The sequence below is a fragment of the Hyperoodon ampullatus genome, assembly GCF_949752795.1.
Source record: "Hyperoodon ampullatus genome assembly, chromosome: 10".
Lineage (NCBI taxonomy): Eukaryota > Metazoa > Chordata > Mammalia > Artiodactyla > Ziphiidae > Hyperoodon > Hyperoodon ampullatus.
In genome coordinates this window covers 102,799,713-102,871,801 of record NC_136923.1, presented here as the reverse complement: position 1 = coordinate 102,871,801, position 72,089 = coordinate 102,799,713, and positions in this window count along the sequence as shown.

Here is a 72,089-nt window from a genome sequence, read left to right as displayed (position 1 = left end):
CAATTCTGGTCTCGTCCACAGACATTTAGTTAAGGCTCCACATTCCAGAACTTCTGCTGAGTCACAGCTGGGAGCCCGCCACGTGGGTGTCTGTTCAGTTCTCTAAATCTGCTTCCCTGAGTTTGGCTTCCCCTGCGCTGGCCATCTGACCTTGACCTGACTGATCTCAGAGACGACGGTGGGAGCCCCGCAGGAGGCGAGGCTTCCAGGGAGGGCGGCGGCTGGGCTTCAGAAGAGCTGCTCGGCCTGCGGGGACAGGTTCCCCTGAATGCGAGTCTCTGTCCCTCCTGGCACCACCGTGGCGGCCCGGAGGGCGTGCCTGGCCCCAAGGCCCCGCACAGCGGGAGGCAGAACAGGCTGCCGTGAGCATCCTGGAAGCCAAGTGGCTGGCATGTGGCCCTGGTGCTCGGCTCCCAGCCCTGCCACTCTCTCACTGGGGACTCCCTTCTGGGTTTGGAGAGCTGTGAGCAAAATGAGAAAATGCATCATTCTGTTCTTCCATCCCTCTTCATGTAAGCATTCTTTTTCTTGGGTTCTTTTCTTGGGGGGCGGCAGGGAGCAAACCAAAGTTAAACGGAAAGAGAGCCCAGAGCAGCAACACCCAGGGCTGAATTGTAGGCCTGGAAAATACAAACAGTTAAAAGTATGTGCAGCCATCTCTGCGATGCTGTGTGATTTTGAGTAACTTATTCAACTTCTCTGGACCTAAGACTGCTCATAAGATCCAACAGTGCTGTCGTCAGGAATATCTCGTGTGTGTGTGTGTGTGTGTGTGCGTGTGTGCGTATGTTCCTTGATTTATATGGTTTTCTGAGCCCACTTACACTAACCATGTGAAGAGCCCTCAAGGCACTAAGTGATGCTGTTATACGTGCTGCGGGCAGTACTGTGGTATTGCACTCAGGGAGCAAAGGTTGCTATTATTTTCTGTTTTCCCAGAAAGCTAAGGGGAAACACAGAGTTCTATTGTTGGGGGAACCTCCTCCTTTTCCGCGGGGCAAATTCTCCGGGCACACACGCAGACGAATGGCAACAAGTCCCTGGCTTTGCCTGTTGAGATACCAGCACCCTTTGGAAAAACTCCCAGAGTTGTTTTTCTCACTCCGCTCTCCTGCATGAGGGGAGAAAAGGTGGCTGGATTTCGTTACTCAACAATCAACAGAGATGAGGCAAACAGGAGAGCAAAAAAAGAATACTCCTGGGCTTCCCTGGTGGCACAGTGGTTGAGAGCCCACCTGCCGATGTAGGGGACACGGGTTCGTGCCCCGGTCCGGGAAGATCCCACATGCCGTGGAGCGGCTGGGCCCGTGAGCCATGGCTGCTGAGCCTGCGTGTCCAGAGCCTGTGCTCCGCAACAGGAGAGGCCACAGCAGTGAGAGGCCCACGTCCCGCCAAAAAAAAAAAAAAAAAAAAAGAATACTCCTGCTTTCCAGGGAGAAACATTATTTGGGACATCACACGGCATTCGCCATTTGACTATCTACTTTCCATTTTAATTCACGTCTCACAGGTGGGAAGGAGCCCAGGCAGGTGTAAAGCTGGAGGAGGAAGCTGAAAGGTTAGAATGCAGATCACAGATCCGACACCGAGTAGCGCTACTACCAAGCGCCAGCAGGCAGGGCGGCGACATGGTGAACACACGCCTTGCCGAGAAGCGCCATGTGCGGTGCGGTGATTATCTTGTTCTTGTCTGGCCGGCATGTTTTCAGCTGAGGAGGCGGGTGAGGAGGGAGCACGGGACAGACCCCGGGAATTTCTCAAGACCTCACACAGCTGTCACTCTCCTCTCTCCCCTTTCACAGAGATTCCCATGCCCTCCTGTCTGAGAAGAGTTGTGCTTTTTGAGGATATTCTCCCAAAGACAGCTCAGGGCACGTTCATGCTATTAATGGATCAGAGATAGAAAATGAAATTCTGCTGTCTCCCGCCAATCAAGTTCTTCCCCGGGCCAGAACCCCAGCCCAGGTGATGCAATCTTAGCACCCATTCACAAGGCTCACCAGTCTTCATGATTTTTTACATTTAATGAAAAGATATCCTTTAAGCTGACAGGCAACGTTAAGTCACTGGTAGTCAGCGGATGCCGTAGGTCACGGATAATTGATATCCAGCGATAATCCCCCAACCTCATTTGCATCAGTAATTCCAAAGCCCCCCCTGCTCTTACTGGAGCTGCTAATCACGCAGCCCCCTTGCCTGGTTTGCGCCCCCCTGATCCTGCGTCAGCCCACCTCCCAGCGGAAGCGCTAAGTACTGAACAGGCCCACTGGCAGACCGCCAGCCACGGGAGGAGCTGCTATTTCCCACAGCAGAAAATAACTGAGCCGCTACATGCACGTGCCCCATTTCACATACAGCTAACACCCCAAAATCCAAGCCTTAAAACCTACAAATCAGTGCATGAGGAGTACTACAAACAGAGGTGTGTTACAGTTTTTTGCTTCATAAACAGACTCACTATGAGATTCTTTAGGCCAATGGGTATTAATTTCTACAGGTTCTCAGACTCTTTCGAGAAATGGAAGAACACTATGGATCCTTTCCCCCCAAAATTGTATTCACACATATACACATAAAATTTCACTTGCAATATTGTGGGTTTCACAGAACTGAGCAGCTTGTAAATACAACACACTACGGTAGGGCTAATGTGAGGAATAAATAGATGTGTGGAAGCAACCTAAGTGTCCATCGACGGATGTATAAAGAAGAGGTGGGACATATACACAATGGAATATTACTCAGCCAAAAAAAGCCAATGAAATAATGCCATTTGCCGCAACATGGATGGACTTGGAGGGCATTATGCTCAGTGAAATAAGTCAGAGAAAGACAAATACTGTGTGATCTCATATATAAGTGGAATCTAAAAAATACAACAAACTAGTGAATATAACAAAAAAGAAGCAGACCCACAGATATAGAGAACAAACTGGTGGTCACCTGTGGGGAGGGGGGAAGGAGCAATATAGGGGTGGGTGTTTAAGAGGTACAAACTATTGGGTGTAAGACAGACTCAAGGAGGTATTGTACAACATGGGGAATAGAGCCAATATTTTGTAATAACTGCAAATGGAAAGTAAGATTTAAAAATTGTATTAAAAATTTAAAAAGAAGAGCAAATAGATGTGATCTTTTTCTTCTATTAGCTTACAGTCTATAAGAAAGAAGAAGGTACCATATAAGACTGGCTGTGTTAAGGGCTGTAATGAAAGTGCACCAATAAAACATATACACAATTTAATTACGTGTGTTTTATCAGGTAGAATGGACAGGTATTAGTCAAATCTGTTTGGGTTACTTTAAAGACTACACTCTGACATCCTTATAAAAATTACTGCAAAATAAATATCTATTGCTAATATCTGAAATCTATTGGGAGCCTCTGCATAGCTACACGAGAGAGCAGAGTACGGATCAATTATTTCTGACCAGAGCAGGGCTGTCAAGAATGACATCACAGAGAAGGCGACATTTCAACGGAGCCCTGAGTGTAATCTGAAAAGAACTTCAGTAGGTGAAAGGACATAACATTAACGTGTTAGGAATCGCGGCCAACGGAAGGTGAACCAGCAACAGATATTCTACCTCTCTGGAACTGAAAGTCATTGGCATTTAGCAAACTTTAGAAGCACATCAAATGCATAGGTGATAGGTCTATCTGAAAGCCATTTTCTCCTGCTTTTCCTCATATCCTTATAATTTCACTAAAGGAATGTGTTCCCTCCACAAAAAGAGTCCTCACAAACTCCATCTGAAATGTTTTGTTGGTGCTCCAGGCCTCGGGCACGGGTGGCCTCTCCCTATGGCAGGAAATTGAAATGGAGTGCCACGTCGACATAAATGCACAAGGGGAAATTGCCAGATGGGACCCCAGCCCAGGGAGAGAGGCTGTGGTGTACCGAAGGAAACTGCAGTCTTAGGGGTCGATGGTTCCTAGGTCAGGATGGCCGCAATGGAGAATTTCACTTTGCAAAAGCTGATACTAGGCAAATTCACCCTTTATAGTGCTTTGCACTGAATAGCCTTGCAAAAACAACCCCTTGAATAAATGAAAGCTACATCCGTAAGGAATCCCCCAAGTAAAACTCCTTACCTTCCCTTAACAAGGGAAACGAGTTAATTGGCCACCTGTCTCTTTTTAAATCAAATCTTACAAGCTTCCCTGGTGGCGCAGTGGTTGAGAGTCCACCTGCAGATGCAGGGGACGTGGGTTCATGCCCCGGTCTGGGAAGATCCCACATGCCGCGGAGCGGCTGGGCTCGTGAGCCATGGCCGCTGAGCCTGCGCGTCTGGAGCCTGTGCTCCGCAACGGGAGAGGCCACAACAGTGCGAGGCCTGCGTACCGCAAAAAAAAAAAAAAAAAAAGGAATCAAATTTTATTATGACTCTTTAGGCCAGGTGTTTTAAAAAGTTAGATCTGTTTTAAATCAGAACTGCTTTTGTTTCAAATAAAATCTAATAGAAGACTCCTGTAAAGTGGGGAGCGGCTCTGGTTAAAGCAGAGCTGGGGTGGGAAGAGGAAGCTTTCCTCCAACAAGTGGGCCATGGACCAGCAGCATCGGTGTCACCTGGGGTCTTGTGAGAATTGCAGCATCTCACACCCTGCCCCAGACCTGCTGCGCCAGAATCTGCATTTTGACAAGATCCCAGGTGATTCAAATGCACATGAACATTTGAAAAGCTCTGCTCTAAGGAATCTCCAGCCTTGTGCGATGTTTACCAATAGAAAAGAACTAGAAGTTGAGGTTTTTCTCATTTTGAGATGGAAATAAATTACAGGTGACATTATTTTCTCCGGCAGTTTATGAAGCAGGGAGAGACCCCGTGATTGATCATCGCTGCAGAAGATGCAGGCAGACCAAGTCACTGAACACCCCTGAAGCCCGGCTGAACTTTCCGGGAGTCCCAGCGTCTTGCCTCTGGCACTTCAGCTCTGCTGCTGGTCTCTGCCTTGGGGGTCCCATCCTCCCCACTGAAATCACTGAGCCCATTTCAGAAACAGCAATCTCCTCCTTACCCCCTCCCAGCCCAAAGTGGGCACACACTACAGTCCCTTTAGAGATGCTGGCATCCCAGCACCCGTGTATTTTTTTGAGTCGTCCTGGGGACATAGTTAGAAGGGGTGAGCAGGTTAGTACGTTTACTCCAATAGTCCCATCTCCCTGGGTTCGTATGCCTCTTTTAACCATATCTAAGAATTTCTGGCATCTTCACTTAATTTCATGCAAGCTACCTACATTTCAGTCAACCAAACAGGCAAACAGAATCATCCCCAACTACTCAAGAATAAAAAATCTCCAACAAATGTACCCATATTGATACATTTCATCCCAAAATCTTTGCAAAGGAACTGTGATCCTGAGGTCCCTAGAACTAAAATAGTTCTAGGCAACCTACCAAGATCCTACTTGATTCGTATAAAAGCAAAGAAACAAACAAGCCAACAGAACTTCTTAGCCTGGTGACTGGAGGCCATTAGACCGATCCTGAGGGCCCAGGTCACTGGCCCAGGCCACGGAGTCACAGCCACTCACCCGCCCCAGGGTCAGTTCAGAGACACATAATGAGGGGATGCGGCATCTTTGAAGCAAGATGCTGCAGGAACAGCACAAGCGCACAAGATTCATCTGCCCTCGGCCGTCATGAAGTTAACTGCCCTGTCCTTGGATCCTGGCTCTAAGATCACGTGAATGCCTGGGGCCTGGGAAAGCCTCTGAGGTTTACCAGGTAGAGGGGACCCTTATGAAGTTTACCTGATATAAAAGGTTTCAGATCAAACTGTCCCCTGTGAACTCAATGAGGAGTCACGTGTGGTTACTCTCCTAGTTCCCGAACTGCACATTCAGACTAGACATGCTTGGGAATCCCCGTGTTGTCTTCCTGACCTGCGGAGGGAGGGTTATTACAGGACGAAGTCCCGAGTGGAAACCTATGGAAATACCCCTCCCAACTAAATAATCAGTCAAGGGCAGTATGTCATCCAAGGGGAAATTTCAAAGATTACCAATTGAAATATGCAGGAGCAAGGTCCTATCACACCCTCTTCTGACTCACCCGTGGCCTGTGTAGAAGACGGGCGTATGGACCATTGTAAAATCAATTTAGTGGGGAAGCTAACTGCACACGCTCCTCCAGGTATAGACTACTGACTGGAGAACATCAGTTTAACTGCTAGAGGGGACTTCCCTGGCGGTCCAGTGGTTAAGACTCTGAGCTCCCAATGCAGGGGGCCCAGGTTCGATCCCTGGTCAGGAAACTAAGACCACACGGTGCAGCCAAAAAAAAATTATGTATACATATATATATATATATATATACATATATATATACACACACACACACACAGTCTGCTAGAATATGTGTTTGTATATATATATACATATATACATATATACACATATATTCTAGCAGACTATATGTGTATATATACATGTATATATATACACACATATATATACAAAAAATTGTGTGTGTATATATAATATATATGCTGGAACCTCATGCACAGCTATTGATCCAGAAAACACTCCTTCTTCTTCTCCTCCCATAAGCAGAGAACACCAAACACATTTTTATTTCACCTGACAAGGATGGCAGTACACTCCAATAGTCCCATTTCCCTGGGTTTGTATGTCTCTTTTAACCACATCTAAGAACTTCTGGCATCTTTAATTTCATGCATGCTACCTATATTTCAGTCAACCAAACAGGCAAACAGACTCATGCCCAGCTATTCAAGAATAAAAAAAATTCAATCAAGTGTACCCATATTGATAAATTTCACCCCAAAATCATTGCAGAGGATTGCCTTACTCAAGACGACATTGGTTCCAGGCCTCCATGTCATGTTTAGTCTGCAGAACATTTCACCCCTGATCCATTACACTGATGATATAATGCTGATAGGACAAGTGAGCAGGAAATAGCAGCTTTGTCACTTGGGACTTAGGACCTAGTACCTCACATGTCTGTGATAGAACACGGTGCTGGATGGAGCCTGTAGCAAGACCTGACAGAGGAAAGAAGCACAGGTCCCCAGGGTTTGGAATAAATCCATGTCTGTCTCTTTGAGGTACAGCTTTTGGCTTGCTACTACCTTTAATGTCTGAATGTACATGAAACTTCAGGTGCACAACACGAAGTTGATATTTTGATCTGCCAATCCACCAGTCACTCACGTCCAAAAGCACTCCATCATCAGTAGCAGTGAAATGTCCAAATTGACCTGAGCAAGTCCTGAAAGCATAAGTGATTTGCATTCACAAGTGGCTTCTACTTCCATGGCATCTGTTCCTGCAGCATCACCACCTCTTTTTCAAGCTACACCTGTGGCCTCGAGTGATGTTTCATAGGACCAGACGGATGGGGAAGAAAATAATTCTACCTTAGTCTGCAGATGGCTCTGCATGATATGTGGATTCTACTCAGAGGGGGACCACTACAGCATTTCATCCCCAGCTAGAAGTGGCCCTGGAGCACAGTAGGAAAAGAAGTTGTCTCGAGTGCAGAATTTCGGGGGGTACATCTGATCGTCCACTTAACCTGGAAGGAAAATTGGCTGCATGGATGGATATACACTGATGGACAAGCAGTGACTGAATGCTGAGCCAGATGGTCAAGGACGTGGACAGCTCAAAACAAGAGAATTACTGGCAAAGATGTTTGGGAAAAAATACTTGTGGACGAGTCTCAGAAGGGTCCAGAGCATGGAGATTTTGTGAGCCATGTGACAGTCACCAAAACGTAGATAGCGTGGCCTGGTCTGTGGACACCATTCAGTCTCATCCTCTAGTCACCCACTCTTGGGAGGAATAGCCAGTGACCTGGCGACAGGCTGGTAACATCGAACCCCTCTCATCATGGAAGAGGCAATGTTTCTTCCTCGTGAAGTAGATATGTTCAAGATCTGGATCTGCTTCTCCAGCCTTTCTCTACCTCTTCCAAAGACACCATCAGTGGGCTTATTGAATTGTTTCATCTGATATTTCACTCAACATTGCTTCTGACTGAGGAATTTCATTTCATACCAAAAGAAGGGTTGATGGCTTTGCCCACGGGGTCACTGGTCTTACTATGTTTCTTAACACTCAAGAAGCAGCCAGTCCCAAAGAATGTAGAACGGCCTGCGGAAGACTCACAGCGCCGGTGAGAGAGAGCACTTTGTGAGGCTGCACTGCCACCCCAAGGAAAGTAGGATGTGCCTTGAACCAGTGGCCAATGGAGCTAGAAAACAGGAAGTAGGACAGCAAATCTCACCATTACTCCTAAGGACCATTTACAGCCAGACCTCAGGCCACTCATGCATAAAGGTTTCCATCACCTCTACAGTAAAGCGCTGCAGACGGCTGAGGGTCTGATTGAAGGCCAAAGAAACACAACGGGAAGTAGAGGGAAGGAATTTATGCCTACCAACTATGGCCTTCTGGCCCACTATAAAGACGAATATTGTAATAACTACTCTGGCATTTTACCCATCTCTCTGTTAGGGATGTACTTATGCACACTAACCAACTTTCCTTTTCTCCCTCATTCTCTCCTCTGCTATTTTACATAGAGTACAGTCGCACCTCAGAGATACTGGGGGTTTGGTTCCAGACCATCGCAATAAAGAGAATATTCCAATAAAGTGAGTCAAAAATTTTTCGGTTTCCCAGTGCATATAAAAATTATGTTTACACTATAGTAAAGTAAGTGTACAGTAGCATTATGTCTAAAAAACCAATGTACATACCTTAATGTAAAAACACTTTATTGCTAAAAACCGCTAACCGTCTTCCGAGTCTTCAGTGAGTGGTGATCTTTGTGCAACAGTAACATCAAAGATCACCGATCACAGGTCACCATAGCAAATATAATAATAATCCAAAAGTTTGAAATATTTAGAGAATTACTAAAATGTGCCACAGACATGAAGTGAGTAAATGCTTTGGAAAAATGGCACCAATAGACTTGTTCTGTGTGGGGTAGCCACAAACCTCCAATTTGTAAAACACTCAGTATCTGTGAAGTGCAATAAAGCAAAGCACGATAAAACGAGGTCTGCCTGTAAATTGTTGGTTGTTAACTGTGTATTTTGATGTTGGGTTTCAGAAAATCAAAACAGGATTGGAACTGAACTGGAGGAGGAGAGAGCATCCCCAGGTGCGGAAGGCCCTCGGGAGGGGAGTCGGGGTCTCCTGTTTTGAGGAAAGGATGTGCCCGTTGGTACGTGAATAGTTGCATTATGTCAGGGAAGCGTGTTACTATTTTTGTTGCTGAGAAGCTCAACCACAGATGGGACGGTGCGTGTGGATGTTGAGTAGCTCGAGGGATGGACCACTGTAGGTGCCGCGGGCCGGCTCTCCCAGTATCGTTCTGCTCCCTGGTGGCCAGCCAACCAATCCTGCCAAGGTCAGAGAGGTAAAGCTGCATTTCCCAGATTGTCTCGCCATGAGGACCTGCCAACTGGGAGAAGTAGGAAGAGAGGCAGGTGTGAAGCATGCACTTGGGCCATGGATCCTAGCAGCGCCGGTACCCGCAGCCTGTCTGGGCAGCTCCCTTCTTGGCCGTGGGGTCAGCGTTCGGCTCCTGTGCCGTCTGCAGCCCCAGGGGCAAAGCGCCCGTCACAGCAGAAGCTGTAAGTACGAGGCTGGGGCTCCCTCAGAGAGAGCCCAGCAGCTGTGTGAACATCTAATACCTGGTACCAAACCCCTTTCTGTCCCGGCCAGCTAGAGAGGCCTCTGTCTTCCACCACGAGCCCTGGCTGACACTCCAGGAGGGGCCAGTGTTGACCGCAGACGCTCCAGAAACATAAAAACTGATGTCCATTCATTTGGGCACTATGGACTATTTATGGACACTTATAATGAGAAATAAAAAGAATATGCCAATTGTATAAGCCTATGATGTAAAGGGCCGTTTTCAGAAAGCTTCAGAAAGTACATTGGTCTAGTGAGTCATTATGACCCTTCGCCTCTGAAAGCAATTGTGTGTTCGGGTTCCTAGTGCACATTGTATTTGTATTTAACACTGTGCAATCGCTACAAAGACAAATGTGCCCTGGCGGCAGAGAGGCAGCCTGCCCAGGGCTTTGGGCGCTAGAGCAGGTGGCCTGGGTTCAAACAGTGGGTCGACCGCTTGCCAGCCATGAGCCATTAAGTGAGTTGCTTACCCTTCCTGGGCTTTATTTTCTCCTTCTGTAAATTGGGGATAATTATAGTCCCTGCATCACAGGGACGCTGTGAAGGTGCATTGAACTCATGCATGTAAAACACTTGGAACGGTGTCCGGGGCCTAGTAAACTGTGCACATCTTTGCTGTTATTATTATATTTTATGTTAACATGTTGGCTTCTGGACTTGCCGGTAAAAGGAAGATGCAAAAAATATGAGCACAGAAATAAAGGTCTACTACACTGTGTTGGACACAAGTAATATCTTTAGGTGTCAAATGTCCCCTAGACACATCTCCCTGTAGGAGCACCTGATGGCACGTCACCAGCCCCAAGGCCGGTGTGCAGGAGGAATCCCACTGCACGTCCAACAAGAGGCCACAGCAGCCGGGAAGCGCTCCGCCCAGGGATCGGAGAAGGCCGTGCCATTGCCACAGCAACCTACTCACTGTGAGTGGCAGCGCCCCGCCCGGGGCCGAGGATCTACCTCTACTGAGCAGCCCTATCAGCTGGAAACAGGAAGCCCTTCCCGACCACCCCGAGGGATGTGGCCAGGCTGGGTGCCATCACGGGTGTGAACATCGTCTGCCAGGCTTGAAAGGACACAGGAGGGTACGACAGCCCTGATGCCCACGGCCATCAGCACTGGCCCCCGTGTGCATGGCCCAGTGCAGTGGCCACCAGCTTCGTGTGGCTACTGAGCCCTTGCACTGCGGCCGTTGTGACCGAGGCACTGGTTTTTGCATTTTATTTCTTTTCAGTCGGTTTGGATTTAAAGAGCCACACGTGGCTCCAAAAAGTCTAGGGCTGTGGCTGTCTTGTTCCCCGCTGAGACCAGAGCTCAGCCACCTGGCCATCGCCCAGTAAATAATGCGGCCAGTAAATGAATGTCCAGGTGACACGTGTGGCTGCCGTCGTCCCACGTCCCTGAGGAGTGACGGTGGTGTTCTTAGTGCCGCCCCGAGCAGAGGAACTTCTCACCACAACGTGGCAAGGATGGGAGAGGGCAGCAGGGCAGGCGCTGGGTCGACACCGGCAGATCCCGTCTGCTCAGGCCCGCAGGTGAGAAACTGCAGGGGTCACTGCAAGGTCGCAGGTAGGACCTGGCCGGGTGTCAGTGCTCTGCCCGAGCCCACTGGATCCATCTGAAGCCAAAGGTAGCACCTGCAGCCAGCTCTTCTGGACAGACTGACCTCGGACTTCTCAGCTTCCCTGCCCTGCAGCAGGCAGACAGCTAGAAGGGCCTAAGAGGCCACAGGTGTCCCCAGCTGTGGAATGAAGGCTGCAGCTGAACGCAGGCCCAGCCCCCCTGCTGTGGGTTGGGCGACTCTGAGCTATAACCCAGGCTCCAGGGTCCCCTGCAGGGTCGGGCTGAAGCCGCCTGAGTGGACTTTGCCCACAGGCGCATCCTTCCTGTCTTCCTTCCCTTCCTGGTCCCTTACCGCGCTCCCAGGAGCACGTCCTTGGTCATCGCTGTACATAAACCCTCCTCCAGAGATCTGCTCCAGGGAACCTTCCCTAAAAGGACACCCTGCTAACCAAACTCAGAAGAGGCCGGAGAATTGGTGAGATCACCAGTTTGCTAACACTGTCTCCAAGCAGCCTCTGTCGGGGTGTAGCACTCGCCGCTGGGATGTGCTCTCAAGAGGAGCCAAGCTACAGTCCACGTGCCACCGGATGAACCGGAATCAGAGCAGAGAGTGGGAGGATTTTCAACGATGTTCCCGTCTCCTCTGGGGAGCCGGGCAGTCCACCAGTCATCCTGAGAGGAACACTGTCCTGGAGAGATGGTACTAGAACAGCCTCCTCTCCCTAGGCAGAGATGCAGGGACCCATTCTTTGGCTCCCTTCAGGGTGTGTACCCAGAAGACCCTCTCCCCCCACCACCCCGCTTTGATTTGGACAACACAGCAGCAGCTCAGGTGGTGACCACACACTTGGGCTGTAACATGGTCACTTATCTCTCAGTCTCAGCAGACCAGGCATGTTCTCTTGAGGCTACGCCCTGGCTGCTGTGTTAGTCAGGATTCCCCGGAGAAACCGGACCAATGGGGTGTGTAGACAGATAGACAGATTTATCTTAAGGAATTGGTTCATGCAGCTCTGGGGGCTGGCGAGTGTGAAATCTGCAGGGCAGGCAGCAGACTGGAGGCCCAGGGAAGGGTTGATGTGTAGCTTGAATCTGAAAGCCTCTGGAGACAATTTCCTCTTCTTTGAGGGACCTCAGTCTTCTTCTCTTAAGGCCTTCACCTGATTGGATGAGGCCCGCCCACATTAGGGAGGGTAATCTGCTTCACTCAGAGTCTACTGATGTAAATGTTAATCTCATCTGAAAAATGATAACTTCATGGCAACATCTAGACTGTTGTTTGACCCAAACCTAGGTGCCATGGCCTGGCCAAGCTGACACATAAAATTATCCATCACAACCACCTTGACTGAACTGTTTTCTGCACTTAAATTTAAGATGACCTCTGTCCTCTCTTATGGACTTGGGACAACTTGCTAGTGTTCCCAGCAACAAGCCACCACTCCATGTGGCTAATCCCATTCATCTTATGTTGGCTCTTGTTGACTTCAGCTTTCTGACTTGAATCCCAAGTTTTCCGGGCTGTGCCTTCTTTGGGACACGTGTCTACCACACGGACTACACTGAACAGGGGACAGAAGAGTGCAGAGGTTAAGAGACTGGATCTTGAGTCAGACATGTCTTTGAATCCCAGTTCTGCCCTTTACACACTGTGCGATTTGAAACAGGTCATTTAGCCTCTCTGAGCCTTTCCAAGCAGTAAAACAGAGCAAGTATAGCCTCTTAAGTATGTTATAACAAGTCAATGGAAGCCTCCATACTACAAATATTCATTGCCCGCCTACTACAAGCCAAGCACTGCGGCAGGCCCGGCCGTAGCAGTGGCAAATAAAGAACAGAGGTCTGAGTCAGGGGACCTTCAGTCAAGAGTGGAGCTTACATGTAAAACACCTGTCACAGTCCCAGACACATGGTCAAGAGTAGCTGTTATTGTTTACGGCTGAGAGCCATTGATTGCTAACAAAGGCCTCCTCTGAACAGGCAGAGAACCACTGTACATTTCCTGAAGAAAGCAAAGAATTGAAGGAGTGCTGTCAGAACACACAACCTGTAGTCACTCAGACACCACCGTGGCCCCTAGTGGCTCACGGCAAAATGAAGGGATGGTCCATATGGACAGGTAACTTTTAATCTGATGAAAAAGGGAGCACAGCAAGGCATTCGTCTCGGGAGGAACGTATAATTAGCATACATGGCTTTCCTTCTCTTCTGTAATTAGGATTTAGAGCATACAGACCAAGACACATGATCTGAGTGTATTTGAGGGAACAATGGGCAGGAGATATATGAAATTGGGATTGTTCCAGCCAACTCATGATTGGTAGCCACCGTGGAAGCAGGCTTCACCTCAAACTCATCTTAAGGAACTTGGTCTCCCAGATGCTTCTGTCGTCTCACTCTCCTAGCAGGAAGTTTCTACGTTTCATGTCTTGCCAGTGTTATTAAGACTCCTTATAATTAGATGTTTACTTGATTGAGCTCATGTGGGAACTTCAATCGCAAACATACAAGATCCCGGCCCTGCGGAGCCTTGTCAGTGGGGAGACAGATAGAAACAATCACACTGATTTCATTACAAATAACATGAAAGAAAAGTACAGGAAGTTATAAGCCTATCGCAGGGAACATAATGTGGATGAGAGTCATAGAAGGTGCATCAGTCAGGGCTCTTACTGGCATGTAACAGTGACTAATTCTGGCTGACTTAAGCAGGAAAAATACTGTGCTGAAAGGCCACTGGATACTTAATAGATTGCTGGACAGGCTGGAAACCTGGCTCAGAGCCTCCTCAGCCAGAATGGACGCCCACAGTCACACCACAAAATGCAGGGCAGCTGGGCTGCAGGCAGCTCCCACCCTCCTGACTCAGACACTTGACTCTCTTCATGGCCCCTGCTTCTTTGCATCATTAGCTTCTGATCTGATATCTGGGAGGAATCACTGGACTGGGAAAGCCTCAGTCACTTATCTGCCCCTTTCCTGCAAAGAGACTGAGAACACAAATGCTCTGTGTTCTTAACAGAAATACTTCCCTTTAAGCTGTAAAGTCCTTGGTGTTCTTAAACCTGGCAAGAGAAGTTGCTGCATCCGTTTACTTTGAAGAGAACTGAATTGAATAAAACAATTGCCACACAGAAAAACAGTTATCAATTATTTTTTGAAGTCAGAACAGCATAAAGATGTTACCATCAGACCCTTATTGGACAGTGTTTTGGGAGTCTCCAAGCTAATAAGACTGCACAGAAGGAAGAAGAAATAAGTGGTATAAAAATCAGAAAAAAGGAAGTAAATTATGTCCAGATTTATGATTTCATTTTAGAAAAAAAGTAAATAAGGAAACATTAGCAAAAGATATCAGTATGGTGGTCAGTTACTAATTTAAGAAGCAAAAGCACTAGTTTTCATGTACAAGTAACAACCAGTTAGAAAATATAATGGAAGAAAATATCCTATTTATAACTGCAACCAAAATAACACATACAGGAATCAACTTTTTTAAATGTACATGTTTCTACAGAACGAAAATAGTAAACCTTTACTATGGTACATAGAAAAATTAAATACTAATAGGAAAAACATACTGTGCTCTTAGACAGAGAGATCTGATATTGCAGAGACGTCAAATATTCTTAATTCATAAAATTAATATGAACCCTACGAAAATACCAACAGGACTCATTTTTAATAATCTAGGCCAGTAGTTCTCGACTATGGGTAGTTTTGCCCCCGAGAGGACCTTTGACAATCTCACGTTTGGCAGAGGGAAGTGCTATTGGCTTCTAGTGGGTGGAGCTAGGGATGCTGCTATTCACATCCTACAAGGCCAGGACAGTACCCACAGCAAAATGTTAATAACACTGAGGTTGAGAAACCCTGAGACTGAAGAACTGATCCTTAAGTCCCTGGTTGAGGGGTGGGGAGGAGGCAGGGGTCACGCAAGACCAGTCAGGAAAATTCCTGGGGGACAAGCATGGACAATGTTAAGGAACTAGTCTATTTACATATTCAAGAGCACTCTGTAGCATCTACAGAGGTTGAAACAGTAGAGTTCTCATCCTGGCACTACTGACATTTGGGGCCAGTAAGTCTTTGCTGTGGGGACCTGTCCCATGCTCTACAGGATACTGAGCAGTCCACGGCCAAAATTCCAGTTGCACGTCTCTCCCCTCAGCTGGGACCATCAAAAATGTTTCCAGGGCTTCCCTGGTGGCGCAGTGGTTGAGAGTCCGCCTGCCGGTGCAGGGGACACGGGTTCGTGCCCCAGTCCAGGAAGATCCCACATGCCGCGGAGCGGCTGGGCCCGTGAGCCATGGCCACTGAGCCTGCGCATCCGGAGCCTGTGCTCTGCAACAGGAGAGGCCACAACAGTGAGAGGCCCGCGTACCGCAAAAAAAAAAAAAAAAAAAAGTTTCCAGACTTTATTAAACATCCTCCGGGGGGCAAAACTGTCCCTGAGTAATAACCACTGAGGTAGACATATTAATGGAACTGAACAGAGGATCTAGAAATGGACCTAAATACATTTAGGAATTTGATGCAATAAAGTCAGTATTTCAAATCACTTGGGAAAGATTAGTCAACAAAAGCAAAAGCAACTCAGTGGACAAAGCGTAGCCTTTCGACACGCAATGCTGATCAACTGGACGTTGTAAGCCAAGAGATGAACACTCACCTGACCTCATGTCTTATACAAAAGTTAGCTAGACGTCTGGTTTCTGCTTCAACAAGTCAAAAGTTTGGCAGTCATCAGTCCCACCCTCACAATAAGAAAAAAGCAAAGCAAACTGTAAATCTATAACTCTTCTTAGATCCTTCAGAGATCTGAGGTCACAGGGCAGACTGCTGCCCCCAAACTGGAAAGACAGGTAAATATAGAAAATCACAGTTGAATACAGAGACTCACAGCTTACTGGAGACAGAAGCCACAGGGGCAAGTAACTAATGTACAGGAAAACTCGCATGGTAGTTGGCTAGCCCTTCGAGGCTGAGTGTGGGCTAGCTTGAGATCCAAAACCTCCTGGGGCCCAAGCTTGGTGGCAGGGGGTAGGGTGTCCTCACTTCCAGGAGTTTTCCTCCAGGAGGCCCCACCAGGCTCTCAGGGTGAATAGCAGAGGAAAAGCCCCTTCTGCTTGCAGCAGGGGACGGGGAGAAGTAACCATTTAACAATATGCCCAGAGAGATCTTTTCTGATTAGCACAGGGCTTCCCTCAAAGGAAACTTCTTTACCAGAGACTTAACCGATGGCGGGGGGGGACAGGAAGTACCCAAGTCCAACCCCCTCTAGCCTTCCTGTCTCACCTGCAGGGCAGGGGATGAAAAGCCAAGAAGCACACGTGAAAGTCACGGCCCAGCGGCCCCGCCTCAGCAAAGGACTGAGTCCTAATCACAAGACCCTCCACACCTGACCACCAAACCATCAGCTCCTGCCTACTAATGCACAGGGATTGCAGCTGAAAGAACTACAAGGCTGAGATTCTTTGGAAGAAGGGGTCTGTAGAGAAACCCCAAGACAACTGAAGACACAAAAACAAGGACACTGGAGGACTGAAGACTCTTCCAGCATTAAGCACAGAATAACTCCTGGCCAGATAAACGTAAAACCTCACACTAGGGGCCTTCTGCCTCAGTTTCTGTTGCCAATGAATCATATCTGGCTTTCAAAAGAAAATTATAAGGCATGTTAAAAAAATTTTTTTTAAGTCTAAGAGACAAAGCAAGCATCAAAACCAAACTCAGATATGACAGTTTGGAATTATTTTTGGAATTATCAGACCAGGAATTTAAAATAACTCTGATTAATATGTTAAAGGCTCAAATGGAAAAAGGTAGGCAACAGGCAAGAACAGATGGTTAATGTAAACAGAGAGAAATGAACTCTAGGAAAGAGTCAAAAGGAGACGCTAGAAACCAGAACCACTGAAACAGAAATGAAGAAAGCCTTTACTGGGCTCATTAGCAGACTGGACATGGCTAAGGAAAGAATCAGTGAGCTTTAAGCTGTGTCCACAGAAATTTCCCAAACTAAAATGCAAAGAGAAAAAGGAATAATTAAAAAGAAAAGAAACATAATATACAAGAGCTGTGGGACAATTACAGTTGTTAGGATACACATGAGAATACCAAAAGGAGAAGAAAAAGAGGAATGAACAGAAGAAATCCTTAAGTAAAAATGGCAGAGAATTTTCAAAAGTTAATGACAGAAACCAAACTATGGACCCCAAGGGCAGAGAACACAAATCAGGATAAATACTAAAAAATCTACACCTAGGCTTAGCATATTCAAAGTGCAGAAAACCAAAGACAAAGAGAAATTTTGAAAGAACCCAGAAGTGGGGGGAAACATCTTACCTATAGAGGAGCAAAGATAAGAACTACATCACACTTCTCTTCTGTCTTTATTTCAAGATGGCATGATTGACTATGTACAAGATCCAAAAGAATCTACCAAAAACCTCCTGAAGCTAATAATCAATTACAGCAAGGTTGCAGGATACAAGGTTAATTTATAGAAGTCAACTGCTTTCTTATATACCAACAGTGAACAAGTGGAATTTGAAATTTAAAACACAATACCATTTATATTAGCACCCCCAAAATGAAATACTTAGGTATAGATCTAACAAAATACATACAAGATCTATATGAGGGAAATGACAGAACTCTGATGAACAATTTTAAAGTAGAAATAAATAAATGGAGAGATATTCCATGTTTGCAGATAGAAAGACTCAATATTGTCAAGACACCAGTTCTTTCCAACTTAATCTATAGAGTCAGTGCAATCCCAATAAAAATCCAGCAAGTTATTTTGTGGACATTGACGAACTGATTCTAAAATTTATATGGAGAGTCAGAAGACCCAGAATAGCCAATACAACACAGAAGGAGAACAAAGTTGGTGGGGTGACACTATCTGAATTCAAGACTTATTATAAAGCTACAGTAAAAGATGGCATGGTATGGGTGAAAGAATAAACAAATAAAATAGATTGATGGAATGGAACAGAATAGAGAAACAGACCCAAATAAATACCGTCACCTGATCTTTGACAAAGGAGCAAAGGCAATATAATGGAGCAAAGATAGTATTTTCAACAAATGGTGCTGGAACAACTGGACATCCACAAGTGAAAAAATGAATCTAGACACAGACCTTACACCTTTCACAAAAATCAGCTCAAAATGGATCCCAGACTTAAATGTAAAATGCAGAACTATAAAACTCCTAGAAGATAACATAGGTGAAAACCTAGATGACCTTGGTTATGGCAATGACTTTTTAGATGCAACACCAAAGGTGGGATTCATGAAAGAAAGAGCTGATAAGCTAGACTTCATTAAAATTAAAAACGTCTGCTCTGCAGAAGACAATGTCAAGAGAACGAGAAGGCCAGCTACAGACTGGGAGAAAAGACTTGCAAAAGACACATCTGGTAGAGTACCATTATCCAAAATATACAAAGAACTCTTAAACCTCAACAGTAAGTAAACAAACAAAAATTACTTCAAAGATCTTAACAGATATATCTCATCAAAGAAAATATACAGATAGCAAATAAGCATATAAAAATATTCCTCACATCATATGTCATCAGGGAAACGCAAATTAAAACAGCCATGTGCTACCACCACACACCTACTAGAATGGCCAAAATCTGGAACACTGACAACACCAAATTCTGGTGAGTTTGTGGAGCCACAGGAATTCTGATTTATTGCTAGTGCAAATGCAAAATGGTACAGTCCCTTTGGAAGACGGTTTGGCAGTTTCTTACAAAACTGAACATAATGTTACCATATGATCTAGCAATTGCACTTTTTGATATTTACCAAAAGGAGTTGAAAACTTATGTCCACACAGAAACCTGCAGGAGGATGTTTATAGCAGCTTTATTCATAAACGCCAAAATGTAGAAGCAAACAAGATGTCCTTTAGTAGGTGAAAGGATAAATAAATTGTGGTACATCCAGGCAATGAAATATCATTCAGTGCTAATGATATTAGAAATGAACTGTACAACCATGAAGAGACAGGGAGGACCTTTAAATGGATATTATTCAGTGAAAGAAGCCAATCTGAAAAGGCTACATACCGTATGATTCCAACTCTATGACGTTCCAGAAAAGGCAAAACTCTGAAGACAGTGGAAAGACCAGTGGTTGCCAGGGGTTGGAGGGTGGTGGGGAGAAGGGATGAACAAGCGGAGCCCTGAGGATTTTTAGGGCAGTGAGGACACTCTGTGTGATGCCATGATGATGGGTCCACATCACATACACTTGTGCAAATCCACATGTCAACACCAAGAGTGAACTGTAGTGTACACTACGGACACTGGGTGATGATGACGTGTTAGTGCGGGTTCACCAGTCGTAACAAATGCACTGCTCTGCTGGGGGTGCTGATAACAGAGGAGGCTGAGCGTGGGGGGGGCGGGGGATGGGAAGTCGCTGTACATTCCTCTCAATTTTGCTGTGAACCTAAAACTGCTCTTACGGAAAGTCTTAAAAAAAGAACACATCGCCATTTATAGCATCACCATATAAAAATGAAACAGGCATAAATCTATTAAAAATAGGTACAGGATCTATATGAGGAGAACTATTGATACAAATCTCTGGTGAAAGAAATCAAAGAAGATCTAAATGAACGGAGAGATATTCCATGTTCACGGATACGAAGACTCAACATATACTGTCTGTTCTTCCCAACTTGATTCTATAAATTCAACACAAGCACAATCAAAAGCCCCAGAAGTTATTTTGTGGATGTCAAAACAATGATTCCAAAGTTTATATGGATTGGTAAAAGACTCAGAATAGACAACACAATACTGAAAAAGAAGAAAGTTAAAGGACTAATACTACCTGACTTTAAACTTACTCTAAAGCTACGGTAATCGAGGGAGCACGATATGGGTGAAAGAAGACACAGATTGAACAGTGACACAGAACTTAAGAGCCCAGAAATAGCCCCTCACAGATACAGTCAACAAATCTTTGACAAAGGAGCAAAAGTAAGTCAGTGGAGAAAATAATAATTTAACAATAATGCTGGGAAAACTGGAATCCATATGTAGAAAAACAGAAGATAATACCTGCAGTGAAATCCTCCCAGAGTTTGAATTACTGGTGTAGAGGCCTTCCTGAGAGCGATTTTAGCAGGAGGAAGTGGGGAGCGTGCACTGGGCGCCAGCGTTGTCTCGCTGTGTTTGGGGAGAGGTGTGGGTGTGGGTCTGCTGGGAAGAGAATGTTTGGGAAAGAGGAGAAATGCTGCAAGCGGAGATGGAGGTCGCTGAGGAAAAGCTTTCAGCCCATCCTACCAAGCTGCGCCCTGCCTTTCCCCGTCTTCTGATGGCATCTTTCACGATTCCTTAATTCCAGAAAGTGTCACCCTGCGGAGCCCTCCCTGGTGTTCTGTTCACCTGGGGCAGCAGGTAAGGGACAGCTCAGCACCCACAGCCCTGGAGTCCCAGGGTGGCATCACCTCAGGCTAAATTATGCGTTTGTCCAGGTAACAGAAAGCTAGTAGAAAGTGGATTTTTCATTTAGTGCTTGTGTCATTCAGCTCTGCCTGCACCAAAAATGGACTCCAATTCATTATGTATTTGCATTTAGAGATCACAGGGCCAGACACAGCTGTGAGTTTCCCTCCTTCCCTCACCACCCCTTTAAAAAGGTTTCCCTGGAAGCCTTCCGCTGATGTGACAGCTGGGGACTTGCTTGGTGCTCCCTTTCATCACTGCCTGAATCTCCCCGAGCAGCTTTTGAAGCCCAAGGAGCTCAGTTTTCTTGCAAGGATGCACTTCCCACAGAGAGGTCCCCGTTACATGTTGGACATGAAGCTCTGTAGTCCCGGCCCTACACACACGTGCCCACAGCCCCAGGTCCTGGGGCCAGCTCTAGGTCTGGGGCCTTCTAACACCAGGAGGGCTCAAAGTTTGGGGACACCCTTTACATTCCACTTTTTTCAAGCCCAAGATGAGGCCAGTCGATCTTGCAAGCTTTGTGTTTTCTATCATTGTGAGAAGCCCCGAAAGCTATTAGAATAATACGATATTTCATTAGGGTACAACTCTTAGACCTAGGTAACTGGGGCCCCTGAACTAGGCCCCAGACTTTGGGGGGCCTACTCTGGCCTTCCTCCAGATGTGTCCCTCCTCACAGGGCCAGGCGTCCGAGAGTGGAGGGGAAAGTCCCACCTGAGGACGAGTTCCCCTTTTAAACGAACATCCCCAAGGGGTGACTAAGGGGTGGTATTTGCAGCAGTGAGGGCTGGACAAACGACACACATCCCAGTGAAGCTGGCGGTCCCTCCAGGTGCACGAAGGAGAGCGGAGGTGGGCTGCACAGCGGCGCGGGGCTGCCTTTGTAAGGGGCAGGCGTCTTGAATTAGACCTCTAATGAACTGCCTCTTGAAAACAATGAAATCACACGAAATAAAAGCTACGTCAGAAAATGCAGGGTAAAGGGCACCATTTAACAGCAAGAGGCATTTGTACCAGGGATGCATACGGATCGTTTTCTGTGCTCACAGCCCCTTTGCCGTCTCGCCAAGCCGATCTCATCTCATCGTACCCTGCCAGCACAGCGCGATGCTGTCTTTATACCCACCCCCCAAAGGAGAGTCCCTTTAGGTCGACACCAAGAAAGACTAATCAACCCCTTGCTTACACTTAACTGCGGGCTGCCCTCCTTGTTCTCTTATCTTCTGATTATAAGTCTCTTCCCAAAGAAGTGACCCTGGAGACAAAACAGTACTGGGCTGTTGAACTGAGCAGTAGCTTCTAATGCAGTCTGTGCATGGCTTTCTGTAATAGCCACATGTTCTAGTTTACGAATTTGATGCTTTGACCTCTTGGGATGACCCCGGAGGGACTGCCCCTCCCAGGGTTACTCAAGGCCTAGTGACAGTAACAGACTCACCCGTGACAGTGTTCTTCATATTCAAACCACGCACCCAGAGCCCAGGGCGCCCCCCCACCCTTTATCTGCCTACCATCCACCCTCATCAGCCAGGGCTGGGTACCACACAGCTAGGGACAGCCCTGTGCCTGGGACGCAGAGACGCTTCACCCTGGCCTATTAAGCCTGCTCAGCCTGCCTCACGGGCTCCTTCCCGTGGAAACCACATCGGAGGCTCTCGCCACAGGATCCCCCTCCCCCTGGCCCTGGCGCTGCCCCCCCAGCCCGCCCCCGTGGCCCCTCCTGCCATGCCGCCCCTGCATCTTGGGGTCAGTGAGCACAGCAAACTGTCTTCTCAATGGCTGTCAGCTGCCCATCTGCTGACCTCCCCAAACCTGACTGATAACAAAACCTACGTTTTAAACCGCTCTCTGCCTTCCATCAGGAAGGAAGTAGGCAGCCCTGGCGATTTAAGCTTTGGGCTGATCCCTGAGCTGCCGGGCCTGGGCTGAGGGGAGGCGTGTGCCTCCGTCAGGGACACAGCTTCCTCGCTCCCGGGAACTTCCCTGAAGGGTTCTTCTCTGTCGTCACAGACGGGAGGGAGCGGCCCCGAGTGGGCAACTGTGGGTGCCGTGGTCGGAAGATCGGGCATCTGCCCAAGCCCAGGGTCCCACTTCTCCAGTAACCGGGTGTGAGACCTCGGGCAATTTACTTAAATCAGCCTGTGTCGCTGTCTCCTCATCTGTAAAATGAGGATAAAACTCCACCCACTTCATGCGAGGAATGAAAGAGGTAGTGCGTACAGCTCCCAGAACTGCGCCCCGCTGCAGACGCGCTCTGTGAGTGCAGGCTAGACCCACCTGATGACGCAGTGATCCCTGCTCTGGTGACCTAGCGTCAACCCCCCAGCAAGACTTTTAACTTTAGAGACTCTGGGGAAGAAGAAACTGCAGTATGACACGTGGGCTTGAAAAAATGTGTGGTTGTGTGATGCTGGTCACGGGCCAGTTTGGGGATGCAGGCGGCCATTTGAGATGGTCCCCTGGTTGGAAGAGACCTCACTGGGTCTGCTCCATCCTCCAACTGCCATTTCCTTCTCAACAGCAGTGGTTCTCAAAGTGTAGTCCCCAGACTAGCAAAATCAGCATCCCCTTAGAATGTGTTAGAAATGCACATTCTTGGGTTCCACCTACTGAACTAGAAACTCTGGGTTTGGGGTCCAGCAATCCACACCCTAACAATCCCTGCAGGTGGCTCTGGGGTGTGAGCAAGTTTGAGAACCACTGTTACGTAGGAGTCAAACCACCCAGCACTGCTGGATCTGAGCCAGCTGGGAACGAGGGCGACTTCCCCAAGGGGTTTGGAATTTCCAAAACTTAGAACAAATAGAGACCATACAGCCGCATCTGAAACCTGCTCTCCCCAGACCTGTACAGTTTACATCAGCCCCGTGGGTGATGGAAACATTCCACCTAACACTTCTTCAGCTGGTCCATTGGCAGCTTCTCCAAAGGGCTCCCCTACCTTCCAGGGCCTGACCACTCCTTTCTCAGCCACTGCCAAGAGGACTGGGGGCAGGGAGATGGGGCTGGAAGCTTGTCTAAGATGAGGGCATGTGTCCCTGGTGAGTCAACATTCCTCATTGGCTGCTGCTTCAAACAACGATGCTGTTAATGATGCATCCCTCAGGGCTCCCCTGGTGGCGCAGTGGTTGGGAGTCCGCCTGCCGATGCAGGGGACACGGGTTTGTGCCCCGGTCCGGGAAGATCCCACACGCCGCGGACCGGCTGGGCCCGTGAGCCAGGGCCACTGAGCCTGGGCGTCCGGAGCCTGTGCTCCGCAATGGGAGAGGCCACAACAGTGAGAGGCCCGCGTACCGCAAAAAAAAAAAAAAAAAGCATCCCTCAAAAGCCACCGGGAGGGTCTCACCACCTCTCAGAATGTGAAGAGATATTTTGTGTCTAAAATCTAAACTGCTTTTGGCTTGTATAGCATTGTCTTGTAAAGTGCGGAGCACAAACCCACATAAATTGCAGAGAAATGCTATTCAGAAAGCTAATGGCAAGTCCCCCCAGGGCTATGCAGATAAACAGTGACCCACAGAAGACACTTGGGAGGAGGGAGCTTTGGAAATTGAGGGAAGCTGTAGTTGTACTTACACTTCTAGGACACCCGGGAAGACACTCTTTTTCCAGCTCCTCGAGACCTCCACCCCCAGCGCCTCTACTTCCTCCTGTCTTGTGCCCTCAAATACCCTCCCGCCCCAGCCCAGACCAGGTCCATCAAGTACAGCCATTCTTTGCCCGCAGCCTCTACCCCAGTGCTCCTCAGAACTTGGACCCCAGTTAAACCAGGATGTCCGGGTGGCACCCAGGCATCCGTGTATTTTTAAAGCTTCCCAGGTGACGCCAGTGTGCAGCCAAGTCTGGGAACCAGGGCCTTGCTTTTTGCCTGCCACAGCACCAACTCCACCTCAATCCAGTGGCTGCTCTGCGACACCTGGCCTCAGCCACGGAGCCCGCAGGGGCAAACGGCGCTGTCTGACACGCACCTACCCTGGGACCGCAGGAAGTTCGTGTGGCCCTGGCCGTCACGCTCTCCTACCTTCCACACCTGCTATGTCCAGACTTGCCATCTTCCTCACACCCAGGCCCTTGTACCTTCTGTCTTCCACTCAGCACATCCTCGCTCAGAACTCCCCTACCTCCTGCGGATTTCCTGACCCTTCTTTCTCCCACTCTTTTGTCCACAACGAAAGGAATATTCCCAGTTCTGCCCAAGACTAACCCCCTTCCTAGGTTCTGGATCCCGTCCCCAGGTGGCCACACTAGCTCCACTTACCCCCCATTCCTTGACTTGCAGCCCTCCCTCTGGGCAGCTTTTCCCAGCAGCCAGTGAACATGCTCAAGCTTCCACCGACAAGAGTTAGTGTTTTTAAATATCCATCACATTCCTGTCTTCCCTGATCAAACTCTCCAGTGGCACCTGGTTGCATGTAATGTTGGTTGTCCCCAGCACCTGAGTTCCCTTTCTTCTGTAGTAATAGCATTTTTAGCTGGGCACATGGCAACCCAGAACAAAGACTACGTTTCCAGCTTCCCTTGCAATTAGATAAGCCTTGCGGGTTTCAGCCAATGGAATGTGAGCTTATGTGTTGTGTGATAGTTTGTAGGAATGTTCCTTAGAGTCAACGTAAGTGTGCACTTTGCCTCTTCTCCGCTCTCCATTTTGCTGGCTGGAATATGGATGTGATGGTGGGAGCTAAAGCAGCCTTTCTGAACCATGAGGTGGAACCACATATTGATGGTAATGAAGAATTAGGAGAGAAGGAGACTGACTCCCTAGTGATCATGAAGCTACAACACCAAACTTGGCCTGCCTGCATTTACCTGAGAGGGAACTAAACTTCTGTTTTGTTTAAGTCCTGCTACTTTGACTTTTCTCTTCTTTGTAGCCGAACCTAATCCTAACTAATACACAATTTGGTACCAGGAGTAGGATTCTAGAGGTGGTTTATTGCAAGTTGTGTAGCAGAGGTGGTGAAGACTTGATATGGCAGTCTAGAATGGGGTGACTCCTATTATTTCAGTTGCAAAATAGCTGGCAAAACGGTCAATTGTGAGCAATGCTGTGCTAAGCCATGTTATAGCCTGAGGCAGAAGGGAATTAATCCTGCCTATATCTAAGATTTTGATATTTCGTTCATCATAGACTTTTTAAAAATATCACTTTAAAACATTATTTATCTTGATTACTGAGGGGTTTTCTTTTGTTTTTTTTGGTGCCCTTTAAATTTTGCACTTGAGGGGACTTCCCTGGTGGTCCAGTGGTTAAGACACCACACTTCCACTGCAGGGGGCCCAGTTTCGATCCCTGGTCGGGGAACTGAGATCCCGCATGCCGCGCGGCACAGCCAAGAAATAGAAGAAAAGTTAAAATTTTGCACTTCAGGGAAGTGCTTCACTTACCTCACCCCAGTCCCAGCCCTGCGCATATGGTTACACCACATGCCATCCAGGGGCGCATCAGCAGGAGAGATTTAGAATACTTCTGTGTGTTGGTAACTTGTGACTTTTCCAACAAAGTCCTACGAGAGAGAAATTAACTCTGGTTATAGCTAGCTTATCTGCAGGCAGAGAGGAAGGGGATAACTGTGCAAAGTGGACTCCCTTTGCTGTGTTTTGCAATCTAAACTCACCGAGAGCTCACCATTGAAATCTTCTGAGCTGAAAACATCCACTGCTTCTGCAGCCCTACTTACAATATTACGAGCAGTGACTTCAAAGTGCCAGCACGTGGCCACAAGATTTTTTAAAGCAACTTCCTCTAGGTTCTCTCTGCTGGGCAACAGGAACCTCCCCAGCAGCAAAGTCAAATCCCACTTAAGCCTTTGGCGTCAGATGGCCTCTAGGAAGCCACCGTCGTGTTGGAAGAGAAGGAGATCGCAGAGCACAAAGGCTTTAATTCGGTTTTCAGGTTTAAAACTGTCAGGATAGGTACTCATTTGTGGTTAGTTTTCAAGAAACGGACTGAAGCCAACAGAGGGAAAGCTTACACTTTGAGGAGCTCAAATTACTAAGAAATCAGAAAGCTGGCCTGAAATAGCCCAAATTGTTCAATCTTTGAGGAGTTCTCAGAACCCCACAACTGGCCCGGCTGGAAGCGTGGCGCCCATTCTCCAACGCCCCCTGCAGAGGCGGCCATCCGACGCCACACAGCAAGGAAGCGCCCTCCTACCCGGCCTCCCAGAGGGCAGGCCCAGGCCCAGAGCACAGTGGGCACAGGGCTACACCCCGGAGCAGAGCCGGTGCTGCAGGGGAAATGATGCTTCTCCATCCTGCTCGGGTGTCTCCTTGAGAACGTAACAGGCCCAACAAGAGGTGCAAGCTTTTGATTTCATACTGCGAGGTGACGAGCCCTCTGACTCCATCACCCGACATCCTCATCTTGGTGGCTTCCAAGACACCCCAGGCATCCTGGAGGCAATCACAGCAGATAAGAGAAGGTTTAGTTGTTCCTTCTCCTTTGCTGTATAAATGCTCAAGTTCAATCTAGACTTCTAGGCATTTCCATTCTACCTGCCACGCACATGATGGGTTAATTTATCATGATTCTATATTGAATTGTGTTCTCTCTTCTGTTTTGCTACAGAGGGGCTTGGCTGGACTGTTTTATTTTCCCCAACAGGGGCTGCCATATGGGCTAACCAGTGGACACCCTCCTGACGGAAGGGACTCTCCCTGCTCTATCTCCAAGGGCTGGTATTGGGGCTTCCCGTTGTCCTTTTACTGGAATTTCTCTTGTGATCACCCTGCTCCTAGTCAACTTTGTATTTTGGGTGTGTTGGGAGAGGTATTTCATCTCTTGGTTTATAGGTCACCAGAACATGAGGCACCTATCTGGACTAGAAACGGTTGTGTATCACCCAGACATGTTAGACTTTGAACTATGGTTGAAAATACAGGTTTTATTATTATTTAGGTCTGGCAAGGCCTACAGATCAGGAGATGATTGTCCTTGAAAAGATACTTTGTTACTCACAGATCCCAAGGGGAGAGGGCGCACCAGCCACAGGGGGCCACACGGGGAAGCACGGGTTTGTCCGGAGGCCAGGGAGGGGTGAGCTCTCGGAAGAGCCTCTATTGTGGTTTCATTGGGAAGGTACAGGAGAGTCGGGGTGAGCAGGTGTAGGATCGGCTGGTTTGAATAATTTCAGTGGGCTCTGAGGTGTAGGGCTGTCCCTAGTTGTCCGGTTCCCAGCCCCAGGTGATGAGGGCAGGTGACCGTGGCCCAGAGCGTGGGTGCTGGTAAAGGAGGTGATGGGGCTGTGGGTTCTGGATTTGTTGGTTTGTATTTGAAAGGCTCACTGTGGGTAAATTGTTTACTGTCTCCAGGAACTGGCTAAACTTGAGAGGGGCTGTCCCTCCATGGTCAGCAAGTCCCCAGAGGTCAAAGCATCAGAATACAGACAATAAAATATGTGGCTAATACCCAATGGCTCAGAACCATGAGTGTTCAGAACTGCAGTGTTGTTTGTTTGCTTGCTTGTTTTTCATGTAGGGGATGCCTATGTTCTATTGGAGAAAAGGAGGGTGCCCGTGAGTGGTGACAGAGGCGTTGCAAATTAATCCCAATATATACACCCCCTTCTTCTGTAGTAATATAATTATTTGCTGGGCACATGGCCTCTCAAAATCTACATTTTCTAGCTTTTTTTTCAACTAGGTTTAGTTATGAACTAAATACTAGCCAATGTGATATATACATGTCATGTAGCAGTTTCCAGTAAACTTCTTTAAGATACACTAATTCCAACCCCTTGCTGCTTTTTCTCCTACTTTTCTTCTTCTGGCTAGTTGGAATGCAGATGTGACAGATGGAGCTGGGGCAGCTATATTGGCTCATGAGGTAAAAACCCCATGTTTAGGATGTCAGAACCACAAAATAGAAGCACAAATCCCTGGGCTGCCTTTATGACAATGTAGGTAAATATTAATCTACTTTAATTCACTGATATTTTCAATTTTCTGATGCTCACAGAAGACTCTAAGTTAACTAATTAAATAATCTAGATAAAGCTAAGATGTTTCATGGGCCATGTCACCATTGTATTGCATTGAGACCCCAATCTAACATCCAAAGCAATTACAAAGCTACTTAAATCTTTAAAACAGTCTCTAAAAAATGCCAAAGTGGATTTTTTTTCATAATACACAGTGCGCTTGTTAAAATCCTCTTTTCCCTTTTCTTTCTCTTACATTGTAGACAGAGCAGCATCCCCCAAATCTCTCTTCCAGTGCTGTTCTCTCTCTCAATCACTCCCCATCTCTTTTCTCCCCACTCACTTATGCTCCCTTTCTGGATTTACTCTTTTTCTTTGGTACAAAGCTTTCTGCTCTTTGAAATAAAAATAAACCATTTCAAATTCCTTTCAATTCTCTATCACCATGTTGATCAACATAACAAAAAGCCCCAAAGCTACTGTACAACAATAAAGCATTCTTCTTTCCGAAGAAAGGAAGGAGAAGTCTTCTGCCAATACTCAGGTGTTAACCTTTTTTACCTCTATCATACTTTGCTTAGGGTTGGTCAATTTGAGAACTCATAGATCCCCTGGAAGATTCTATCCACCTTACCTTGAAAAACAGCACACTAAAACTAAAATGTGATTTTAAGGCGTCACATGATCATGAATGTGAATGTCTGGCTAAAAGGTGCTTATCCAGATAATCTAAAACATGTTCCTTTTATCATCACAAAAATAAAATCACAATATTTAAATATTCTCATAAAGATCTCTTGAATGACACAGAGTATATCTGCATACCTCCAGGGGCCTGAAACACCTAATGAAGAAATGCTAGTATAATTCACTTTACACACTTTAAAAGTTCTATCACATTTTCAAGAACTATAGAAAAACTTTCTCAGGAATTTTGGTATAACAGCTGCTTTTCCTATAAAACAGAATTAATGATAGCTGTACAGTATTAATTGTTGAATTAAATTAGGAAATGTGTATGGAAATGCTTAGGAAATTCCAAAGCTTGGTACAAATATAAAGATTTTATGTAATGTGAGTATACAAGTTCATGGCTGACTCAAAGACAAAAGATATTTTTTTAATATTGGAAATCAGTCCTTACAAGATATACTTTAAAAGAACTAAAAAAAAAAAGTCACACCGACAATTTGTCCCCGTAGACCAGCTATTTTGCTGTCTGATAAACTTACTAACACAGAAAGGTTTATTGATATTGCTTCTCTGCTAAAGAGAAATATTCCGGGAACAGATGCAGAAAAAGATAAATAAATATGTGGGTCTGGCAGAGGAGTTGAAACAAATGTGGAATTAAAGGACATCAAAACAAAGCTAGTAATCATCTCTGGGAGGGTGGTGATTCCACAGATGTCAATTAAGCATCCCAAGATGCATCAGATCCATTAACTATCACTGGTCAATTCAGAAGGCACCAATTCTGGATACCTGCCAATATAATTGGATATTTTTATTTCTCCAAGACATAATTACAATGTGCTTATCTTGTGTTATATACACATTGAGACCAGGTTCATCTGAAAATATACTAATAAGTATCCTGGGACTCACTCAAGGTGGAGAATGTTTTCCTCTATAAAAACAAGGCACAGTCAACCCTCCACATCCATGGGTTCTGCATCCATAGATGTGACCAACCACAGATCAAAAACATATATATTTTTTAATTGCAGGAAGTTCCAAAACACAAAACTTGACTTTGCTGCATGTTGGCAGCTATTTACATAGCATTTACATTGTATTAGGTATTAGAAGTAATCTAGAGTTTATTTAAGGTATTATAGGAGAATGTGTGTAGGTTATATGCAAATATTATGCCATTTAATAGAAGGAATCTAAGCATCCGTGGAAGGTCCTAGGACCAATCCCCCATGGATACTGAGGAACGACTGTATATTCAGTTACAGACATGGTATCCCTGACTGTGGTCCAAATAAACAAGCTGACATGAAACTAAGTGGCCCAGCGACAAAGCTGATCATTTTAGAACACATCTCTGGACTGTTCTTTGCAAGGAGTTTTTGTTTTTTGGGGGGTTTTTTTGGTTTTTTTGCGGTACGCGGGCCTCTCACTGTTGTGGCCTCTCCCGTTGCGGAGCACAGGCTCTGGACGCGCAGGCTCAGCAGCCATGGCTCACGGGCCCAGCCACTCCACGGCATGTGGGATCTTCCCGGACCAGGGCACGAACCCGCGTCCCCTGCATCGGCAGGTGGACTCTCAACCACTGCGCCACCAGGGAAGCCCTTTACTTACTTTTTTAAATTAAACTTTTTATTTTGAGACAATTTTAGATTCATATGCAGTTGCAAGAAATAATACAGAAACAGCCCATGTACCCTCTATCCAGTTTTTCTTAATGGGAACATCCTGCACAACTACGGTGCAGCATCACAATATTACAGGATATGGCCATTGATACAGTCAGATACAGAACATCTTCATCACCACAAGAATCCCTCATGTTGCCCTTTTATAACCACATCCACTTCTCTTTCATCCACATCCCCTCCATTTTATGATTTTGTCATTTCAAGAATGCTATAAAAATGGAATTATACACGTAATTTGGGGGGATGAATTTTTTCATTCAGTATAATTATCTGGAGATTCACTGTTGTGGGTATTAATAGCTCATTCCTTTTTGTTGCTGTATAGTATTCCATGGTGTGGATGGACCAGCATTTTTTGAACCTTCCACCTATTAAAAGACATCTGGTTGTTTTTAGTTTGGGTTATTAAAAAAAAGTTCTTATCAACATTCATGTACAGATTTTTCATGAATGTAAGTTTTCATTTCTCTGGGATAAATGCCCAAAAGTATCACTGCTGAGTCACGTGGTAATTGCATGTTTAGTTTTGTTTGTATGTTTTTAAAAGAAACTGCCAAACTGTTTTCCAGAGTAGCTGTACCGTTTTATATTCTCACCAGCAATGTATGAATGATTCAGTTTCTCCTCATCTTCACCAGCATTTGGGGTGTCACTAATTTTTATTTTAGCCATTCTGATGGGTGTATAGTAATATCTCATTTTGGTTTTAATTTGCATAATGGCTAATGATATTGAACATCTTTTCATGTGTTTATTTGCTGTCTGTGTATCTTCATGAGATGTCTCTTCATATCTTTTGACTATTCTCTAATTGGATTGTTTGGTTTTGGCAGCTGAGTTTTGAGAGTTATGTATTCCAGATTTTAGTTCTTTGTCAGATATGTCGTCTGCAAATATTTTTTCCAATCTGTAGTCTGCCTTTTCATCCTCATAATAGGGTCTTTTGCAGAGCAAAAGTTTTTAATTTTGATAAGTCCAATTTATTGCTTTTCCTCTTAGGAATTATGCTCTGGTGCCAAGTCTCAGAACTCTTTACTTAGCCCTAGATCCTGAGGGTTTTTATCCTATGAAATTTTCTAAAAGTTTTATAGTTTTACATTTTACATTTAAGTTCATAATCCATGTCTAGTTAATTTTTAATACTATATTAGACTTAGTTACTTTGGTTCCTTGAAAATTTCCCACTTTCTTGCAAGCTTAGCAATGGGTCAAAAATAATTTGGAAGGGAGGAATTTATCCAAAATCTAGCTGTATTATAATGGAAGATTCCTTTAGAATATCCCTTCAGAATATCTAATTCACCATACTTCATATTTATTTTAATTCCTAAAATAAATAATTTAAGTTCTATTACTACCTAACATCAGACTACCAGTGTGGTTTTTGCTCATCTGCCTTTCATATATGGCTTACAAGGTCCTGACGAGGGGGAAGACTTTTGTGTCTGGTGGGGTGGGAACTGGGGCTCTCCCTTGCTTGTTTTCTTTCAGATTAGAAGCCCCTTTTGCACTTTGCGTGACTCTGATTACATGTGTGTCTGCCTCACAGTGTTTTAATTAAACTAATTCCCATAAGACACAATGACGACTTTAAGAGATTTTTACAAAAAACAAAACAAAACAAAACATTCTCTGTACTGAAGGTAATACTAATACTGCAAACATAGGTGAACAGCAGGATTGTGGCAACACTGCCACCTCTGCTCCTACCATGGGCTCTTAAACAGCCCCACTGTGAGTAAAAGTAGTGACAATCCAACCTAACTTGACAAGGTCTTGGCCAAAAATCTTCAAAATCACCAAGGCAACTTTCTGAAACGTGGATTTACTATTATGAACAATGAGACCTGCCCCGAGTGTATCTTGCTCCCTATAGGATATTAGCCATCATCGTTGTGCACATGGGTTTGAGGGAGGGAGACATTCAGCTGAAAAAAAACAGAATCCAACCACAGTGACTTAAGACAGAAGGGGGTTATTTTCCTCTAGTGGCAAGAATCTCGAGGCAGGCAGTCGTGGGCACTTGCCAACTGCTGAGGGAATCATCCAGAACCCCACTGCCTTCTGTCCTCTACCTCTGCCTTCCTCACCAAGTAGCTTTTGTCTTCAAAACGGCAGAACCACTGCTGCATCACAGACAGACGTCTCTATTCATAGACATCTTACTGCACTGCAGGCAGGAGGAAGGGCAAAGAGAATACGATGGTGAGGAAGACATGATTCTAAGTTTCAAGCAGCTTTCTTTTCCAGCACATTTCCTTAATTATTCCCCATTTTTTATCTCCCTTCTCATATGAACTCAAAGCCAGAGTCCCTGAGGGTCAATGCTCCATGCTACACAGGAGGAGCTTCACTGTCTTCATTTTAAAAGTCATTTTTAAAAATTAACATCTTTACTGGAGTATAATTACTTTACAATGGTGTGTTAGTTTCTGCTGTATAACAAAGTGAATCAGCTATATGTACACATATATCCCCATATCCCCTCCCTCTTGCGTCTCCCTCCTACCCTCCCTATCCCACCCCTCTAGGTGGTCACAGAGCACGGAGCTGATCTCCCTGTGCTATGCGGCTGCTTCCCACTAGCTATCTATTTTACATTTGGTAGCGTATACATGTCCGTGTCACTCTCTCACTTCGTCCCAGCTTACCCTGCCCCCTCCCCGTGTCCTCAAGTCCATTCTCTACGTCTGTGTCTTTATTCCCGTCCTGCCCCTAGATTCTTCAGAACCATTTAAAAGTCCTTTTAAACAACCCAGCCACTCCCTGCTATGGAAACCACTAGCCACTGGCTGTCATTGTGTCAATTTGTTGTTGTTAATGAGATAGCATTAGTTTTATCATTCTTAATGTTCCATTTACCATTCTTAATTTACCATAAAACCATATGTCAACTGTCTTATCAACAAAAACATATCAGCAATGGCAAAATATTAACATTAATATAATACTGTCCCTTAGTAATATTTATGTGGTTGACCTCTGCATTTCTTTAAGATGTGATATATGCTGTCTTTACTACAGGGCTGTCACCTTGCTGAGATATCTCAAGGTGGGCTTTTCCTGGCACTGGGACGCCACAGCAATGCTAACGCATCTTCCTAATGGTGAAGCTACGACCAGGGATTCCAAGGTGATTTGTGGGCATTTTCCCTTCTAGAGAAGAGAGAAAAATACAAACATCATTTCTGGCAGAACACCCTGAATTGTGTTATGTGTGTGTAAATATAAATATAAAATATAAATAGCTGTAAGCACATATGCATAGCATGTACGTGGAGGTTATGAGTGACAGCCCCCATTTCCAAATGTCCAAGAAATATAACTTTCTTTAACTTCTTAAACAGTTTAATTTCTATTTGGCTCATAAGCTATGAAGACATGTTAGCCTCAGCCTTCACGAGCTTCTGCCTTCACTACAATGGCCAGAGCAAGGTTGTAGGACCCTATTCAGTGGCAAGGCATGGGGGGTTGCAGAAAAATCCCCTCCTTTGCCATCTGCCCACACAAGTTGCTATTGAGATCGTCCACCACCCTCGGGTCCAGATGCTCTCTACCTTTCTGAGTCATGGTGGGGACACCACCATGACTGAAAATCTTCTCAAGGTTGCCCAGCTCCCTAAATGCCCCTCCCAGCCTCTTTCTCTGGGGTCTTGCCACCTCCCTGGTCAATTTTCCTATTCACTTCTCTCCTAAGCCCTGGTAAATCTTTTTCTTGACGGGGGATGGGGAAATTCTGTGTTCTCCATGGTTTCTGGCAGGACTTTTTGTCTGTGCCCCAAATCTGTTCACCTGCTCTGGGCTTAAGACTTTTAGAAACTAAAGCAAAAAAGACTCATAAGTGATTTCTGCTCTTGACCCTGACACAACCCTCCCCTCAGGTGATTAACCAAGTTTCAATGAGCCTAGTTATCTGATTGAAAGTGGTAGAAAGGGAAAGGAGAAATGCGGAGAGGGAAAGGCCAGCGGTCAACATATCCAAAGATATGTTTCTGCCGTATGTTCTATATACACCTGTGTGTATATATGTACACATATATATGCATACATACATATATGTGTGCGTCCAAAATATCCTAGCCAGTCCTAGTATTTACTGCAACAGAAAATTTTGTAAATTATAAACTATGTTTCTGCTAATACATTCAATTCAATGTGTTTTTTTTGGTTTTTTTTTTTTTTTTTTGCTTTTTTTTGTGTGTTACGCGGGCCTCTCACTGTTGTGGCCTCTCCCGTTGTGGAGCACAGGCTCGGGACGCCCAGGCTCAGCGGCCATGGCTCATGGGCCCAGCCGCTCAGCAGCGTGTGGGATCTTCCCGGACCGGGGCACGAACCCGTGTCCCCTGCATTGGCAGGTGGACTCTCAACCACTGCGCCACCAGGGAAGCCCCAATTTAATGTTTTTTGACTCTCACTTTGTCTTTGGAAATGAAGAACATAAACTATTCTAAAGAATTATAGATTGCTTCTCCCCCACCAAAAAAGTCTTAATTGAATTGAAGTTTAGGTTTTAAGGATACACACAAAAAATAAACAGGAAATTAGAACCATTCAACATGTACAGAAGCTGTAATTCAAACAACATAATTCAAACAACATATGGTAATGTTGAGCGGGAGACTCATAATAATTAACATTTGTAAATTGCTTTCCATTTTACTTGCATGTATAATTTAATTTGATGCTCGCAATAGCCCTGAAAAGTACGTTGTGATTATTACCTCTGTTTTACAGATGGAGGGAAGATAGGACACCGAGATGAAGAAATTTCTCCAAATTCACACCATTAGTCAGTGGGAACTAGAGCAGGGGTGGTTCACGTGAAAACCACGTGACAGACTCCAAAACAGGTGAAAGATAAAGAAGACAGAAACGTGCATTACATGCAGATGTGTTTCCCATAAGTGAATGTTCTTGCGTGAACTTCTATGTTGGTAAGTTGAATTGCGTAATACAGTGGCTCTAAATCCAACGTAATCAGGATCTCTGGGTGTGAATCCCAGGGACTGGTGTTTTTGAAAGTTCCCTAGGTGGTTTTCTAATCAGCAGCCAGGGTGGAGAATCGCTAGGTTTTGTTTTTGTTGTTGTTGTTTCGTATGCAAACGAGGGGTACATTGAGTGTCACAGGGAGAGAGAGGCGACCCTATCAGAGCAAAGAGAAGGTGCAGGTTGAAGAGGTTAGACATTTAGAGCTGGGGTGGGGAGGCTGGGAACTAACGTGATAAAATATGTTTTAAATAACTGTGCAAGGTCGTAAAGCATCACTAGTGTAGGATGTAATGAAAGATCGGTAACCTTACTTTCTATTAATATTTTCAGATACACCTGAATTTACAATAAACTTACTCAAAAAATTTTAAACACTTTAAATGGTTTTTCGCAGCCCTTTGGAATCTCTGTTCCCTGAAAAGTATGAAAGTTGCAGAGCAGTTTTCAGTTTTTGAGATGACTAGAATAAGAAGCTACTTACTTGCCACAGAAATTTATAAAGTAGAACCAAATGAAAGAGGTTCTGAAAGTTTCTTAAGCAAAGTACAAAATGGACCTTTCATTGTTGCCAGTGCCAGGTGTCACTAAATTGATCTCCCAAGCAGGTGTACAGAATTACACTCACAGAGATTACATTTCTCCATATTCTTACCATACTTAGTGCTATTGGACTTTTTAATTTTGGCCAACTTGATGAAGTGAGCACAAGAAGAAATGAAGAGAAGGAAATATATATAAGAACAAAAGATAAACTTTTGATTTATAGGAGGATAAAGAGGCTATAGATGTAATAATTGATTGAGTGTTGACAATTGATGTTAACAGCAGTTAACATATAGTAACTGCATCTACCAGTTTCAATAAACCAAAATATCAGACCTAATACTGAGCCACAGAGCAAGCTGCAAAAGGATACATAGAGCGCGATGCCATTTTTGAAAAGTTTTAAAACACAGAAAACACTGTATATTTATGAAGCAATGCATATGAAATAAAAATACAAAATCATGCATGGGAAAAATACATACCAGCTTCCAGTGGTTTCCTAAGGTAGAGGGCAGGGGAAAAAGTCTGAGATTGGACTTGAGCTGTTTTTGAAACATCTTATTCCCTAGCACCATTACAAAAGGCATGCATATGAAGCAGATATAGAAGCATTAATAAACAAATCTTTTTTTAAAGTATGACAACATGGTAATGATCCACATGATACAAGAAGAGGGGAGAATAGGTCAAGAGTGGGTGGCCTGGCCCTTCCTGTTCTTTCCATAAAGTGGGTGATGGGTTCTTGTGCCGAGAGAAGGGAGTGAGGAGAAGCTGGAAGGACCAGGAAAGTGAAAACAAGAACAGCTGTGGAAGGAGGGTGGCTGGGAATGAAGTGAAAGACTACACATTCTGAAAGCTCACCTGGGCACCAGAACCGTGCTCGGCGTTCAGGCCGTGTCCGGCTCTCCACTTTCTTCAGCAGGGCTTGGCAATTTGGGATTCAAAGGGAAGAAGAATGAAGGTGGTGGCAGCCTCCGCAGAGATGGGTTAAGGAGGGAATGTGAGGAATATACTGTTCAGATTCACCTGGCGATAGTGGAACAAGGGTGGGCGTGTCAGGAGCAAACAGTCAACAAACCAAACGCACCGGCGAGGTTAGCCTTTTCCAAAGTGTGTTTTGTAGAACACTAGACCTTTAAAACACGCTTTTTAAAAAAAAAAAAAGGTCCTTTGTCAAATTATTCTGGAAAACCTTGGAGCTTCATAAGGGACATGAACATACTGAAAGGGCTACGAAGTCCAGAATAAACTTGTTTTGCTGCCTAGCACTTTCTAAGCTTATTTGACCTTGAGATACTTTCTCATGTGCCTCGCAGCAACAGCTGGTGCAGTATTTCTAGCAATCAGGATAAGGTAGGCTGTGCTATTGTGATAAATCAACCTCAAAACCCAGCAGCTGAGCACAGCCAGCGTGGGTCCAAATAGCCACTCAGGAACCCGAGCTAATGGAGCTGCCGGTGCTTTGTGACCATCTCAGCGTGTAGCTCCAGGAGCTGCCAGGGCAGAGGAAGCAACCACGTGGCGAGTTAGTGATCACTCTGACTGAGATGATACATGTCACTTCTGCCGACAGCTCATAGGCCATAACTAGTCACAGGGCCTCATCTAACCATTAGCGGACCGTGGGATGCAGTTGGAAAAACATTCGAGGTCACAGAAGTCCAAGGAGCGTGTTAACAAAGCATTCTCTGCTGTGAAGAAGAAAAGATTCTGCTCCTTCCTGTAACTGAGGAGGAGGAGAAAGAGAAGGAGAGGGGAGAGGAGGAGGGAGAGGCTGCCGCATGGCAGCACCGTTTACTGAGGTCTTGCTCTATTTTAGGCATTTTGTTAAGTGCTTGCTGGACACGCATGATGTCGTATATCCTCACAAGAGTCCTCAGTAAGATACATTCTTACCCCCATTCTGCAAATCAGAAAATCGAGGCTTAGAAAGGTTAGCTGATCTGTCCAAGGCCACACAGCCAGTAAGTAAAGGAGGCTGGATTCAGACCCCCGTCTCCAGGACGGCAGAGCGTGTACTGACCACCACTGGGCTCGCCAACCCCACACCTCGGCCCTGTGCTCGCTGCAGCGAGGCTTCATGTCATCCTCGGAACAACGTTGCCAGATGGACATCGTGCCCTGGTTTCATAGTGCACGGCGACAGAGGGCTCTGGCCCAGTTCTCTTTGACTCCCAGATCCATGTGGGTACACTCGCTCACTCAGACTTCTTTGTCTACCGTTTTGATCACAGTGTGTGGATTCTTTGGCCTTCCCTCAGCTAGATTATGGTTATACATAATATTCTGGACCAGACCTTGGGATGTACCTTCGTTTCGTTGGGGCCAGAATGATGCTTGCAGCTTTATCTAGATCTTCTTACAAGGTGATGATCTCTAGACTCATCTGGAAAAGCTCCTTTGTATCAGAAAACTTGAAGTCCTTGTACCTTGAAGCCCCTCCCCCAAGTTATATATTTTTGTGCACATCCTTCTTCTTCCTCCGAGAGAATTATGAAGCTTTCCTACTTTTTCCCTCATGAGTCTGGCATGCACTCCCCAAGAAAGCTTTGTGTCAACTGCAAACTGGAAGATTTAAACATATGCAATTAAAACTCAAAGTCAAGGGCTTCCCTGGTGGCGCAGTGGTTGAGAATCTGCCTGCTAATGCAGGGGACATGGGTTCAAGCCCTGGTCTGGGAGGATCCCACATGCCGTGGAGCAACTAGTCTCATGAGCCACAGCTATTGAGCCTGTGCGTCTGGAGCCTGTGCTCCGCAACAAGAGAGGCCGCAATAGTGAGAGGCCTGCGCACCGCGATGAAGAGTGGCCCCCGCTCGTCGCAACTAGAGAAAGCCCTCGCACAGAAACGAAGACCCAACACAGCAAAAATAAATAAATTAATTAATAAACTCCTACCCCAACATCTTCTTTAAAACAAAAAACCCCCTCAAAGCCAAAGGTGACTGTCTCTGAGGAAGAAAGTCTCAGGAGTAATAGGCTCCCAGCTGTGAGTTTCCTCTGGGTCCAAATTAAAAGTCCATGAAGCCACCCCTGAGAGTTCAGGGAAGCACCTGAAGACCCATCTGGCTGATGTCACAAGTGGCTGGTGAACCCAGATGCTTGCTTTTCAAGGAACTTAAAAGATTGACAGCGAGCCTGTGGCCCAGTGGACTGGCAGCAGCTAGAGGTGGAGTGGAGGGTGAGTCCTGCATCTCTAAGGGGCCACGTGAGCAGAAAATAAGAAATGTATGTTGGGCAATCAGCCCACAAGGCAAATGGTCCCAGCAGCGTGGATGCGAGGGTTAGACAGAAAACCTGTATATCAGCGGTTTAACAATACAGTGTTTTGTGTGCTTGTTTGTTTTGTCTCCCACATAAAAGCAGTCTAAAGGTCAGCCTCCATGGCTACAGTGTGGTTCAACGACGTCACGAGTGACCCTGCCGACTTCTAGTTTTGTGCGACGTGCTCGCGGCATCCGTCCGCGGTGGAGAACGGCTGCTGCTGCAGAGGGTGTCCCAGGCTGCAAGGGGAAGAGCAGGGGGCGGACGCCACAACTCCTGCTGAAATCTCCTTAAACGTTCCCAGCCACAGGGGGACTGGGAAATGCAGCTTCTCAGCCAGGTCCATTGTCGCCTTCCAAAACTACTGAGGAGTAAAGGGGAGATGGGAGTGAGGTAGTACATTACGACTCTGGCCTCTCAAGGAATCCAGTAAACTGCACACACTCACAGGCAACTCCAGGAGACTCCATCTAGACTGAGTGAGCGCTCATTTCACTGTGATATTTTTACTCCGGGAGGTGGGCCAGGTCTCCCCCTCACCGCATGTCACCACCCGAGCAGACGTCACCACCGCCCTCAACAGCGCTGCCCAGCTGGCAGAGGCCCCTAGACACAGAGGTGAGCTCCACGCTGCAAGATGCTTCACCACCACGTGCTGCCCCGGTCTGCCCTTTGCATCCTGCACAGCCAGTGAGCTTAATCCCAGACCCCAGCAGGTGGTTCTCTTCAAGCTCGGGAGCATTATGCTCACTGACACCCCGGGGGCGGGGGGGACGCTCTGAGAATGAGCCCCTCCTCTCTGCCGTACCCTTCACGAGGGGCACCCTGACCACTGAACAAACAGCGACTAAGGACCACTACGTAGCCAGCACTGTGCCTGGTGTGGAGTCTGCAGAGATGAAGAGCGCTTCTCTTCTGGAGAATTCAGAGACTAGTGGGACAAGCAAGTACACGGATAAATCACAGTCTGACACGGGAGGGCTGCAGCAGAGGTGTGAAGGGAGCCCAGGGGCAGCGCGGAGGTCCCTGACTACACCCGCTTGTCTCAATGCATCCAGGCTGCTATGACAGAGCACCGCAGACTGGGCAGCTTATAACAACAGAAATGTATTTGTCACAGCTCTGGGGGCTGGAAGTCCAAGGTCAAGGAGCCAGGAGTGCTGGTGTCTGCTGAGAGCCTGCTTTCTCAGTCATGGAGAGCTGTCTTACCCCCGTGTCCTCACTGGCAGAAGGCTTTTTTATTAGGGCACTAATCCCATCACGAGGGCTCCACCCTCATGACCCAGTCACCCCCCAAAGCCCCACCTCCCGATACCATCACCTTGGGGATTAGGATTTCAGCACATGAATACTGGGGGAAACAAGCATTCAGAGCACGGCACTGGTGGATCCCAAGGCCTAGAACACTTCCGAGCACCTGGGCAGCTTATAAAAATGCAGGTTCCTGCATCAGGGGCTCTAATGTTATGGATTCTGAATCCAGATCTACCAAACCAGTGTCTCCAGGTTTGTCCTAGGAGTCTACTGTCTTTTTCCCACAAAAATCCCAGATAATGCTGACACAGCAGCGGATCCCACTTGGAGAAATGCTGCTCTAAGGGGTGAGGCGGGGTGAACATGCTGGAACAAGCAGGTTCCAAGGCAAAGATTGTAGAACTAATAGGGAGGGTACCCTAGGTGAAGGGGACAGCTGAGACACAAAAGCCCATCAGGGTCTGATTTGTCTAAGCAAAACAGGACCTGGGGACTAGAGCACGAGCCTGGGGGCCTCAGGAGGTGCCAGGTCTACAAAGGTTGAGGCCGGACTATATTTGCAGCACTTCATACAACAAGGGTTAAACGATTCTCTTGTAAGACGAGGCTACAAGTTGGGGACCCAGGGGCCCCTGGGTTTCCCAATGAAGGGCTGACGAAAAGAACCCCAGGGCCCTTGAAATGGTCTCGACTGACCACAGATCTGTCCCAGCCCCTGTGCCCTGCCTTTTGACCCCTGCTGCCCTTGCCCCACCTGGGCCTGCCCCAGGCCCTTCACTCGTTTCAGAGTTCACATGGTACTGTGTGCCCTGGGCTTAGCTACCCTTCAGTTTCTATTTTGGTTTCTAATGCTTGATATTTAATATCTAACAATTTTCTCAGTTTTGTCCTGGCTGGTCGAGCTGAGGTCCGTCCTCTCCACAGAGCCAAGAGGAGGAGGGAACTCCCCAGCCCGGGCCGGCCACCGTCCATTGTTCTACTCTAGATCATTGCCAAGCCAAGGGTAGGCCAGAATTCCTGCACCTGGGTGCACACTTCCTGGATGACTTGAGGACTTTCCAGGTGATTCTCATAAGGGCATCGATGCCTATAGGTATTCTTTGCTAATCCTGATCGGCTTGAATTGAGCCTATGTTCAGAATACACCTTTTCTCACTTTACGGAAGAAAGCCATATCCCTCATCCACCCCAATCTTGTTTTGGTTCTTTGCTGCAGGAGGGCACATGAAACAACAAGATAAGTTCAAGTTAATGATAAACCGAGGCCCTGAAGCTCACAAGACTTTCTGTCCTTCCCTGTCTGGTACATATTTCTGCAAGAAGATGGGCATGCTGGCCCACGGGGGCTCATAATTCAGAGGATCCAAAGCAACACAAGCTTGTGATGTTTATCCATTAAAATGTGACTTTTGCATGACTATCAGATTTTCCAAAATACAATAAATCAACACACAAACAAAAATTTCACCTGATATTGCTCAGATAGGGCATGCTGTGTTCAATAAAGTAATGAAAATTTATTTTATCCAATAATATGAAATATTTGCTCAGATTATAATCAATCCTGATCTTCTTTCACCACATAAAGTATTTAATACTTCCTATCTCCTATTAATAAGAAATAAACATTTAAACATAGGATGAAAAATTTTAGATGCCAACTTAAAAACATGTGGATGAATACGTAGATTTTCAAAATTCTTTTTTTTTAACATCTTTATTGGAGTATCATTGCTTTACAATGGTGTGTTAGTTTCTGCTTTATAACAAAGTGAATCAGTTATACATATACATATGTTCCCATATCTCTTCCCTCTTGCATCTCCCTCCCACTCTCCCTATCCCACCCCTCTAGGTGGTCACAAAGCATCGAGCTGATCTCCCTGTGCTATGCGGCTGCTTCCCACTAGCTATCTATTTTACATTTGGTAGTGTATATACGTCCATGCCTCTCTCTCACTTCGTCCCAGCTTACCCTTCCCCCTCCCCATGTCCTCAAGTCCATTCTCTATGTCTGCATCTTTATTCCTGGCCTGCCCCTAAGTTCTTCAGAACCATTTTTTTTTTAGATTCCATATATATGTGTTAGCATACGGTATTTGTTTTTCTCCTTCTGACTTACTTCACTCTGTATGACAGACTCTAGGTCCATCCACCTCACTACAAATAACTCAATTTCGTTTCTTTTTATGGCTGAGTAATATTCCATTGTATATATGTACCACACCTTCTTTATCCATTCATCTGTTGATGGACACTTAGGCTGCTTCCATGTCCTGGCTATTGTAAATAGAGCTGCAATGAACATTGTGGTACATGACTCTTTTTGAATTATGGTTTTCTCAGGGTATATGCCCAGTAGTGGTATTGCTGGGTCGTATGGTAGCTCTATTTTTAGTTTTTTAAGGAAATTCCATACTGTTCTCCATAGTGGCTGTATCAATTTACATTCCCACCAACAGTGCAAGAGGGTTCCCTCTTCTCCACACCCTCTCTAGCATTTATTGTTTGTAGATTTTTTGATAATGGCCATTCTGACTGCTGTGAGGTGATACCTCATTGTAGTTTTTATTTGCATTTCTCTAATGATTAGTGATGTTGAGCATTCTTTCAGGTGTTTGTTGGCAATCTGTATATCTTCTTTGGAGAAATGTCTGTTTAGGTCTTCTGCCCATTTTTGGATTGGGTTGTTTGTTTTTTTGATATTGAGCTGCATGAGCTGCTTGTAAATTTCGGAGATTAATCCTTTGTCAGTTGCTTCACTTGCAAATATTTTCTCCCATTCTGAGGTTTGTCTTTTGTTCTTGTTTATGGTTTCCTTTGCTGTGCAAAAGCTTTGAAGTTTCATTAGGTCCCATTTGTTAATTTTTGTTTTTATTTCCATTTCTCTAGGAGGTGGGTCAAAAAGGATCTTGCTGTGATTTATGTCATAGAGTGTTCTGCCTATGTTTTCCTCTAAGAGTTTTATAGTGTCTGGCCTTACATTTAGGTCTTTAATCCATTTTGAGTTTATTTTTATGTATGGTGTTAGGGAGTGTTCTAATTTCATTCTTTTACATGTAGCTGTCCAGTTTTCCCAGCACCACTTATTAAAGAGGCTGTCTTTTCTTTCTCAAGATTGCTTTGGCTATTTGGGGTCTTTTGTGTTTCCACACAAATTGTGAAATTTTTTGTTCTGGGTCTGTGAAAAATGCCATTGGTAGTTTGATAGGGATTGCATTGAATCTGTAGATTGCTTTGGGTAGTAGAGTCATTTTCACAATGTTGATTCTTCCAATCCAAGAACACGGTATATCTCTCCATCTGTTTGTATCATCTTTAATTTCTTTCATCAGTGTCTTATAGTTTTCTGCATACACGTCTTTTGTCTACTTAAGTAGGTTTATTCCTAACTATTTTATTCTTTTTGTTGCAATGGTAAATGGGAGTGTTTCCTTAATTTCTCTTTCAGATTTTTCATCATTAGTGTATAGGAATGCAAGAGATGTCTGTGCATTAATTTTGTATCCTGCTACTTTACCAAATTCACTGATTAGCTCTAGTAGTTTTCTGGTAGGATCTTTAGGATTCTCTATGTGTAGTATCATGTCACCTGCAAACAGTGACAGCTTTACTTCTTCTTTTTTGATTTGGATTCCTTTTATTTCTTTTTCTTCTCTAATTGCTGTGGCTAAAACATTCAAAACTATGTTGAATAATAGTGGTGAGAGTGGACAACCTTGTCTTGTTTCTGATCTTAGAGGAAACGGTTTCAGTTTTTCACCATTGAGAACGATGTTGGCTGTGGGTTTGTCAAAAAAATTCTTTTACAAGGCTCACAAGCCAATGTTTGAAGACACTGGAGTATGACACTTGCCATCAAGGATCTTGGTTATTTTTATTATATGTCAACATGCATTAAGTTCCTCCTTCGGGCCAGGCACAGTGGGCTTTCTTTCAAATAGGTGGGTCTCTCTGTGCTGGGTCTCCCAGTGGTGAGTCACCTGGTCTCAAAGCTCCCCTGTACCCCCACACTGAGGAAGGTGTGCATGAAACTCCTGTGACTCGCCCTGGAGACCCTGGTGGGAGGGCGGCTGGTACCCAGGCACAGACGGTGGGGCCTTGTGTTCTCTGTGTCCAAGTGCGTGAGGACATGGCAACTCCAGGTGGGCTGTGCTCCAGAGTTCTGTCTCCAGGTGGGGTGCGGGTCCCCTGGGAGGGCACTGGTGGTCCAGAGAGTCAAGCCACAACAGGACACACATGAAGTCTACAAGTAACGGATATACATACATACTGGGAGTGGAGCTCAGAAGTGTCCCCCACAGGGGTTATGATCCAGCGGGAGATCAGTGTGGGGCGTCACCCACGAGGCCACTGCAGAGGAAGCCGGGCTGAGTCAACCTTGAGTGATGGATGGGCTGTGGCTGTGGATCCTTGGAGAGAAGCAGGGAAGATGCCCAGTCGCAATCATTTAGGCAGACGTTTATCAAACAGCTGGTCTGACTCAGTTCCGCTCAGGACTCCGAGGAGTGGGGGAGGCGGGCACACATGTGATACGGGGTCCAGGGGCGAACACGGGGACAGTCCAGGTCTCACGCCAGGCAAGGCCGTGTCCGTGGTGCAGGGAGCGCCCCGGGAGCTTGGGAGTGGGAGAACTCACATCGGTCGGACGGCTTAGGGGCCAGGGTGGCCCTGCATGGGGGTAAAGAGATGGGCGGGGCCGGGAGAGGTGAGTAGGATGTGGGAAGAGGGCGGGGCATCGCCGGTGGGGAGAATAGGTGCCTCGGAGTGGACAGAGCTGACCGCGGGGGAGTGAACAGCAGGGAATGGCCGCAGAGTGTTAAATGCCAGGGCTGGCCCTGCTGCTAAGATGTCATTCCTTCAGCTGGCAAACATTCACGGAGCACCCATTCACCAGGTACTGCAGGAAGCCAGCGAGGAAGGCAGCTCAGCCTTGACCCTCACAGACACTGAACCAGAATTGGGATTGTGAGCGGGGCTGGGAAGACGACGGTCAGATGGTCAGGAAGCTCATGAGAGGCGGTCTGACCTGGTCCAGGGGCGTATGAAGTGTCGTGGGCCTCAGGGCAGACTGGTGGGTTTGAGGGGGCGCCGGACAGTATGTGAGTCAGACTAGGCATCTCCAGAGCCCAGGAGAAGCCACTGCTCTTTGCTCCCAGTGCCTTGGGGACCACGAAGCCATCACATGTTCTTCTCCAGGGAAGCGGTTTATGGCTGGTTAGGCCCAGGAGGATCCACGTAAGGCAGCGTGCAGGACGGGTTTGGACAGAGAGGGAGTGGCCACCGGGGAGCCAGTTAGGGAGACGCTGGGAGAACTTAGGAGGGACGGTACACATCCTGCATCATTGGGTTCCAGGCCCACAGGCAGGACAGATGCACCCATGCCCTTGATTTAAGAAAAGTTTCCTGCCACAGCTCCATGGACAGTCTCTAGTCACCATGGACGTGCTTCCAAGGGAGAGCTTTAGACCCCAGGGGAGGGGGCTAGGATATGAGTATATAAATCTTGATAGAAAACAAACAGGAGACAGAGTTATCTTTTTGAAAGTATAATTACATTTCCCCACATTCATTTCAAGCTGTTACCAGCTTCTTTCTCTTTCTGTGCTGTTCTTCTTTCCTCTTTAAAAAAAATCTCAATGTTCTTGTGTGAGTATGATTATTATATTCAAAGTGCTTGCAACAAGCCCACCTTAACTGAAACCGCAGCTGTTAGGATCTCACCCCAGTAGGATCTGCACCCCAACAGGGCAGAGAGGAAATGCAGAAATGGGGTGGGGCCTTCACCTGCCCAACAACGGACAATAATAACCAGACTGCGGGATCCCATCTCAGGCCCTGGGAAAGCGCGGGAGTGTTTAGATGGCTGCCTCCAGGGAGCACCTGGGACATGTACGCACGGAGGGCATCTCCGCAAAACTCGGTCCAGCTCGGGCAGGGCCCGGGGCGCAGGGTCCGGCGGCAACTGAGCTCTTTCCCCCTGGTCGGAGCCCGGGGCCGGGAAGACTGAACTCACAGGTCTGCTTCATGGCAGGGTCAGCTAGCTTGGCCCCGAGGAGAACTATTCTCTCCACCAGCTGTGCCCCCAGCCTGGCCAGCATCAGACAAGCACAAGCCGGGTGGCAGGAGCTGTGTCCTCCCTGGGGAAACCAACTGGGCACTCAGTCTCTTGGCAGGCACGTCAGGGTCATTATATCTGCAAACGCCTCCCCTGTAATGTCTTCAGTCCCCTTCCTGGGAGCCACGCCATGAACATAAAATGCAGCCCCATTTAGACTTGAGGAGAGAAGCAGGATCTGTTGGGTGAATCAAAGGCTTGGACATGGAAAGAGCCAAGATTTGCTTCCCATCTTCATGGAAGATAATCTGTTCTCGACATAAAAAAGTACTTAAGGCCAAGGGAGAGTCGATGTGAATCATTTTAACCAGAGGCTCAAGGAAGCGGAATGGGGTACGACCCCAGCCCTCTCCCCAGGGTACACAAGCAACAGTTTCTACAAGTGAGGGTCTTGAGCACCAGATGCTAAAAGGCAGAGTTTATCAGCGGCCTCTGAAACACCCACGGCTGTTCCTCTGACCATGAACTTACGTTTGACAAGAGACTTGAGCTTGTCACTGTACCTTTTCTCTCTTCCTTTTAGATGTTTAAAATGCGTGCCTGAGCTCAATTTCAGTGGCTCCTGTCTACCTACAGGAAAGAGAAGACGTCAAATCCCTGCCAAGGCAGATGGTCTGGCTTTATCTTCATTTTGGCTAAGAATGAGATGCAGCCTGTTCTAGATTGTCACGCACACCAGGTGTGTCCTTTCACGTAAGCCATGGTCACTCTTTCTTTAAAGAGCCTTGCATTGCTGCAGTAAAAGCTATGCCCCCAAATGCTTTCAGGCTAGTTTTAATTGTTTTACTCTAAGAAAGTATCAGCCATAATAAAGACGTGCAATTTTTACTTGTTTTACTGACACCTGTAATTCTTTCAATGACATTTCCTATTCCGTCTCCAAAGTTGATGCCAAGCCTTGATCTACTTCATAAAGATACATCTTTCTGGACTCAAACCTGAGGGTATGGGGCAGAGTAGGAAGTGCAGAAAAGACAAAGTGTGAAAGCACGAAATTAAAAGAAAAATTAGTCCATGGAAATCATAAGCATGCCATCTTTGTTATTACACAAATCCTTTGTTATTACGCAAATCCTTTCCAGATTATTTAGATGCTCATTTTGGAAATCAAAACATCTCTATCAAAACATAAAGGGCTTCCCTGGTGGCGCAGTGGTTAAGAATCCGCCTGCCAAGGCAGGGGACACGTATTCGATCCCTGGTCCGGGAAGATCCCACACGCCGCAGAGCAACTAAGCCTGTGCACCGCAAGTACTGAGCCTGTGCTCTAGAACCCGCAAGCCGTAACTACTGAGCCTGTGAGCTACAACTACTGAAGCCTGCGCGCCTAGACGCTGTGTTCTGCAACAAGAGAAGCCACTGCAATGAGAAGCCCGCACACTGCAACAAAGAGTAGCCCCCGCTCGCCACAACTAGAGAAAGCCCGCAAACAGCAACGAAGACCCAAGACAGTAAAAAATAAATAAATAAAATAAATAAAAACATAAAAATATTTAAAGCCTATATATCTAAAGATTAATATTCTTAATGCATTCAAAAATATTTGGTTGAGCTGACCGTCAACAATTTTTTGACTTACAAAAATGTTAATTAAGACGCAAGAGGGAGGAGATATGGGGATATATGTATACGTATAGCTGATTCACTTTGTTATAAAGCAGAAACTAACACACCATTGTAAAGCAATTATACTCCAATAAAGATGTTTAAAAAATGTTAATTACACATGATTCAATTTAATACTAAGACCTTACTGGATAAAGCAGTTCAAATTATTAGTAGAAAATACAAATGGCTTAAAACATGCGAAAAATGTGTGACTTTACTAATAATTAAATAAATGCAAATACAAAGCACAAACAATCCATTTTCAGCTGTCATAAATAGCGGGGATGTTTAGAGAGTCCGCCTGTCCGGTGCTGTGTATAGGGAAACAAGAACAGTGCTGGAGGGAATACAAGACAGCACAGCCTTTTTGGAAAGCAAACTGGCGATAATGTAACAAAAAAACCCTTTTTTTTAATGTTCAAATCTTAGTTCTAGTAATTCCAGTTCTGTGAATTTATCCAGGGGAAGAAAATGTTCTGTCCAAAGATGTACATTGCAGTATTTATAACAGTAAAAATTTGGAAGCAAACCCACATCTAAGAATAAAGAAATTAGGCAGCAATTAGAAGCATGGAAAGCAGAGTCAAACAAACTTGTCTATGAATCCCTCTTTGGCTGTTTAAAAATTGTGTAATTTAGACAAATTGCTAAAACTCTGCACCTCAGTTTTCTTATCAATTTACATGATGAGAATAAACTACCTTGTTGGGCTGTTACTGGAATTACATTGAAAAATGTATATAAATTGCTTGGAACAGTGGAATGCAGAAAATATCAGCTTCTCTGTATTATTTTATTACTTGGTCATCTCCAGTTTTGTTCAGCTATTGAAAGAATGTTCAAGCATAATTTGTAATAACAGAGGAAATATCATATTATGTTATATGAAAGATCAAAGCATACAGTTAGATAGAGATCATGGTCCAGACTCTGCAAAATATGCACAGAAAAAGAAGATAAGAACGCATGAAATGTAAGCCAAAATTTGACAGGGGTTGTCGGAGTCTCGGAATTAGGAGCTATTTTCCTAACGCTCTTTCAATTTCTGTGTCATTTCTAACTTAGTTATAATGAAAATGTGTTATTTTTTATCAATGAGAAGGTTAAATTGTATTTCCTCACATACAACACCTCTGGTGTTGGCCTCCAGACAGAGCAGGTAATTGTTTTTGTCCCCGACTCCCAGGCAGGATGGAAGGGCATCTGGGACGCAGGGACAGAGACCAGACACCTGGGACACCTATCTTCAGGGTCCTGGATCTGCAGCCCTGGCCAGTGGGGGGAGCGTCAGGGAGATCAAGGCTTCACGGTGGAGCCCATCACCCCCTCTCAGGATGCTGCCCCACTCGTGATCCCCGGGTTCTCTGAGGTACTTTGGTTCCCTCTCCTGCTGGTGGTGGGATGGAATAATTTGGCTTAAATATTCTGTCAGCTCTTATCCCTTTTTATGGGTTGAATTGAGTCCCCTTTCGAATTCACGTGTTGAATTCCTAACCCCCGGTACTTCAGGATGTGACCTTATTTGGAAATAGGGTCATTATAGATGTAATTAGTTGAGATGAGGTCATTAGGGTGGGCCCTAATCCGATACAACTGTGGTCCTTATAAGAGTGGAAATACGTTTTCGTTTTTGTTTGGTTTTGTTTTTGTTTGGCCGCGCTGAGCGGCTTGCAGAATCTTAGTTCCCCAACCAGGGATCTAACCCGGGCCCCAGCAGTGGAAGCATCGAGTCCTAACCACTGGACCTCCAGGGAAGTGCCAAGAGTGGAAATTTGGACACAGAGGCATGCAGACGGTGGCACTCCGTCCACACAGGGAGAACGCCACGTGAAGCTTGGAATGACACTGCCACAAACCGAGAAACTTCCAGAAGCCAGGAGAGAGGGCTGGAACAGCTCCTTCCCAGCCCTTCAGAGGGAGCCTGGCCCTGCCAATACCTTGATTTCAGACTTCCGGCCTCCAGACTGTGAGACGCGAAATTTCTGTCGTCTCTGGTACTTGGTTACTGTGCCCTAGGATACGAATAAGGCCCCTGTTCACTCACTGCTGTCATCTCTCCCTCCTTCCTGCCCTTCCAGTGACAAAAATCAAAGGGCTCTGGATCAAATGAGTGTCCGGCTCTGGTCCAGTGGGCAGAACGGAGCGGGGAAGCACGCCCGGGCACCATGTGGCCTGTGAGGCAGGGGAGTCGCTCTGAACCATCAGAGTCCAGCCTTAGGTGCTCTCAGCCCCACGTGGGGAGGGTGCTACGTAAACTCTTCCACCTGTTGCCCAGATGCCTCTTTATGGTAAGAATCTCCCTCCTCTTTCACTGAGTGGGTTTGTACCCCGTCTACCATAAAAATGACGGAGGCAAACATCAGAGGAAAGGCAGTAAGAACATACCTAAATTACTGTATTTGTTAACTAACTAAGTTTGTCTGGATGCAAAAAAAACGGCCCCAAATGTGGCTTAACACGCTAGAAATTCCCTTCTCTCTCATGTAAAAGTCCAAACTGGCATGGGGGACTTGCTAGTGAAGTCTGTCTTTGTTACGGGCTGAATCTTTGGGGCCAGTCCTGCAGAGTGCAGCCCGGGGTTCCATGCCACTCCCATTGATGGCTGCAAGGGACACCCCCCGACCCCGACATCACCCACCTCCACTCCCTCCATGCCCAATGTCAGGGTCAGGGCTGGGTTAGGAAGCAGATTGTGCAACTGTAACGTGAAGAAGAAAAAAGTAAGGGTTTACGGTGAAGAAAATTGGAGCGGCAGCCCTCATGGTAATTCACGGGTGTGGCAGACACATCAGTTTACCTCTGTCTACGTGAAAGCAAGCTTTTATTTCAACATCGTTCCAAAACCACTTAAATTATAAGCTGTAGGGAACACAGATGATCAACCCACTTACTTGTTAAATTTTTTAAATTAAACACTTTTGGGGGGAACCAATTAGCTTCTATTTTCAGAATCAGCATCTTAGAGATTTTTATTGTCTACAAATAAAAACTGACTTCATCTAAATATCCACCACCATACCTTTTCCTCTGCTTTATCTCCATTGCCATAGTATTGTCCAAAGGTGCGTATGTACAAATAAAAATGTCTATTAACATCAAACAAAAAACATTTTTAGGGGCTTCCCTGGTGGTGCAGTGGTTGAGAGTCCGCCTGCCGAGGCAGGGGACGCGGGTTCGTGCCCCGGTCCGGGAAGATCCCACATGCCGCGGAGCGGCTGGGCCCGTGAGCCATGGCCGCTGAGCCTGCGCGTCCGGAGCCTGTGCTCCTCAACGGGAGAGGCCACAACAGTGAGAGGCCCGCGTACCGCAAAAAAAAAAACAAAAACAAAAAACATTTTTAGGCTCTTTAAATTTTTCGATTGTTTTCTTCAATGGACCTTGATTAATTTTATACTTTCCTCTTGTAGGGGAGCAAGATTTGTCAACCCAAAATGTGTCTCTGTGGCATGAGGATTAATTTAGGCTGATTATTTTTCCGGAACAGAAGACTCAGGAAGTCTTTCTTTTTACCACCTCCCACTTCCCCCTTAGCTGCCTGAAGAATCGAGACAAAGGGCCTGTTCCTGGAACAGAGCATCCCCAGAGACATCTGCCGAGTATGGGCAGATGGGGTGGGGGAAGTCGGCACGGCCCAAAGACCAGAGTCCACTCTGTGTCCCGCTGTCTCCGCCTGGCCCAGCAAACAATGATTTACCAAACACTTGCTTTTCCATCTTCCTGTGAATTGCCTTCCTCTCCTCTGACATCCCAAACCACTACCCCCAACATCTTCTTTGGCTTCAGCTGAAGATGGTGTTGAAGGTGGGGGTTTTGGCCATTTGGGCGAGTTACTCAGTCTCCCTGGGTCTCTCCCATGTATACAGGTTACTTGACTTTTGTTTGCTTTTTCTCCTGCTAATCTGTCTCATGTCACTTTAATTCTTAGGCCAGTGAGAGGAACCTAAGAAGGGAAGAGGAAATGCTCTTCCTCCCGTCATTCTTCAGACTCCTTCCTGTTTCTTTAAGTTTCGATCAGTGACTCACCCCGTCTCTCTCTCCACCTCGAGTACAGAACGTGGTGCTGGCACATAAGAGGCACTCAATAAATATGCGATGAGTGAACGAGTCCCTGTTAATGATTCTTAATATCTGGAATAAAGGCTCCTTAGGGAATGTGATGAAACCAGTGGATTCCCTCCTTAGGTAACTGAACCCACACACAAAGTTGCGTAACAGTTTCAGGGCTCATAAAACCCTATCCTCTGACCCCGGGGTTCTTTAGACCCCGGGTATCACATTAAAGTGTGAGCATTTTTGAAAGCACTAAAAGCTATTTGTTATAGGTTCCTGGTGTAGGAAGGGAAGATGGTCTCCGGTATTAGATTTATGATCTGGTAATTTAAGACACACTCCCTCACTACTGATCCGACAGGCACCATCTATAAGGAAGAAAGACCATTGGAATTGGTACCCAAAGGGTCCACAAAACTAATTTAGCACAAAAGGCCCAAAGGGAGGCCCTCTCCAGGCCTCCTGCCTGGCAACACTCTGCCTCGGGCTGAAAGCGCTGCTGGCATGAGGCACGGCGGGCCTGAGGAGGATGGGTGGGGAGCACTCCTTGTACCTGCTCAGCGCTCTTTCTCAACGGACACTCTTGGTGAGGCAATTCTAGCCCAGATTTTCCTTTGCTTCAAGTGTCCCCCCGTTCTGTAAATGAGTCTTCTAACCCCCAGACAATAGATTTGGACATTTGTTGTTTGTTTTCTCACACATTGGGGATATTTGAAATTTTTGACTGATCTTGCTTTAGGGGAAGTGCGAAAAGTAGGTCATGCTTCTTTCCCTAAATAGAGTTCAGGCAGATGGCTCCCATGTGAAGTTTGGTTTCTATCTTGTAAACTTGGGAGCCGGGCTTTCTGGTAATAGTGGCCATACTTTGGTCTATACAGGGGTTTCTCAACCTTGGGATTACTGACATTTGGGGCGGAATAATTCTTGGTCCTGAGGGCTGTCCTGTGCACTACCCTGGCCTCTACCCACTGGATGGGGAGCACCCACACACACCTCCCGCCACCCTCCTGGTGCTGACAATCAGAAATGTCTCCAGACGTTGGCAAATGTCCCCCAGGGGGCAAAATCCACCCCAGGTGAGAATCACTGCTTTACACCAATGCTTGGTCCTTTGAGTCTCATAATTGTAAACTTGAGAAGCAAAGGATTTTAGACGTCCTAGGAGCAAAGCCACCTCCCAGAGGTTTGCCAGAAACAGACCACCAGTGCCTCACTTTTCCCAAAACACACACTCACACTTCCCACACCTGGCTCAGTGCTCACTGAGATGACAAAAGGGAAAAGAGAAAGCCCGGCTCCCTTGGAGGCGGTGGCTAGAGCTTGATGCCCTGTGAATTGGTTCTACCAAGCTCTAACTACCCCACAGGTGAGCTTCTGGGGGAGGAGAGAGCCCTTGGCAGGGGCCACATACAGGTCACACCCCTTCAAGGGGAAAAGCAGTTCGCCCCCAGCAGACACATAACGCGCAAAGGGCGTGGGCCTAACTGCCGAGGGACAGGTGGCTCCCGAGGCACCTGGAGAGAGAACGCGGGTGTACTGCCCGAGTGCGAGGAAACACTTGTCACTCGTCGGGCACAGTCTGCTGAGGACCAGCTTGCGCAGCGTCTCCCAGCGGCCGCTGCAGGGAGCCCTGGCATCCCGCCCATCCTGCCGCCCCTCTCCCGGGTCTCACGGCACCTCCCCTCCCGCTCCCAGCACACACAGACACTCCTGGAGAACTCAGAAGGTGAGAGCAATGCTGCAGTACCTTCCGCAGCCTCCGCTCTACAGGAAAAGGCCCACCTGCGCTTCCAGAACTGAACGCCCTGGGATGGCTCCAAGACCGCCTCTCGCGGGCCCAGCTCAGCCCCGGGCAGGGGCTCAGCAGTTCTGACCGACCACTGCGTACACAGCAAGCCAACCACCAAGGTTAAACCCAAACCCACAAAGACACAGAGATCAATATGTTTTAAATCACTCTATCGAGCTCACGACCCGCAGGCAGCTTTCCTGCACCCCAGGCAGTAGGCTCAGCCACTGCAGCCCCCAACTAAGGGACCCTCTCTGTCTCTTTTTTCTCTGCAGTCCTGGACCCTCTAACTCCCCCGCCTGCTTCCACCCAAGCCCAACTCACCTCCACCTGTTTCTCTCCCCCTTCCTGGATCTTCAGTCTTTCCCTCCAGAAGCTGTCACAAAACTCTGTTCGTGGCATAACCACATCTGTGTACCCAGCAGTAATCATGTGAGTCTGGGGAGCCTGGTGTAAACGCCACCCTCATATTCGTGAAGGTTTACACCAAAGTGCTTAGCAGTATTTTGGTTTTCTCAATAAATGCTTGTGAAAAATGTTCTTAAAGAAAAACTGATTTTATTTTCCAAATAACCCGTTCAGGTTATTGATTTTTTTATTGGCACATGGCCCCGTCACTTTAAGTATCTCTGCCTGAAACCTTCAAGTGAATAGTAAGCTCTGAGCGATCACTTAGATATGCTTGAGTGAATTCACTGAAATTATTTATCATAGCTAAAAATTAGAAGCAACCAGAGTGTAAAAGGGAAAAGAGTAAAGAAATCGAGTCCGTCTTCATACAGTGGAGTGCCGTGAGTCACGTTCATATCCTCAAAGTACGCTGCATCTAACGGCATACTTTAACAATTCTAAATTATGGTCCCATTAGATTATGATGATATTCATACATTAAGGAGAAGTGATGTGATGAGTGGATTTTCATTTCCCTCTTTGGGAATCCCCGAGGATTCCAGATTCTACCTTATGAACTTATATTGTGTTTGCAATCAGAAAAGAAAAAGAAACACTATTTTTAAAATTTCGCCTGATATGAATGCCGCGGTAGGCAGAATTTCACGCGGTCCCTCCCATCCCTGGTGCACTTGCCCGGTGTGGCCCTGTCCCCTGCAGTGTGAGCGGCACCTATGATACCACTGAGGGAATTGTGTGAGATGGCAAATGGAAGAGGTTTTGCAGATGCAATGAAGCCTGTGATCCACTGACTTTAAATTAATGAGAAGGGAGATTGCCCTGGGTGGGCCTGGCTTAATCAGGTGACCCTTTTCAGAGCGGGTCAGAGGCAAGAGACTCAAAGCGGCAGAGATGCTCTCCTCCCTCCAGAATCCCTAGAAATGGCCGGAGAGCCTTTCTGGGCTCAGGAAGAGGGGACAGAGGTCAGGGAGGGCACACAGAGAGAAAAGAATGAATCAAAGGGAGGCCCAGCCTTGCTGCACCTTCTCCTGCCTTGGAGAAGCAAGCTGCCGTGAGACGTGCGGGAGAAGAGCCGGATCCTGCTAACAAACACCTGCACTTGGAACAGGACCCCGCCTTAAAGGGGACCCCAGCCCCAGCTGTCACCCTGACTGCAGCTTTGTGAGACCCTAAACGCACATGGACTCCTGACCCATGGAAGCCGAGATCATGAACGTGTGTGGTTTAAAGTTACTGCGTCGGTAGTAAACGTTCACACAGCGATAGGGAATTCCTACAAACGTTGCTATAAAAATCCAAAGTAAACCCAGCACCCCCACTGCTACACTGGTACACATGTCACTGGCCGGGTGCAGGCTGGGAGAGCAGGGCTTGTCAAGGGTGTTGGCCAGGCCGCCTTGGATGGAGATGCAGCAGCTCACCTCCCGGGCCCACACGTCACCCCTTACACCTCGCCCCCCTGCACTGGTCTCTTTCCTCTCCTCGTCATTAAAATGGAGCCCTCCTCCTTCCCTATCCACATCCTCTCCCGTGTGGTTGCTTCTATTCCTGCGGCTTTAACTACCAGCCCAAATACCCATGCTTCTCCACAGTCTGTCTGTGGTCTACTTCTGCGTAATTCTCCTGCTCCCGTGCTGCTCTTGACCAGAGTTCCTACAAAGCTGCTGTTTCTGCCTCTAAAATGCATCTCACATGTCTGTTCCCGACTTCCCACTTCATGACCACAGCCATCGGCTCTCCACTGAATCATGTCTTGAAACTTCTAGGTGCACAAGGGCTCCAATTTTGCTGCCCATTAGAATCACCTGAGATGCTTTAAAAAAATTCCAGACTGCACCCCAGACCAATTAAATCAGAATCCCTGGGATGGGACTGGGGTCACCCAAACAGCAGTATGATTTTACACTTTCCAAGGGATCGCAATCTACAGCCACGTTTGGGAATCTGTGTTCCAACGGGGGGTCCACGGGTGCCCTCTCCTGTCCATTCTCCATGTGAGGGCCCAAGGGATGATTTTAAAGTGGAAACTGACCCTGGCACTCTTTACTTAAAACCCGATTTCACGGGGGATAAACTCCGAACTCCTATGTTGGCCCAAGGCCTCGAGGGTCCCCTGCCTGCCCGGCCCTCCCACTCTTTGGAGGCTCCATGGTTCTGGACAGCATCGCCTGAGGCCCCTCCCCTTGGCCTGCAGACGGCTGTCTCCTCCCCGTGTCCTCACATGGTCTTCCCATATGCCCACCTGTGTCCTGATCTCCTCTTCTTAGAAAGACAAGAGGCATATTGAATTAAGGCCCACACTAATGCCTTCATTTTAACTTTATCACCTCTCTGAAGTCCCTGTCTCCAAACAGTCACATCCTGAGGTGTGGTGATTAGGACGTCAACACATGAATTTTGGAGTGGACACAGTTCAGTCCAGAGCAAGGAGAGACTGACTCGTAGACATAAGTAAGCGTTTCTGCTGCAATCAGAAAAGAGGGATGGAGGAAAATAGAGAATGAGCAAAGGCACGAGCCCAGTCTCTAGCTGGCAGGTCAGCGATGCCACTCCCGGAAGCTGACAGGAGGAAGGAGAAGCAGGAACGAAGTGCGCATGCGTTGCTTCCCAGCCAGGCAGGCGCGCTCCTGAGTCCGGTCTCTCTCTGGTCTCAAGTGCTTACCCCCCACCCGGACGAGCGACTCTGACCCTAAGTTCCCTCACCTGTAAAACGGGGATCAGAAATACGATTCTGACTCCAATCCCAATGTGTGTTTTTTCTTTAACACACCAAGCAATCAACTCCGTTCTCCTCGGACAGCGACCCGATGGCCCACAAATTCAATTCAGTTCTGATACCATCTACCCGGAGATAGAATCAGACCCCACAGGTGAAGGGCTCAGTCCCACAAGACGCCCCCCCCCCCCCGCTTCAGATGCCATTCACAAGGCCAGGTGGTCACCGGTGCTTCCTACTGATGGGCTGTAAATCAGAGTTTCCACAGCCCCTTCCTGGGGTCCATTAATCTGCTAGAGCTGCTCACAGAACTCAGGAAACCCATTTGCTCATTAGATCACCAGTTTATTACAAAGGATACTAAAGGATACAAATCAACAGCCAGATGAAGTAATGCATAAGACAAGTTCTCGAACAAAGGACCTTCTGTCTCCGTAGAGTTTGGGGCCCAGCATGATGGCACATGGATGCGTCTGGCTCACCAACCCAGAAGCTCTCCAAACCCCATCCTTTTGGGGTTTTATGGGGGCTTCCATTACAGAGGCGCGACTGATTAACCCATTGGCCAATGGTGATTGATCTCAACCTCCAGCCCCCCATCCCCTCCCCAGGACAGAAAGCTCCAAGCCTCCGATCACATGGTTGGTCCCTCTGGCAACCAGCCCCATCCTCAGAGCTTCAAACAGGCACTCATCGACATAACAAAAGACACCCGTATCCCTCTTATCGCTTAGGAAACTCCAGGCGTTTCAGGAGCTCTGCGCCAGGAATGGGACAAAGACCAAAAGTATATTTCTTGTTATAGATCCCAGTGTTGTGGGAAAATACCCAACTCATATGGTTGTTTGGAGGCCTGAGATAATGCACTTAAAATGCTTGACAAAGTGCCAGGCACATCATCATTTATTTAATACAGCACAGACACTGTCCTTGTACCACGATTACTTTGCAGCTTACTAAGCGAACAAAATAAATATGTACACATACTCTAAAATGTCATCCAGCTGGATTTTTGAAACAGCATTTTCAGTGCTTGATAAAATAGAACTTTCATTACCTAGCTGTGATTTAGAAATGTACACCACAAAGTTCTGGCTGAAAAAAAAGTTTTAAATCCACAATAAAAGTCAAATATTAGGAAAAGAGCAAAGAAGAAAACTAATATTGAAAGCTGCTTCTTTCCACCCAGTGACCTCTCCTCGGGTACACATTCCTCCATCAGAGCCGAGATGATGGAGTTATTCCTGATCCTTCCTTCCCCATCCCTGCCCTGTCCAGGAGGAGAAGTGGTGCCCTGTGCATTTCAGTTAGTGCCATATTACACTTCCTGGGAGTCTGAGTGGCACAGATGGTGTTCTCATACTGTTTATGTATTCCTTCGGGACTCGTGATTTTATTTTATTTTATTTATAAATTTATTTATTTTTATTTATTTTATTTTTGGCTGCATTGGGTCTCCGCTGTTGCGCGCAGGCTTTCTCTAGTTGCAGCGAGTGGGGCTACTCTTCTCCGTGCATGGGCTTCTCATTGCAGTGGTGTCTCTTGTGGAGCACGGGCTCTGGAGCACAGGCTCAGTAGTTGTGGCTTGCAGGCTCTAGAGCACAGGCTCAGTAGTTGTGGCGTCCGGGCTTAGCTGCTCTGCGGCATGTGGGATCTTCCCAGACTAGGGCTCGAACTTGTGTCCCCTGCATTGGCAGGCGGATTCCTAACCACTGAGCAACCAGGGAAGTCCTGGACTCGTGATTTTAACTTTAAGATTATTAGAGGGATTGACAGCCTCTCGGCCCTTGTGACAGAAGCCGTCATCTTCATGCTTGTAGCAGAGGCTGGGTCCCCAGGTCAGCTGGGCTGCCTTCACCACGGTCCCCCGTGGGTGGTCACGAAGCATCACCTTCCTGGGACACCTTCTTGGGAGTACTGGACACCTGCTCTCTGCCCGCAGCAGGAGGCCCTCGGAATGGCCATGAGCCGTGAGCATGCGGTCTGGAAACCCTGCTGAGTCACAGTTTCGCCCTTGTCCAGCCCTAGAAGTGACTGGTGAGCCTTCCTGGGCTTGGGGAGAGGGGACAAAGGGAAGGAAGGGACGCAGAAGGAAAAGAATGAATCAAAGGGAGGCCCAGTCTTTCCGCACCTGCACCCAGACCAGCATGTCCTCAGATACTTTCCCTGCCCACCGACCTGCCCTGAAAGGGACGGGGTGGCAGCTGAGGCCACCAGTCAGGGGAACCTGAAACTGTCCTGCCTTGACCAACGCTCCTACCGTTAAAATCCCACGAGGCGCTGAGGCCCAGAGTTAATGTCCAGGCTGGCCTGCAGGTCCAGGGGCCACACACAGCAGTCCGGGACCCCACAGTTCTGCCGACCTCTTAACGCCCGGGGTTTTCATCTCTGCGGTGGGGTGAGAACAGTCCGTACCTCATTGGTCTGTGAGGTTAGGACGGGGAGGATGAGTTGAGCGATTATGCAAAGCTTGTGGCGTCACCTGGTGCCTGGTAGACGGAGCTCAAATTCCATGGCCTTCGGGCCTTGTCTTAGTGGCTCTGGCCCCAAAACAAATACTGCTGACTGGGTGACTTATGAACAACAGAAGCTTATTTCCCCGCAGTTCTGGAAGTTGCAAGTCCCAGCTCAAAGTGGCAGCCGCTTCTGTTCCTGGTGAGGGCTCTCTTCCTGGGCTTCAGAAGGCCACCTTCTCACTGTGTGCTCGTATGGTCCAGAGAGAAAGGGGCTCTGGTCTCTTCCTCTTCTTAAAGGGGCACTGGCTGGGTCAGATTAGGGCCCCACCCTCATGACCTCATTTAACCTTAATTACATCCCCCAAACCCCACCTCCAAGTACATCCCATTGGGGGTTAGGGCTTCAACATGTGGGTTTGGGCAGGGGGACACAAGCAAGCAGCACATAACAGGCAGACTGCATTTCCCCTGGTTGGGGGCTCGTGTCACCCAGAGGGATAACCCTGAGGTGCGCAGCTGGGGTGATTCCGTCTGATCAGCACACTCACGACACTGCGCTGCCAGACGTATTGCCTTGATGTGGGGGGCAGTTTCTTAGACCCATTTCCAAGCCTCTCTCCTGCCTGGTTTCCGTGGCTCCATCTCGTCAGCTCATACCCGGAATCTCTCTACAAGAACAATGCGCTCAGCCTGGTATTTGATTCTGCGTCTCCTGAGCAGCTGCCTCTCGGCGGGACCCTTCTGCTCTCTGCTCCACAGCCTGGGGGTAACTCATGCCCCTCTGCTGCTGGCTCGTGGGATTCTGAGAGCTGGGACCTGCAGGATGGACTCGACAGTGACGGGCAGAAGGGGAGCTAGCAGAGTGTGGGCTCTGTCTTACGTCTGTAACACGGAGAAATCAAGGCAGCGTAAAGGCAGACAGAGGGAAATAAGGGGATATTAAATAAAACATCCCCTTGTAGTTTCTCTCCCCCAGATTGAGTGTAGGGATGCTCAGAGACTCGGGCCCGCGCCCCCATGATGCAGGCAATGCACAGTGCCACTGTACAGATGAGCGTGTGACTGGGGCAGGGGACGGCCCTCCTCCCGGGGACAGGCCTCTATCCTCCAGGAGCTCGGCTCGGAGGGAGCCGGGCGCCACCCACACAGGACGATAAAGCTGCGGGGCACAAGGTGGTTGCCCTGTTTGCCTTCCGAGGTGGCTTCTCCCAGGCCTGCTCTCCTTTCCCTCCGGCAGGAGCCTCACACCTGGCCGGCCCCAGCCGACTCGGCCTGGGGATCAGTGGGTCCAGAGCATTCTGAGAAACGCCGGGAATTTGCTTGGCATGTGTTCTAATGGCCCTCAGTCCACTGATAACCAGGGAACGCAACCTACTTCATGCGGAAGCAGCACACGGGGCGGGAGGAAAGGAGAATGTCCTGGAGACGCTCGGCGTGCGCGCACACGCTCACGGCGCCGAGCACGCGCTTCACCTCTCACCGGATTGGTGTTGAGCACCGCCCACCCCAGCTCTGCCCGCCTGTTTGTGGACAAGCGGGGAGGAAGGTACCGGCCACTCCTTAGAGGCCCACAATGACGCCGTTTATTTCAACATGTTTCCCTCCAGATGCGAGGGCCACGCGGCCTTCTCTTCCTGCGCGGGTGGCGTCCGGAGGAGGCTGCTTCCCGCTCCGGCCCCACCCCCTAGCCCCGCCGTCCAGGCAGCCACAACCTCTCCCAGGCGCCTCCCCGTTTCTCTGTGTCACAAGCACGTCAGTTTTTCAAATGTGAAACGGAGGAAGGGATAGAGAACATTTTATTCCTAACGCGTGAATAGGGGGACCTCACTTTATATCCCCCCAAAACCCCGATTATAAGATGATTCTGGAGACAGAACAACATGTCCAAGTTAAGGACTGGCTCTGCAGTCCTCACCCTCAGAAGAGAACATCTGTTTGAGCTCCAGAAGGTGAAGGAGGTGGGGAGGAGGCAACAGAGGCAGCATTGTACTGGGGCGTCCGGATGGCCGGAGACATCTCCGGGGGGCAGCCAGAGACGTGCAGAATGCTGGCACCAGGCAACAGCGGAGAGACCTGCCGTGCTGGGTATCTGCGAGGCTCTGCGAGGCTTCCCAGGTATGGGAGGGAGGGGGCGGGGCGGGAGGACGTGGTGCCCGTTGCATGTGATGGCGGGATGGAGGGTCGGGGTCAGTGAGCCCACGGGGCTCCGAGCCTAGGCCTCGACCCCCCGCCGGCCCCGACGCCCGCTGCCTGGACCTCCTGCGGGAGCTGCAGTGACAGGCCAAGCGCATCCAGCTCCCGCCTAGTCAAGGCGGACACGACCTAGTTCTCGATGCAAAGAGGCCGCTGCTGGTGGGTCCCCGGGACCTGCTGGAAAGCTCACTTGAAAGGGCTCTGATCTGAGAGCGGAAAAGCTCAGAGGAAGGAAGGAAACCCCATTTTTCTCTGCAGATGACTTCTTAGAACTCCACACACTAGGCTCAGAGGATTTTCCCTGGGTTGCAGCTACCAGAACCACGAACCCCGCTTCCCCTCCCCTGACACCTGCCGTCTATCCCTCTGCATTTGTCACCTGCCCTCTGACTCTCCCCCAGGGACGTGACAGTGAGGGTTGTGGTGGGACTGACCGAGCCTGAAGAAGCGGCAGCACTCTCCAGCCTTCAGGAATCTAACCGGCTACAGCGGCTGATGACCCATTTCCTCACAGGGAGGAAGACCTTCCTGACAGGAGCGCTTAGGGACCAGGTCCAGGGCCCTTCTCCTGGGTGGACTCTACTGTGTCTCATCATGTAGGAAGTGCTTCCTAAAAAAGAGCAAATATTGGGCTTCCCTGGTGGCGCAGTAGTTGAGAGTCTGCCTGCCGATGCAGGGGACGTGGGTTTGTGCCCCGGTCCGGGAAGCTCCCACATGCCGTGGAGCGGCTGGGCCCGTGAGCCATGGCCGCTGAGCCTGCGCGTCCGGAGCCTGTGCTCCGCAACGGGAGAGGCCACAGTAGTGAGACGCCCACGTACCACAAAAAAAAAAAAAAAAAAAAAAAAAAGAGCAAATATCAGGTCACCTACACAGACTGGCACCATTCTTACTGTCACTGAGACTCAACGAGGGATGGTCACTAGGGCAGAGAGGCCAACAGGCCATGATGGGAATCGGGACAGGGTCCCTGCTGGGGGTGGCCAGCCCGCCTAGGGTTTAGGATGCCCTTTCTGGTCTCAGTATCCTAACGAATATCCTTTCTGTTTACAAAGTACTGAGCGCAGCACTGAGGCCCCGCTAGAAATCAGCTCTGTTCTCAGGGTTCTCCAGGGACCAGCTGTGCCTGGGTCGATGACACTCAGGGAGGGGCAGTCCACAGTGGGGGTGACTGCATGCGGCTGCCCTGAAAGATGACCAGCGAGCCTCCAGCACTGCCATCCCTGTTGGACCCTGGGAAGTAAAGGGAGCTGGGCAAGGAAACATGCTCACCAAACGCCCTCCTGTAAACCCACCAATCAGAGGTGCTTCTCCCCTACAAGCTCTCCACTGGGACAGATGCTGAGGCTGCAAGGTGCTCACACCTTTGTGCCCTTGGCTTTGATCGGAACCCCTCTGAATGGAGACCCTTTATGAGGGGTGGGGAGCAGAGAAAAGGGGTCCTTGGGGAAGTTCACACCTGAGGAAAGAGCAGGACCCTCTTTACCAAAGGTCTGGACCCCTGGGACCAGGGAAGAGGAGGGCAGGTGGGCAGGCCCACCCTGCTCAGGCCCCGGTACTCCCTAGATTGTTACCTTGACAACACCAGGACTTGTCTGGCGGGCACATCTCACCTACCCTCATCCAGACCTGGCATCCCAGGAGGCACACCCACACTTCACTCCAGCTCGAAAGTAAGACCTGGACCAACCTTGAAGGACATGCGGTGGAGTAGATAGACTTCTAGTCTCTGAGAATTTTTTTTTTTTTTTTTTTTTGTGGTACGCGGGTGTCTCACTGTTGTGGCCTCTCCCGTTGTGGAGCACAGGCTCCGGACGCTCAGGCTCAGCGGCCATGGCTCACGGGCCTAGCCGCTCTGGGGCATGTGGGATCTTCCCAGACTGGGGCACAAACCCGTGTCCCCTACATCGGCAGGCGGACTCTCAACCACTGCGCCACCAGGGAAGCCCTAGTCTCTGAGAATTTTTACAGTGAATTAGTCAGGGTTCTTCAGAAAAATAGGATGAATAGGATGTGAATAGGATGTATATATCTCTACCTATATATAGGATCTATATATGAATAGGATGGGGAGAGAGAGAGATGTATTTTAAGGGATTGGCTCACATGAATGTGAGGGCTGGGCAGCTGGCAGACTGGAAAACCAGGCAAGGTCTGATGGTGCAGTCTTGAGTCAAGGACAGTCTGGAAGAAGAATTCCTTCCTTCTTGGGGAGGCTTGGTGTCTTAAGGCCTTCCACTGACTGGATGAGACCCACCTACACTGTGGAGGGTAATCTGCTTTACTCAGAGTGCACTGATTTAATCACTTCCTTTAATAAAGCATTAAAAATAACAACAGAGTGGAAGCCACAGTAAGACTTGATGAATAGACCAGTGATAGCCTAGTAGCCGGTGCTCTAGACGAAGCCACGCAGAGGACACTCCCCCCTCCCCCCGGCCCCCTCACACAAGGAGAAACTGCATGAGTCCTATTCCATCTCAACCTCTTTAATGTCTCTGGGCAAAGCAGGGGGTGCCCCTCCCTCCTGAAGGAACACCTGCCCGTTCTTTTTCTTTTCCATGAACTTTGGGGAGGATTCAAAAACCAGAACTGCCCTACGCACCAACATAGTTTTACCTTGAACTTCACCAGCTATGTCAATAGCTCCAATACATGATAAAGTTTGGGACTCAAACTCTGAGAAAGCTGAAAATCTCACGGCAATCCCGGGTGGCTGACACATTCGATTCAATCCAGCCAACACTTACTGGGCGGCCAATACGTCGAACGTCGTGCTAGGTGGCGTGAAGGGCACAGAAGTGAGGTGAATCTCTCCACCCAGGCACCCGCCTTCCCCTAAACACCACAGGTGGGACTAGGTGGGGACTAAGGGTTCAGGTGGTCCGTGAACGTGTCAGGTCGTGACCTCCTCCTACCCACTCCTCAGAGCCTTGAACAGCTTCCCAGGCCACTCGGTGAAAGCCAGTGTCCTTCTGGTGCTTCACGGGCCCGTCCGACCTCCCAGGCCGCCCCAGACCTCCCTGACCGGCCCTCCCACACGGGCCGGCTCCCCTCTGGCCAAAGTGCCTCCTCCCTTGCGTCAGGTAGGCAGGTGTGCTCCCCGCCGAGGCCGTGACTCTGCACCCGTGTCGGGACCTCTCTTTCTGCCAGAGACCCACCCAGGCAGTGACAAATCCAGCGCTCACCCCAGATTTTCCTTGAAGTGTTTAGTCGCATCTCCCTTAAAGGGTGCTCAGAAGCCCCAGTGGTTGCCTGTTCCTTAAGTGCATGCGGTGCTTCCCAAGGGCTCCCCTAGTCGTCTCCTTGTGCGGCCGTCTCGGCTTCCTCTGCCGTTTACCCCACAGGCCCCTGTACCAGTTACCTATGGCACTGTAACAGATAACGGCCAACAGCAGCTTAAAGCAGCGCCCACTTATTACCGCCCAGGCCCCGGGGGCAGGAGTCTGGGTTCAGCCTAACGTGGGCCCTGCTCAGGGTCTCACAAGGGGTGGTCGGGCTGCGTTCTCACCTGGAGGCCGACAGGGGAGAATGTACCTCCAAGCCCCCTCGGGGTGTTGCGAGAGCTCACTTCCTGTGGCTGCAGGGCTGAGAGCAAGCTGGAGGCCGCCCTCCGTCCCGAGGCCTCACGGTCCCTGGCCACGCAGCCCCTCCAGAGGCGATTATGGCAGAGCCAGCAGAGGGCCAGGGAGACGGCGGGGCAGACAGAGTCTCACAGAAGGCAATACGGTCGTGTAGTCACCACCTTCCTCAAAGTCTCAGGCACGGCGGCACCCAGACTACGGGGAGGGGTCATACAACGGCAGGAACACCAGGGCTGGGGATCTCGGGGCCACCCTCGTCGGCCTGCCACACGCTTCCGCTCCCAGCTCCCCGCAGCCTGAACGACCACTAGCCCCGAAGGAGTGGAGTGGAAGGAACTCCTGCACTGAGGTCTTGGCCTATTTGATTTCTTTGGGCCGGAGCCTTCCCGGATATCCCCCAAAGCCAGGGAAAGTTCTGATGTGCGGAGATGCGCAGCTGCCGGGGGGTCGGGGCGTGGCCTGAGGAGGAGAGCGTTTTCCTCTGTCTCCCTAAATGAAATGGAGCCGGCAGGGGCGGACCTAGCGCTTAACCAAGAAGCAACTTTTGCACCAAGTAACACCCACCTGCTGCTCCCAGAAGCAGCATCCAAAACCCCAACCTGGCGATTGTCTCTGTGCAGCCGAAGAGCAGACAGCCCCGAGCAAGCAACAAGATGCGTGGTGCTGACGGACAGCCTTCCCTGTTCATGGCCGCTAAGCGTTAAAAAACATGTACTCCAGTGGCGGGCTCTTGCTTCCCGCTTTATTGCACTTGACCCCATAGCTGTGAGATGGCCTGAGCGCAGCGCACGTGGAAGAAAGGGCCCAGCTCACATTCTTCAGGTACCCCTCCCTCCTGGCAGTAACGTTTTACAGCCTTTCTCAAAGGTGAGCCTCCTGAAAACTTAATCACCGGGCAGGAGCTTTCCTCTCTCTCCACAATAAATTGTGAATTTAAAGAAGACAACATGCTGGGCTTTAATTTTCAAAGGAGCCACACTGAGGGTGGTGGAAACACAGCGGCTTTGACTCTCTGTTTGGCTTCTGGCCAAGGCCTAGAGGGCTGTCAAAGTGGGTGTTATTGCTGTTGACCTGCAACATACAGGTCCTTCCATCTGTCCTCTGTCCCTGGAGAAGAGGGGAAAGCTCAAGGCTCAGGGAACAGCGGGTGTCCCAGAGGCACCCGCTGTTGGGACCTCCACTCTCAGCCCACCCCCACCCCCAGGTAGTGGTGGGAGAATCTCAGGGTCCTCACCAAGGGAGGGACCGCGGAAGAAGTGGACAGCAGGACACGCGCACGGAACATCGCGCAGGTCCGGGTGGGGATGTGGGTTCGGCCTCCACGTCTTACCCTCTTAGGCCTTTGGGCAAGACGCTCACCTTCACTTGTCGCATCTGTGAACTGGAAAGACTAATAATAACCCTACTCTGTCCACCGTGCAGTGTTGACAATGAGCATCAGTACTGAGGGCTTGGTCACCTGTGATGTATTTTGCAAACAGAAGGTGATAGTGCTATTAGGTTAGCGTTTTTCCCTCTATCCGTTCATCTTGTTTCCTCCATTCTCTATATGGAATTTTAAAGTCATAACCACAACCTTTATAACATTTAGGGAGCAAGACCCCATGTCACTGGGGTGCTGCTCAGAGAACATCCCCTGGGTGCCTTCTCGGACCTATGCTCCCCCCCACCCCGCCCACAAGTCCTTTCTATGATGAGGACTCGGCGGTTACTACGGGGACAGGGGCCTTTGAAAGGAGGGCAAGGGGTCGGGGCAGGGAGGGAGCAACCCCACCTGGAACGCTGCCTGGGACGTTCCCTAGTCCTGTCCACGTCCCTCACACCCTACCCACCACCTGGAGCCTCACAGCAGGCAGGAGAAATGATAACCTTGATGTGTGGTTAAAGGCTGTATTAGTCAGCTCGGGCTGCTGTAAAAATTCCATAGATGGCGTGGCTTAACCACAGAAATGTTGTCCCTCACGGTCTGGAGGCTGGACGCCCAAGGCCAAGGTGTCACAGGGCTGGTTTCTCCTGAGGCCTCTCCCCTTGGCTGGGAGACGCCGCTTCCTTCCTGTGTTCTCACGTGGTTTTTCTGTCTGTGTCCTAATCCCATCCTTTTATAAGGTCATCTGTTGTATTGGATGAGGGCCCACCCTATGACCTCATTTTGAATTAATCACCTCTTTGAAGACCCTGTCTCCAAATACAGCCCCACCCTGAGGCACTGAGGGTTAGGGCTTCAACGTGTGAACTTGAGGGACTGCACAACTGCGCCCATAGCAGGCGCCCGTAACGGTGCTATAGCCCCGTGATGGAGGGAGGGTTGGGTGAGGCAAGGGCCACGTGAATGGCTCACTTTCCTCGTCTTTAAAGAAGCTGTTAGAAGGCATACGTTCGGTCGCTATGCAAACGTTTGATACACGGCCCCTGAATGGGAACTAGAGCTCTGTGGAACCTCCCAGCGTCTCCTGTTGACAAGCTGGTTTTTCTTGCTGCCCTCTTCTTATCATTATGACCCCAGGAGCAGAAACCAGACATGTTTAGTCACCAAATGATAGATTACTTCACTGCTGCTCTTTGAAGATGATGGCATCTCTGAGATCTTTATCTTTGCAGCAAATGAACTGAGGCCAGAGTTTTCTCATCAGCCGAAGGCAGGAACCTGGCGGGTGGGCCCGAGGAGAGCAGGGCTGACGGAGGGAGCGTAGGTCTGAGAAGACACCCAGGGGATGTTCTCTGAGCAGCATCCCTGTGATATGGCAAGGAGAAGGGGTCTCTTTCTGGCCACCGCAGGAAGCTGGAGAAATGCTGACTGACCACAGGGAAGGAGGGAGGCTGCTTGCGGCCCCGGAGCCTCTGGGGAGGACACAGACCTTCACTGCACGGACTAAAGTGGGCAAAGGAAATGGAGACAGAGCCATGGGGACCCCCAGCGCTGGGCCAGAGGGCCTAGGAGGGCAGGGCGACCAGGAAGTGGGTCTCTTCGAGGCCAGAGGCAAGTCCTCCCTCCACTCAGGGGCAGAGGGCCCGCAGGGCTGGGTGGACACACTGTAGGAGGCGGGGACAGAGACTGTCACACCCCAGGCAGCATCACCGATGAGGAAGAACAGGTGCCAGGAGGTGGGGATGGTGCCGAGAACAGAAGGCTCACCTTGCCCCCCCAGCGAAGGGCCCGGTGTCCAGCGGGAAACCCTGTCGTTCTTGTTCATTAAGTCAGGAAATGGGCCACTCAGAGAATGGTCGTTAACTGAAAATGAGCCCCAGACAAGTACGGTTTCAAGACCCCAGGATGGCCAGGACCCAGGTGCCCACAAGCACCTCAGAGGTCTTTTTAGGAGCTACAGTTGGGTTGTTGGATAAAATACAGGATGCCCAGGTAAAGCTGGATTTCAGATACACGAGGATTAATTGTTTAGTATTAGGATGTCCCATGCAATATTTGGGAATAAAAATTATTCATTTATGTATCTGAAATTCAATTGAAGTGAGCATCCTCTGTGTTTACGTGCTAAATCTGGTAGCCCTAGCCTGTAGGCTCACCAGCAGCCATCATTTTTAAGTTGTAAGAGTCGGACATGGGCTGGACAGGCTGTTCCTGCAGGCTGCAGACAGTGTGACATCACAGATGGTTCGCACGGCTGATTCAGGGCGCACTCGGCCCTTCCTAAATGTAGTAACGCTCTTGGCTGCCGCTTATACACATCTGATTCAACCGGCTTAACCAGAAGAACGTTTACTGTGCCCCATAACTGGGAATCCAGATGCAGCATGATCAGTGGTGTGTGCCATCAAGGACCTTCTGTTTGTCCACTATGTCATCCTCCGAGCTGACTCTACCCCTGGGCTGAGAGCAAGACGGCGGCAGCAACCCCAGCATAGCTCCCAGACATGGTCAGGCTGTGTTACTGGCATGACTTCTGAGCTGCGGTTGAAGAACAGGACAAAGGTAAAGGGCTACCCAGGATCCCATGACATCCGCATGCCTTGTGGCCAGCGAAAAGCACGAAAAGATAGGCAGACTGAGCCAGCGTCAACATGTCAGGTGGAGAAAGTTATCCGACCTATGTACTAACATACTGAGAATTACAATAAATGTGAGGGCAGCAACTACATTTAAAAATTGGAAAAGGGACTTTCCTGGCTGCCCAGCATTTAAGACTCTGCGCTTCCAGTGAAGCGGGCACGGGTTCGATCCTTGGTCGGGGAACTAAGATCCCGCATGCCATGCAGCGCTGCCAAAAAAAAATTTTTTAATAAATAAAATAAAAAATAAAAAAATTGGAATTGACTGATGAATAGAGTAAGGAGTAGGATATTGATGGGATTGTCTGAACGGCATCCTTACATTCTTTTCTAAAATGTCACATGACTCCCAAAGAATGGACTGAAGCATTTGGTCTGCTGCTTCCCACCTTCGGGAAGTTACCTGTTGCTGACAAATGCACTAAGTGCAAAACTCATGAGCAGCTTCCTCTGTGCTTACAAAGGAAAACACTGCGGCTGATTTATGGAAATGCTTCCCTGCGGGGTCATCTCAGCAAACGAGACACCACGTGAACGTGACCCTCATTCACTCTTTTATCTGGTCTCTTCTTTAAGTTCCTTCTAAAAGTAGAGGACTGTTATCCAGGAACAAAACTATGTGAACAGTGTAGATGCTTTTCAAATGTCATTTAAAGGCAGTTCTTTGAGAAATACTGCCAAAGGGTCCATACTTTAACACAGTGAGAGAAAATACACACTGGCAGTTGTACACCCAGCTTTTTCTTGACTTCTCTAAAAATAAAAAAAACATATGGAAGACCATACCAAAGTTTTGAAGTATCACATCCGAAATCAAATTTGTCAGATTCGATTTCCAATTTTCTATGAAATATGAGGGCAGAGTTAACATAGGCAATAAAATCTAAAAGAAACCCCCGGCATTGTATTGTCTCTTCTGCTAAGTAAATACCCCTCTAAGAAGCTCACATACAGACCAGAGCACACACAATAAAAATAAAACCCTTGTGTTGTAAGTGTCTTCAGGTACCCTTTCTCCACCAAATCAGTCAGAAACCGGTATTTATCTGGATGAGTTATTTATCAAATCTCTTCCAAAAATCTTGAAAATGCATTTAATCTCAATGTACTTTTGAGGGTGCTTCCAATCGAAAACTGGTAACAGTGGAAAGGGTGTTAAATCCAAAGGCTGGTTTAACTAAGCGGACCTGGATTCTGCTCTTAGCTCTGGCCCACACTGCGACCTTGGGCAAGATGACACTTCCTGGGCCTCAGGGTCCTTGTGTCAGTAAGCATGGCATTCAGCGGCCTGTAACTGAAAATCTAACCACAGTGGCGATTCTAAAAAGGGTTCATTTCCTCAGAAACCTAATGCCCTGGGCTGATGCAGCAACCCCGCCACGGTGTCAGCACCCCAGGTCCCCACTCCTTCTCTCTCTGCCCTCTTGAACTTGTCACTTCCATCCTCTCGTTTGTCACTTTCGATGGCAAGATGGCTGCTCCACCTCCAGTCTCACAAAAAGAAAGAGGGGAAAGCGGGAAAGAAGAGAATGGGCTTCCCCAGAGACGCGAAGATCACATGTGCACAGTGACTGCTCTGTGTGTCACGAGGCCCCCAGCCTCATTCTCCCTACGTGCAAGAGGCCTGGGGAAATGAGGTCTTTCCCTGACGCACTACTGCCCCCAGTGAAATGGAAGTTCAGTTGATAAGGAAGAAGAGGGAAATGTGTGCTTGGTTGGCAAACAGCAATATCTGCCACATGCCTCATGTGAAACAAGGGCTCTGCTAGCTCCCGTTCTACTGTCCATTCGTTCTTGCACTCAACAAAATACATATGGGATGCCTCCTCTCTCTAGACAGGTCTTCTAGGTGCCGGATGCAGCACAGCTTACCTGGGACCGAACTGGAAAAACATTAAGTACTGATTGCTTGGGACCATCAGCCCCATAAAGTGGTTCTGGACAAGCTGAGGGCTGATATAAAGCAGAGACTTCCCCTCCTCACTCAGGGTCTCAGCATAGGAGGAGGCAACAAGTCTAACCGTGGCCTGGGCTGTAACTTGTATCTGCTACTCTCGCCTTCCTTCTCTGGCTTA